Genomic DNA, 72,089 nt, shown 5'->3' with positions numbered 1-72,089 from the left:
GCAGGGTTAACTCTTCTGAGGAAGGGTTCCAGAACCTATTTTCTACCCAGAAGGCTGGGAGTGCAGCTGGTTAACAGGCAGGTGCCATTGGTATGGTCACACCTGACTCCCCAGACTCTGAGCATTTATCTCCCTCTATAGTGCCACCCTCACCCAGACCCTTATAGTTAGCTGTTTGTGCTGAGCCTGCTTTCTCAATTAAGCTATAGAAACTATCTTTATGGAAGAGGTCACATGTACTTTACAAAGAGTTTCAATGGAGTCATGCCTTGGGCTTTATTGTGCATACAGAATTAAGTCTCACAAAAAAAAATTTGTCTAAACTCTTCGGGCCATGGAGTTTGCACATAACCCTGCACACATAGACATGACTAAAAGAATAAAAATATATTGGGGGCAGAGGGGAAGACTAGCTAAAGAATCTGGAAATCTTACCTCTGGGTTCTACAAAACACCCTTCTTCTTCCATGGTCGTCTTCTCTACATTATCCTGGGAGCCGAAAGATAAATAACACAGGAAGAGATGACTCTAGAAAGTGCTTGAAGCAGTGGGAAGAAAAGAAGATTAGCTCAGAGGACCTCTTAAGCATCAAGGCCTGGAGTCAGAGGGTGAAATGAGAGCAGCCAATGACCCACTCCCTGAACTGGGAAGCTAGCAAGACTACCCAGAGAGACCAGAAGCCCAAGGGTTTCCAGTATCACCTCCCGGTACAGGGTCCCCTGAGCTACAGCCGGCTGCCTCGACTCCTCTTGGGTAAGAGCCACATCTTCAAAGGTGAAAGCCACCTGAAAAGTCACTAAACATATTAGCACTGGCCTCAGGTTTTGCCTAAAAATACAGAGATTAATGCCCAAACTGCACAGCACATCCTGAAGGCTATGCTGCTTCATGGGCCACAAGGGAAGAGACAGGCTGTTTGGAGCATTAATGGCTAGTTTTAATTGACAACTTGACACAATCTAGAATCACCTAGGAAGATAGTCCCGGTGAGGGACTGCCTAGAACAGGTTGACCTGTGGGCACATCAGTGAGATTATGTTGATAATCTTTTTTTTTTTTTTTTTTTGAGACAGGGTTTCTCTGTGTAGCCTTGGCTGTCCTGGAACTCACTCTGTAGACCAGGCTGGCCTCGAACTCAGAAATCCGCCTGCCTCTGCCTCCCGAGTGCTAGGATTAAAGGCGTGCGCCACCACGCCCGGCTATGTTGATAATCTTGATTCTGTTAAGTAGGAAGACCCAACCTAAAAGTGTTGACACCATTCCTAGGTTTGAGTATCAGAATGTATAAAAAGGGAAAAGTGGAGTCACTGAGTTGGCTCAGAGGGCAAAGGCACTTGAGACCAAGCTTTACAACTTGATCTCTACTCGGGGACTTTACCAAGGGAAAGGCAAGAACTCAACTCCCAAAGTTGTCTTCGGCCTCCAAATGCAAACCCATACTTGCACTCACTAATAAGAATGCATGTAAACTTAGAATGAATGAAAGTCCTGGGTGTGGCAGCTTACACCTTTAACCCCAGCACTTCCAGAAACAGAGCTAGATGGGTCTCTGTGAGTTTCAGGCCTGAGAGGGCTACTTGGTGAGACCCTGCCTCAAACCAAACAAGCAAACAGAAAACTAGGGGAGAATAAGCATGCACGCATGCAATTATTGTTCTTGGTGGTTCTGACCCCAAACATGCTGTAACCACCTCTCATAGGCTCCTGCCACAATGACTTCCCTGATGTGATGGATCTGGATTTGTGAGCCAAGCAAACCCCTTTTTTACTCAATGCTTCTGTCAGGGAATCTTATCACATAGGAAACAAAGCTAAGGCAGGGCATAATATATCAGTGTGAAAGGCAGATGCCTCCTAAGCAGGAGCTCTTAGAAAGTAACTAACAGCAAAGTCAAACCATGGGCTGTGAGAGAGGGTCTGCTGCGGATGTCACAGGCAAGACAAAATAATGATGATGGGACCAAAACCAACAACCTTACAAACATCATTTCTTCAGCTTCACTGGTCCAGCTAGTTTCCTGCCCTTGCTGAATGCTGCCAAACGCCTCGGTTCTGAAGTCAAGAAGCCTAGAGTTTCAATCCAAGCTCCTGAAACTACCAGTCAACAGCTGTGTAACATTAGGTACCTCACTTCATCTCTGAGCCTCCATTTACAGAGAAACACAGTAATTCTCACGTCTTGGGCAACAGCTATGAGGACGGAAAACAAAACAAAACAAAACAAAACAAAACAAACAGAAAAAGGTAACCATGGGTATAAAAATACCCATAGAATAGAGATGAGCTTTGTGAAAGATAAATTACATCACATTTAACTTGTCTGGTTTCTGCTAATTAATACAGTCTATGGTAAATATGGCTGGTACCTATGTACAGGTCAGTGACTTGAGGCTAAAAGATGTCCGCAAGTTGCTTATTTTTGTTAAGGTCATAAGTAGTCCAAGCTGGTCTCAAACTTGCTAAGTAGCCAGGGCTGACCTTGAACTCCTGATTTTCCTGCCTCTGCCTCTCCAGTACTGGGATTACAGAAATAAATAAAAGGAGTGCTACTTGGGCAAGTGAGATGGTTCAGAGAGTAAAAGAACTTCCCTCAAGCCAGACCACCTGAGTTTGATCCCCAAAACCCATATGAAAGTAGGAGAGGGGCTGGTGAGATGGCTGAGTGGGTAAGACGCTCTTCCAAAGGTCCTGAGTTCAAATCCCAGCAATCACATGGTGGCTCACAACCATCCGTAATGAGACCTGATGCCCTCTTCAGGTGTATCTAAAGACAGCTACAGTCTACTTACATATAATAATAAATCTTTAACAAACAAACAAAAAAAAGTAGGACAGGACCAATTCCTGAAAGCTGTCCCACAACTTCCACACTTGAGCCATTGCTTGCATGTGAGTAGACCCACAAACACTTGACATACATAAATTGTTAAGTTTTTAATATTTTAAATGCTTTCATTTTATGTGCATTGGTGTGTTGTCTGCATATGTGTCTTTGTGAGGGTGTCAGATCTCTTGAAACTGGAGTTCCAGTTATCAGCTGCCCTATGGGTGTTGGGAATTAAAACTTGGGTCCTCTGAAAGAACACCCAGTGCTTCTGACCACTGAGCCATCTCTCCAGCCCAAACTTTAAAAAAGCTTTCTAAAAGTGGCATCTGAGTAGAAATGTGACATAGAATGGTCTTCCAGAGATCTGAAGACTGAGGCGGAGTAAACCTCAAAGATAAAAGCTGGAAAAGCAAAGGAAATGTTGGGTCAGATTGGTATACCTGAGTAGCAGTGAGTCAGACCGGGAATCAAGATCTTAAGAAGTCAGTCAGAATGGCTAAGATCAAAAATTCAGGTGACAGCAGATGCTGTCGAGGATGTGGAGAAAGAGGAACACTCCTCCATTGTTGGTGGGATTGCAAGCTTGTACAACCACTCTGGAAATCAGTCTGGCGGTTCCTCAGAAAATTGGACATAGTACTACCGGAGGATCCAGCAATACCTCTCCTGGGCATATATCCAGAAGATGTCCCAACCGGTAGAAAGGACACATGCTCCACTATGTTCATAGCAGCCCTATTTATAATAGCCAGAAGCTGGAAAGAACCCAGATGTCCCTCAACAGAGGAATGGATACAGAAATTATGGTACATTTACACAATGGAGTACTACTCAGCTATTAAAAAGAATGAATTTATGAAATTCCTAGCCAAATGGATGGACCTGGAGGGCATCATCTTGAGTGAAGTAACACAATCACAAAAGAACTCACACAATATGTATTCATTGATAAGTGGATATTAGCCCAAAACTTAGGATACCCAAGATATAAGATACAATTTGATAAACGCATGAAACTCAAGAAGAATGAAGACCAAAGTGTGGACACTGTGCACCTTCTTAGAATTGGGAACAAAACACCCAGGGAAGGAGTTACAGAGACAAAGTTCGTAGCTGTGATGAAAGGATGGACCATTTAGAGACTGCTGTATCCAGGGATCCATCCCATAATCAGCTTCTAAACGCTGACATCATTGCATACACTAGCAAGATTTTGCTGAAAGGACCCAAATATAGCTGTCTCTTGTGAGACGATGCCGGGGCCTAGCAAACACAGGAGTGGATGTTCACAGTCAGCTATTGGATGTATCACAGGGCGCCCAATGGAGAAACTAGAGAAAGTACCCAAGGAGCTAAAGGGATCTGCAACCCTATTGTTGGAACAACATGATGTACTAACCAGAACCCTGGAGCTCTTGTCTCTAGCTGCATATGTATTGAAAGATGGCCTAGTCGGCCATCACTGGAAAGAGAGGCCCATTGGACTTGCAAACTTTATATGCCCCAATATAGGGGAATGCCAGGGCCAAAAGAATGGGAATGGGTGGGTAGGGAAGTGGGGGGCGCTATGGGGGACTTTTGGGATAGCATTGGAAATGTAATTGAGGAAAATATGTAATAAAAATATTAAAAATCAAAAAAAAAGAAAGAAAGAAAAAAAAAAAGATCCTAAGAAGTCAGCCAGGAAGAATTCGATGCTTAACAGATTGTGTCTGATATGAAATGATGAAAGTCCTTAGCCTGGAGCTTCATTTCAGTCTTCAATCTCTTAAATACCTACCAGAGGCCTGACTTTCTGGCATGAGGAAGCTGTAAGAGAGCTAACTAGCAGAGCTGCAATGCTGGAAAGTGAGGGCTATGTGAGTCCTTCATTAGAAGCAGAAATGGCAACAAACAGGACCCAGTTATTAAACCAAACCCTAGACGACTGTTGCCCATTGTCACAGAAGTTATCTTTGGGCTTCTAGATTAGTACTAGGAAAGAGTCATCTGGGTTCCTTTAGATCGACTTAGAGCAGGCACAATTCCAAAATGTTAGTTATAGAAAAGGAGGCAGGTTGGCACATATTAGGGAGTGAGCTCCAACTTTCTTAGGTATGGCCTCCAGTGCATAAACGACCCTCTCAGGTACAACGTGAAGGGGAAAAGTAAGAAATAAAGGGAAAGGCCAAGACTGCTTGTAGGTATGGTGGAAGAGAAAGTTTACCATAGATAAGTGGGAGAGCACAGCTAGAGACAGAAACACCTGGGAGAGTCCAGATTGGACATGACCCTGAGCCATATGAGAAGAGAAGCAGCAGGAGAGAGAGAGAGGAGGGGGAGGGGAAAGGTGCAGCAGCCAAGAGGCCCAAAAGAGCAGGGATAACCAAACTGGTTAGATTGTAAAGGGAAGGGCAGCTGGGGACAGAGCAACCCAGCTCCAGAGCTTGGGGAGTTTAAGGGAGGGGGGGAGGGGGCTAACTATGCCAGCCAAGAACTCTTGGTGACCTGTAAGGATAAAGTTGCTTAAACACCCCAGCAGCGGGTGTGCTTTGTTCTGTTTAGTAGACATTAAGCTTTTTGTCCCAGCTTTGAAACCTAAGCCTAAAACTAGGGATGAGCAGGGCGTGGTGGTGCACACCTTTAATCCCCGCACTCGGGAGGCAGAGGCAGTTGGATTTCTGAGTTCGAGGCCAGCCTGGTCTACAAAGTGAGTTCCGGGACAGCCAGGGCTACACAGAGAAACCCTATCTCGAAAAACAAAACAAAACAAACAAACAAACAAAAAAGACTAGGGATGAACTGGGTGGCCATGCGGATCCACTTTTCCGAAGCAAACACAATTATAAAGACTATCCTAGAGGCTCTCTTGATTGACAGGCTCTCCAAAACTTAAGGAAGCATCAAACGTCTCCGAAAACCCACAAGCCTGGTGCCCACTAGCGCGGACGCCATCCTGCTACCATGCAGGCAGCAGAGCCGGGAATCCCGTGAGCTCCATAGAAACCTGTATCTCCTTACCCGGGGCAGGTGACTTTGGCTGCTGGCTGTCAGGCCCAGGTCACAGAGCACAGCTGGGTTCACTGCAGTGTTTAGGTTTTCCTCCTTACTACAGGCTAAACAGGAATGCAGCTAAGATTCCCACACAGGATGTGAACTGAAGAGTAGCGCAAGGATGACGTCATGGCATGGAGCCAGTAGAGCTGCAGGCATTAGCATTTTATTTGCAGAGCAAGCCACAAGACTCTTGTGCTCTATACCTTCTGGGAAACATAGTTCTTTCCCTGCTTACAAACAGATCACTCCCTCCCCAAAGAGAAGAGGTTTTCTTACTCTTTATCTAAAATAAGGTCCCAGACCTAGCATCATGGCTTAGACATACCTATTACTATTTATTATTATTGTAGTTGTTATTTCTTTTTTCTTTTGTTTTATTGGATATTTTATTTACATTTCAAATGATATCCCCTTTCTTTGTTTCCCCTCTGAAAACCATCTATCCTCTTCCCCCTCCCCCTGCTCACCAACCCACCCACTCCCACTTCCTGGCCCTGGCATTCCCCTACACTGGGGCATAGAGCCTTCCTAGGATCAAGAACCTCTCCTCCCACTGATGACCTACAAAGCCAGCCTCTGCTACATATGCAGCTGGAGCCATGAGTCCCACCAAATGTACTCTTTGATTGGTGGTTTACACCCTGGGAGCTCTGGGGGTACTGGTTAGTTCATATTGTTGTTGTCCAATGGGGCTGCAGACCCCTTCAGCTCCTTGGGTCCTTTCTCTAGCTCCTCCATTGGGTACCCTGTGCACAGTCCAATGGTTGGCTGTGAGCCTCCACCTCTGTAGTTGTCAAGCACTGGTAGAGTCTCTCAGGAGACAGCTGTAACAGGCTTCTGTCAGCAAGCACTTGTTGGCATCCACAATAGTGGCGGGGTTTATGGATCCCCAGGTGGGGCAGTCTCTAGTTGGCCATTCCTTCAGTCTCTGCTCCACACTTTGTAACTCCTCCCATGGGTATTTTGTTCCCCCTTCCAAGAAGGATGGAAGTATCCACACTTTGGTCTTCTTTTTTGAGTTTCAGGTGGTTTGTGAATTGTACCTTAGGTATTCTGAGCTTCTGGGCTAATATCCACATATCAGTGAGTACATACCATGTGTGTTCTTTTCTGATTGGGTTACCTCACACAGGATCCTTTCTAGTTTTATCCATTTGCCTAAAATTCTCACAAAGTCATCATTTTTAATAGCTGAGTAGTACTGTAGTATGTACATGTACCACATTTTCTATATCCATGCTTCCATTGAGGGACATCTAGGTTCTTTCCAGCTTCAGGCTATTATAAATAAGGCTGCTATGAACAGTGTAGCATGTGTCATTATATGTTGGAGCATCTTCTGGGTATATGCCCAGGAGTGGTGTTATTATTACTTAAAATTGTTTTAATTTAAGACAATCTCGCTAAATTGTCCGGGTTGGCCTTGAACTGAACTTCTGCTTGAGCCTCCTGAATACTTAAGATTGTAGGCATGGGTCACCAGGCCTGGCTTCAGATCCATCAAGTAACAATGCACACAGCGCAGGAGGATTCTGGGCCTGGGTGAGACTGACATTCTTTCTGTATAGAATGTAGATTGGAGTGTTGTATGCCTGGAACATTTGCCCAAAATCAGGGCAAATGTAAAGCTGATAAACTGAGTGCTCTAGAGAGAACCCCAAGTTCTACACATACATCATCTCTCCTTATACACCAACTTCCTTTCACTTAGTTGTTATTTTATGTGTGTGTAAGCATGGGTGTGCCTCTGTCCATGTGCAGAAGCACAGGGACTGAGTTTGATCCCCAGCACCCTGGTACAAGCTGGGCATACTTTAGTGCTTCTGTGATCTTGGCACTAGGGAGCTGGACATAGAAGGATCACTGTGTTTTATTTACCAGCCAGTCAAGCCAACTTGGTGATTTCATGTTCAGTTCAGAGATTTATCCTCTCAGAATATGAGATGGAGAGCAATAGAGGGAGCCACCTGGTGTGGGCTTCTGGCCTCCACCTCTATCACTCATGTAAGACAAACTTTTCAATTCAATCTACACACTAACTCACTCAAGCAAGAAGATTGATGCGAAAATAAACAGTTTTAATTAACATCATTTCATAAAAGAGAAAACAAGCAAACCACACACACTAACAAAAGAGCCTGGAGAGCTTCCTGAAGAAATACATAGGGATAGAGATGGGCAGGACTCAGGAAGACATCTGAACACAGGGAGGCAGCACCCTTCGAGAGTGTTCCCTGACCCAGGGGTGCTTCAGGACCTGGGCCAGGCTCAGCCGCTCTGAAGGATGGTACCTAAGAAGCTTGGAGATCAAGTCCTGGGCTCCTGCAGGCACTGATGAAGGAAACTTAAAATCTACCTAATGAGCCAGGGGAAGAAGAATAGAATCTAGTTATTTTCATTTCGTAATCTCCCTGTGCTATAAGTCTCCTCATGGCACCCTTTTGGCTATTAGCAGATAATCTTTTGTATACACTCAGTCCCCAAAGGCCCACCCAGGACCCATCACTGTCTGGCTTCCTGGTGAATGTCATGTGTGCGTGCGCTGGCCATACCTTGCGGATGCGTCTATATGTCTCACTGGAGGTGCTGCTCTCAAAGGGTGGCTTCCCCACCAGCAGCTCATAGCAGAGCACGCCAATGCACCACAGATCAACCATCTCATTGTACGGTTTCTGCTCTATCATTTCCGGGGGCAAGTAGTCCAGAGTCCCACACATTGTCTTTCTCCTAGAACAAGACACAGAAGATTGGGCTGTGTGTAGGCTCAGAAGAAGGGAAAACACCAAAAAACAAAAACAAAAACAAAACCGGGCAGTGGTGGCGCACAACTTTAATCCCCGCACTTGGGAGGCAGAGGCAGGCGGATTTCTGAGTTTGAGGCCAGCCTGGTCTACAAAGTGAGTTCCAGGACAGCCAGAGCTACTCAGAGAAACCCTGTCTCGATAAAGCAAAAACAAAAAACAGAAGAAGGGAAATCTTCCCTGTTCAGCTTCCAAGGAAATGGGAGACACAGGGACATCCTAAAGGGTCCACTCCTGTGCATGCCTGAGGCAAGGAGAACTGTTCATAAACACCAACTGTTAATATGGATCAAGATTCAGAGGGGCTATAGGAGGTGAGTCAGGGGGCAAAGCACTTGCAAGGGGAATTCCTGAGGACCTGAGTTCTATCCCCCAGAACCCACATAAAGCCGGGTCCATGACTATTGTCCTAGAACTTCTATAGTGAGATGGGAGGCAGAGGAGAATCATAGAAAGTCTGTAGACCAGCTAGGCAACTATGAAAGAGCAAACAAAAGACCTTGTCTCAAATAAGGTGGAAGGTGAGGGACTATCTTGAAGGTGTCCTCTTACACGCCCACCCTCCTCCCAGACACAACATGGCACATGTGTGCCTACATGCACATATGAGAATAAACACAGGTTTCTTTTTGTTTAACGTTCAGGGAAAGCAGATGCATATAGTAATAGCTCACATCTCTTAATTCTGGCATTTGGGAAGGTTGCAACAGGAAGAGCATTGTGTTTGAAGCTAGAATGAATCCACAACCAGTCAGACAAGGCACTGGCTGCTCTTCTAAAAGACCCTGGACAGATTTTGCAGCATCCATGTGGCTGCTTAAAAACAACTGATGCCCTCTTCTGGCTTCCAAGAGAACAGGCATGAAAAACGGTGCACAAGTCCTAGATGCAGGCAAAACATCCATACATAGAAGATAACAATTAAAAAAACTAAACCAACTCAGAAAAAGTAAATACTATAAGGGAAGAAACACTAATCTCATGTTTTAAAACATGGTGCAGCATATCACCTGTAGCATAACATCACAGGATTGCTGTAAGTCTGAGGCCAGCCTGGTGGTCAGAGTCAGTGACTGAGGAAGATTTTTTTTATATTTATTTTTTTTAATTAGGTATTTTCTTCATTTACATCTCAAATGCTATCCCAAAAGTCCCCCATACCCCCCCTACTCCCCTTCCCACCCCCTCCCACTTCTTGGCCCTGGTGTTCCCCTGTACTGGGGTATATAAAGTTTGCAAGACCAAGGGGCCTCTCTTCCCAATGATGGCCGACTAGGCCATCTTCTAATACATATGCAGCTAGAGACACGAGCTCTGGGGGTACTGGTTAGTCATATTGTTGTTCCACCTATAGGGTTGCAGACCCCTTCAGCTCTTGGGTACTTTCTCTAGCTCCTCCATTGGGGCCTTGTATTCCATCCTATAGCTGACTGTGAGCATCCACTTCTATGTTTACCAGGCCTCGGCATAGTGTCACAAGAGACAGCTATATCAGGGTCCTTTCAGCAAAATCTTGCTGGTGTATGCAATGGTGTCAGCATTTGGAGGCTGATTATGGGGTGGATCCTTGGGTATGGCAATCTCCAGATGGTCCATCCTTTCGTCTGAGGAAGATTTATGATGTACATAATGATGGTGTATGTCTCAAGAGGAACCAAGGAAATGTAGCTCATCGACATGGAGAAATTCCTTCCTGGGATGCTTGCTAATTTTACATGGAATCTTACTGGCAAAGGCAAACACTGATAAAGACTAGGAAAGCAAAGCTCTATTTGTGGTGTGTGTGTGTGTGTGTACATGCCTACAGACACACACTAACAAAGACAGAGGACGACATTCAGTGTCTTTATTAAGCTCCCCACTGTATTCCTTTAACGCAAGGTCTCTCATTGGACCTAACCCAGTCATTTCTGCCAGTGGCTAGCCAGCTTATAGGATCTGCCTGCCTCCATCACTCAAGGCAGGGGTTAAAGTAATCCATAGCCACAGCCAGGTATTTACAGGTTCTTTTCATTTAAAGTCAGGTTTCCTGATCACAAAGGAACTGTTCTTATCTACTGAGTCCATCACCCCACCCACCTATTCTTTCAATTTGCAAATGCATTTTAAAAGTGTGTATTTGGAAAAGGTGCTTGTTAACCACAAGGCCCAGTTTGTATCTGGGCCTTCCATGTGAGATGAATTCACTTGGGAAATGCCTCACTAGTGTGAGTGTCCCACCCCCATCCCATCCAACCTACCTGAGGGAGGGGGTATGCACAGACCACCCAAAGTCTGAGATCTTCACCTCACCATTGAGGCCCAGCAGGAGATTCTCTGGCTTGATGTCCCTGTGAATCACCTTCTTCTCATGGCAGTAGGTCAGGGCATCTGACAACTCGTATATTATCTGTGTGAACAAAAGCAGTCTGGTGGGGGGAAGACTTTCTCGGCTTCCATGTGAGGTAGAACAGACATTACATTACATTACATTAGCTGGAAAGAACCCAGATGCCCCTCAACAGAGGAATGGATACAGAAATTATGGTACATTTACACAATGGAGTACTACTCAGCTATTAAAAAGAATGAATTTATGAAATTCCTAGCCAAATGGATGGACCTGGAGGGCATCATCTTGAGTGAGGTAACACAATCACAAAGGAACTCACACAATATGTATTCACTGATAAGTGGATATTAGCCCAAAACTTAGGATACCCAAGATATAAGATACAATTTGCTAAACGCATGAAACTCAAGAAGAATGAAGACCAAAGTGTGGACACTATGCTCCTTCTTAGAATTGGGAACAAAACACCCATGGAAGGAGTTACGGAGACAAAGTTTGGAGCTGTGATGAAAGGATGGACCATCTAGAGACTGCCATATCCAGGGATCCATCCCATAAACAGCTTCCAAATGCTGACACCATTGCATACACTAGCAAGATTTTGCTGAAAGGACCCAAATATAGCTGTCTCTTGTGAGACTATGCCGGGGCCTAGCAAACACAGGAGTGGATGCTCACAGTCAGCTATTGGATGTATCACAGGGCTCCCAATGGAGAATCTAGAGAAAGTACCCAAGGAGCTAAAGGTATCTGCAATCCTATAGTTGTAACAACATGATGAACTAACCAGTACCCCGGAGCTCTTGTCTCTTGCTGCATATGTATCAAAAGATGGCCTAGTCGGCCATCACTGGAAAGAGAGGCCCATTGGACTTGCAAACTTTATATGACCCAATATAGGGGAATGCCAGGGCCAAAAGAATGGGAATGGGTGGGTAGGGAAGTGGGGGGGGGGTATGGGGGACTTTTGGGATAGCATTGGAAATGTAATTGAGGAAAATATGTAATAAAAAATATTAAAAATTTTTAAAAAAGAGAAGGACACATGCTCCACTATGTTCATAGCAGCCTTATTTATAATAGCCAGAAGCTGGAAAGAACCCAGATGCCCCTCAACAGAGGAATGGATACAGAAAATGTGGTACATTTACACAATGGACTACTACTCAGCTATTAAAAAGAATGAATTTATGAAATTCCTAGGCAAATGGATGAACCTGGAGGGCATCATCCTGAGTGAGGTAACCCAATAACAAAGGAACACACACAATATGTACTCACTGATAAGTGGATATTAGCCCAGAAACTTAGGATACCCAAGATATAAGATACAATTTGCTAAATGCATGAAACTCAAGAAGAATGAAGACCAAAGTGTGGACACTTTGCCCCTTCTTAGAAATGGGAACAAAACACCCATGGAAGGAGTTACAAAGCCAAAATTTGTAGCTGTGATGAAAGGATGGACCATCTAGTGATTCCCTATCCAGGGATCCATCCCATAATCAGCTTCCAAACGCTGACACCATTGCATACACTAGCAAGATTTTGCTGAAAGGACCCAGATATAGCTGTCTCTTGTGAGACTATCCCGGGGCCTAGCAAACACAGAAGTGGATACTCACAGTCAACTATTAGATGGTTCACAGGGCACTCAATGGAGGAGCTAGAGAAAGTACCCAAGGAGCTAAAGGGAACTGCAACCCTATAGGTGGAACAACAATATGAACTAACCAGTACCCCGGAGCTCTTGTCTCTAGCTACATATGTATCAAAAGCTGGCCTAGTCGGCCATCACTGCAAAGAGAGGCCCATTGGACTTGCAAACTTTATATGCCCCAGTACAGGGGAACACAAGGCCAAAGAGGGTGAGTGGGTGGATAGGGGAGTGGGGGGTGGGTATGGGGGACTTTTGGGATAGTATTGGAAATGTAAACGCAGAAAATACCTAATTAAAAAAAATTATTGAAGAGGCAATAAAGGAGAGTTTATGTCACAATGGAAGAGAATATGCACTACATGCTTACATGCAAATGTCCCTTAGTAACAGCCATGTACAATGTTTGTACACAATGAAAATATCAAGGAATATAAATGAGTAAGTAATCAAATGTAAAGAAAGGAATTTTAGTAATAAGTAAAATAAAAAGTGAGGAATTTGGACCCATCAGTAGAGTGTTTGCCCAGTATGCATGAGAGGTCCTCAGTTCAAAACCAAAGGGTTGCATAATCCAGGGTGGTGGTATACATCACCTGCAATCCCAGGGTTGGTAGTGTGTACCTATAATCTCAGCCCTTAATGAAAGGAAGGGAATCAGGTGTTCAAAGTCATCTTCAGCTTTGCAGAGAGCTCAAGACAAACCTTAGCCACATGAGAAACTTTCTTTAAACAAAATTTAAGAAAGTAATACAGAAAACGAACAACATAAACTCAAAATATTTTAAAAGATCAATGTTATAAATCTAGCTAAACTGAAATGAAAGGAAAATATGGAAATGGATGGTAAAAAGTAAAGAAATGAAGATAGAGATTATGTGGATTCTGGGGCATCAGCAAGGGAGAATGGCTAGAAATTGTATATACATCAAAGAATCAGGGGGCTAGAGAGATGGGACAGTAGTTAAGAGCACTGGCTACTCTTGAAATTCCTTACACAGAGCAGCTCACAACTGGCTGCAACTCTATTTCTGGGTGACCCAATGCTTTCACACAGACATACATGTAAGCACAACACCAATGCACATAAAACAAATACAAATGAATCATTTTTAAAATGTAAGATTAGAAAGTTAAAGGATAGAGTTAAATTTCTATTGAAGACACAGTGTCACACCTCTAAAGCCATGCATGATCCCTTTGGACAGTGTCATTTGTGGATTTCAAATTTTTACTTTCAATTTTTTACTCACTAAAACTAAGGGGAAATATGAAAAAAATATTGCAATACTCAAAGTCAATATCATCCATTTTAAGAATTCTGATCTTGGGGACTGAGACTGGTTGTGGGGGAGGGAAAAGCAGCAAAAGGGGATTATTCAAAGTACCGAAAACCTCCTCCCGGGATCGAGCGCAGCAGCACCCCCAGGCCAGGGGCACCTCTGATGGGGCAGAAGGTGATTGAATTTGGTGTATGAAGATCATCATCTAGGTTTTGTTTAAAAGGCCCCGGATATTTCAAGTGGCCATTTTGGAATTACAGTTTTGTTTTTGTTTTGGGCAATTTTGCTCCAGAAGTTAATTAAAATTGACAAGAATCATCTCTGAAGTGAATTGATAGTAGTGAACAAATTCAACGAGCTACTAAAAGAGCCAGCCATTTCTTCAGTATTTTGGTTCAAACGGATTATATAAGTGGTTAAAGCATTTCATCTGGTGTTATTTTTGTCTCTTTCCCCTCTCCTGTTGGTGTTCTTCAGCCAAAACTGTAAGATATGTTTGATTTGTGTACCAAGTAGTTTCAGCAGTTTCAAATTACTGTTTAAATATTGCTGAAGTTTTGTGGCAGTTCTTTTTACCTTTATTAAAAGTTTTAGTAATTTTTGACTTCAGCTTTTTTCATATTACAATGGGACAGCTTTTCTAAATGAAGACATTGAAAGAATACAGCGTTTTTTTCTTTTTATCTTTTATTTACTTGGGAATGTAAGATGTCCATTTTCACACCAGCATGGTAGTATTGAGATAGCTGTCTGTCTGTCTATATACGCTGATGTTTAGAAGTAATCTTCAGATGTGAAAGTTTTCTTTTTGTTTCTGCTTTTTGGCACATACATTGGATATTTCTTCTGGAGTGGATAAGTACAACAGTGACAAGTACATGGAATACTAAAGAAGACCTTGCTCTTAAATACAAGGAACCTGGCTAATTCTGGATCTAGCCATATGAAAACTTCAAAATAAATATGGGTAGCTGACTTCAAGTAACTCTATGTCAAATAGTCACAGGTTAAGTATCTTCAAAGAACTTGGATATTTCAGAGGATACAAAATAAAAAAACAAACTGGAAAACATAAAGCTTATAGAGAAGAAATCAACACCTTCTTGTGCAGTCCTTTTGGAATTTTCATCATTGAATTTTGAGAAGCACTCTGGAAATTTTTCATGGACAGAAAATCGTTATGATGTGAGTCGTCGACGACACAATTCTTCAGATGGCTTTGATTCTGGTATTGGACGCCCTAATGGAGGTAATTTTGGGAGGAAAGAGAAAAATGGATGGCGTACGCATGGCAGAAATGGTACAGAAAACATAAATCATCGTGGGGGATACCATGGTGGAAATTCCCGTTCTCATAGCAGTATTTTCCATTCTGGAAAAAGCCAAGGACTACATGAAAACAACATCCCTGACAATGAAACTGGGAGGAAAGAAGACAAAAGAGAACGCAGACAGTTTGAGGCTGAGGATTTTCCATCTTTAAATCCTGAATATGAGAGAGAACCAAATCAGAATAAATCTTTAGCTGCGGGTGTTTGGGGCCTACACGCCCAGACACACACATACCCAACCAAAAAAATCTCCCAAGCTCCTCTCTTAGACTATCCCCCGAATCCTAAATCTAGAACTCCAAGAATGCTGGTCATTAAGAAAGGTAATACAAAAGACTTACAGCTATCTGGATTCCCCGTAGCAGGAAACCTCCAGTCACAGCCAGTTAAGAATGGAACTGGTCCGAGTGTTTATAAAGGCTTAGTCCCCAAACCTGCTGTTCCACCTACAAAACCTACACAATGGAAAAGCCAAACTAAAGAGAACAAAGTCGGGACTTCTTTTTCTCATGAATCTACATATGGCGTTGGCAACTTTAATGCTTTTAAGTCAGCGGCCAAGAGTATTAGTCCATCAACAAACTCAGTGAAAGAGTGTAATCGTTCGAATTCTTCTTCGCCTGTTGACAAACTTAATCAGCAGCCTCGTTTAACTAAACTGACACGAATGCGCAGTGATAAAAAGAGTGAATTTTTGAAAGCATTGAAAAGGGACAGAGTAGAGGAGGAACATGAAGATGAAAGTCATGCTGGCTCAGAGAAGGATGACAACTCATTTAATTTGCATAACAGCAATACTACTCACCAAGAAAGAGACATAAACAGAAACTTTGATGAAAATGAAATTCCACAGGAGAACGGCAATGCCTCGGTGATGTCTCAGCAGATCATTCGTTCTTCCACTTTTCCACAAACCGATGTTCTTTCCAGTTCACTAGAGGCAGAACACAGATTATTAAAAGAAATGGGCTGGCAGGAAGACAGTGAAAATGATGAAACATGTGCTCCCTTAACTGAGGATGAAATGAGAGAATTCCAAGTTATTAGTGAACAGTTACAGAAGAATGGTCTGAGAAAAAATGGTATTTTGAAAAATGGCCTGATCTGTGACTTCAAGTTTGGACCCTGGAAAAACAGCACTTTCAAACCCACAATTGAGAATGATGACACAGAGACAAGTAGCAGTGACACCTCGGATGATGACGATGTGTGAAGGAGAGCCTCACAGCTTTAGAAATTTTAGTGTGATACATCTCTCATGCAGTTTGGGGTGAATTGTAAAAATGAAGAACTATAATTTATGTAGTGAACCTACCCCATTAGAAGATGATTTTTTGGGGGACTTCAATATGAAGAAAACCAAGAATGTTGTGTTGGGCTGTGTTGAACATTATTTCTTTGTAAATGAATGTTGTAGAAATGAGGACTTTGGTTGATCCAACATTGACTTTCTTCATCACTGCAGCATTTCTCTTGACTAGCAATGTGACGATGTAACAAATGAGATTTTCTCATTTAATAATAAAAAATTGTGTGATGTTTAAAAAAAAAAAAAGAATTCTGATCTTTTGTATCTTTTGATGTCATGCCATTTTACTAAATGACTTTCAAGATTTTCCCCTTTCCTTTTGTACTCTATTGGCCCATATATGAAGGTGTTATTTTCATTTTTTTCCTACTCAGGGTTTCCAGTTTGTAAATCCTTTGGATGAAATTTTCATAATATCAGAAAGTTTTCAGAATGTATTTCTTTAATTAGTTAAATTCCTCTGAATTCCTTTATAAAGTATTAAATGTGTGTGTGTGTGTGTGTGTGTGTGTGTGTGTGAGTGTGCCTGCATGCTTCGGTGTATGTATGTATTTGTGTGGGTATGAGGTGTTTTAAGTGCACAATTTTATAATGGATCACATTCACAGCTATTCCTAGATGCAAGTGATCTTCAGAACACAGGCTGGACACACCTCTAAGGTCACAGTAAACCTTCACAGAGAACATAATAAAAATGAACACTGTCATACCTTTCTGAACAAGACAGAGCACTGCAGAAATCTTGCTCATTGCAGGTTTTCATAGCATTTCCTGATTGAAAAATGGTCTGCACCAGTTGATAGTATCAGACCTCCTGGGGCATCAGGCAAGAAACTCAAAGCAACAGATCTGGAGGGCACAGAAGACAAGGAACTTCTCCACATACAATCTCAATTTCATATATCTAAAGATGCTAAAAACTATTTTGGGGAATAAGCGATGTCATCACATACCAAGGTTCCATGTAAATCTGAGAGATGTCACAAATGCTCGTAGAGGGGCCAGGAGGATGGCATTAAGAATGTTAAGAACCACTGGTCTAGATTCTTAACACAGGATTCAGTAGGCTAGAATTACCTGGGCATCTTTAACTGTCACTGAGGATCTGTTTCCACCTGCAGCTGTCTGCTAAAATTAACCATTTGTCCTATGTATCATGGGTGACTGTGAATCCACCCATCATACAAACAAAGGAAAAATGTTGGTTCTTTCAATAGAATTCAAAGAGGAACATACGAAAGATATAACAAGCCAGGTATGGTGGCACACGCTTTTAATCCCAGTACTGGGGAGGCAGAGGTAGGCGGATTTCTGAGTTCGAGGCCAGTCTGGTCTACAGAGTGAGTTCCAGGACAGCCAGGACTACACAGAGAAACCCTGTCTCAACCCCCCCCCCAAACAAACAAACAAACAAACACAACAACAACAACAAAAGATATAACATCTCTTTATACACCCAGGGCTTAGTAAATTGAAAAATAACCCAATAAAGAGGTTCAAAACAAAATCACCAAAAACCTGAAAGAAAGACATAAAAGATCATATAAGATAACAACTTTTTAAAGTGTGTGTGTGTGTGTGTGTGTGTGCATGTCTATGTGGGCAGTAGAGAGCACAACTCAGGGGAGTCAGTTCTTTCCTTACACAAAATGAGTCTACTATATCAAACTCAGGTTCTCAGACTTTGAAGTACTTTTTTTCTTAGGAGTGGAGGTAGCACTACATTGACAGTACTGGACACACAGGAGAGGGAACACGATGGAGTTCTTGTTCAGTGGTAGAACACTTGCCTGATGTTCTCAAAGACCATACTTGTGTTCCATACCTAGCCAGTCATTATTTAAACGAAAAAAGATATAAGGCAGGTTTGATCAATACAAAGTCAATAGAAAAACCTGCCCATCATATGTGTGTGTGTGTGTGTGTGTGTTCATTGAAAGCTGTGCAGAGGATTGTGAGACTAAGATAGGATGGAACCCCATATATTTTTTCGATATATATATACTTACAGAAGTTTAATCTATATGTTTGGCATAACAAATTACTAATAATAACTAACAATAATAAAATAGAGCAACATTAATTACACATGGTAAATGCCATTTAACACTAATGAGTTCTTTATTTCTAGGATTTATTACTTAACCTTTTAAATGTTTAGTACAGTTATTTATCCATCTATAAATTGTGTATATGTGACAAAATTTGCAGACTCACTGCCCCAGGACTTCCAAGTTAGTCCTTAATACCTGACAGCTGCAACTCAGTAGAAAAAGTCTATGGTACCATGTGATTGGTCAATGGGTCACTCCTTCTCATTGGTGGTGGAGGGGAAAGGGGTTGGCAAATGGAAGATGGATATGATGTTGAAAGTTTGGTGTGGCCTGGTATTATACAGATTGTGAATATTGCACTGAATCTGGTTATTGCAAAAGTAAATTTCTCGTTCCGTCATCAGCTCAGGTCTTCAAGGCTTGATATCAAGTACAACCAGCTGAGCCTTCCCACTGCTGGATCCTCCCCCACTTAGGATTGTCAAACTGCAGTTGACGTCCAGAGAAAGGAAGAACATTAGTAATCATAGTTAGAACATGAAATTTAGTCACAAGTAGTGTACACACCTGTAGTCCTAGCACTCGAGATTCTGAGACAGGAGGAGTCCAATTTCCATCCCAACTGGGATTATGCAGGGAAAGTGGGGGTGTTGGATCTGAGAACAGGAAGACTGCCTACCTTCATTTATCTGCTTCTTTTGAAGCTAGGTAGTGATGGCACACATAAAATAACAAGTCATAAAGAGGATGAAGGGATCCATCTGTTCAGTCAGAAGAAGCCTTGGAGATTATTTATCTGGAGTTCATACAGAAGTCTACATAACCAGATTCAGTGCAATATTCACAATCTGTATAATACCAGGCCACACCAAACTTTCAACATCATATCCATCTTCCATTTGTCAACCCCTTTCCCCTCCACCACCAATGAGAAGGAGTGACCCACTGACCAATCACATGGTACCATAGACTTTTTCTACTGAGTTGCAGCTGTCAGGTATTAAGGACTAACTTGGAAGTCCTGGGGCAGTGAGTCCGCAAATTTTGTCTTCAGCTTCTTTTTCCTTATATGCTTTTATTTGCTTTGTTATTTGAGGAGTGTGTGTATATGCATCATTTTTCATCTCTTTTTCCTCCCTCATGTGTAGACAAACCAGAAAAAAAAATTGTGTCTGTTGTCATAGTTATTTGGACTTGCTTTAGCAGGGAAGTCAAGATATTTTGTGGTACTGTGGTACTTTAACTATTTAACTTTTTCTTTAAAAATAGGTATACAAAAATCATTATTTGTCTGAATTCTCCAACAATTGCTCCAGCTGGATCCAAAGACAAGTCTGCAGACTTTATCTGGCTTTTTCCGACTTTGAAGTAAGTATAGATACCCCAAAAGATTGTTGGCTAGGCTGGGGACCTTGGCGAAGAGTGTGCTCTTTAGGCATCCCAGATACAAAGAGAAAATATACAATGTGTAGGCATCATGAGGGTTGGACACCTGAAAATGAAGAGGATAGAGATATATTTATTTATATTAATGAGTGTTAAACCAAACCGAGAATCAGGAGAACCCACAGGGAAGCAGGCAGGTATGGACACACCCAGTATTTGTGTCTAAGCCCTTCATCTGAGTTTACCCTTTAAAAATTTACTTCCCCCACCCCCATTTGGCTATTAGGAAAATACATGGGCAAAGACTGGTTACATATCAATAAAAACAGGTCTTTACCTGTTGGCTGCAGTGTTGAGTTATTCCTCCTGTGCAAAACAAATATGTTAAAGCCCTGACCTCTTATACCTCAAATAATTGTAAAAAAGATATTTCTGTAGATTTAATTTGCTGTTGAAGAGTAACCATGTGGAGACTGGAACACAGGAAAATGTAATGTGGTAATCAAGGCAGATACTGGATTTAAGTGGCTGCAAAGAAAGGAGAGACCAAAGATTTTCAGCAAAATACGGGTTCAGAAGTTGCAGCAGGCCAGGGGTTCCCCGAGGGAGAGAATATGAAGCTGCTGACCCCTGCACATAAATAGTAAGACAACTTAATTCTTAGTGATTTTGGTGTTGTTGGAACTTGTTGGTTTTTTGAAACAGAATTTGAAGGACAGTGGGATAGCCGAAAATTCATTGTGAAGGCAAGGATGACCTTGAACTTCTAATCCACCTGTTTTCACCTCCCAGGTTCTGCTATTGCAGGTGTGCACCATCACACCAGGTGTTCTTTGTGTTGCTAGGGCTGGAATCCAGGGCTTTGTGCATTCTAGGCAAGCATGCTACCAAACAACCTACATTTCTAACTGAATTTCTATAGTTTTTAACCACATAGTTTGTCGTTTTGTAGCAGAGATCTCTGAAAATTTATCACTAATGTTTACCACAAATAACTCAGGAATTGTGTTCTGAAAATAAAAGTGTTGTTGTTTAGTACAACAGTTTATCAAAGTCAGGAAATTACCAGCAGTAGAATACTGCTGGCCAACGTAAAACCTTATTTAGCCTGGCATGATGGCTCATGCCCCTGATCCCAGCCACAAAACCAGATAAAATAATAATGAAAGAAAGAGAGTAGAGTAAAAATAAATGCCATTAGATTCTGTGAAAGGCCCCCAAAAGTCTAATAAAAAAGAAGTATAAAAAAGGAATAAATATATAAAAAAGTAGTCATACTGTCACACAATGTACCCAATCCCACCAGAGGGCAGGCTCCTTGAATTTGAGACCAGCCTGATCTACACAGCACATTCTGTATTGTTTTTAAATAGATGGCTGTGTTTTCATATTAAATATCTATTACCATTTCTAGCATGAAGACTGTGCCTTAAATACATGGGTTCTGGCACTCCTCTGTGTGCTTGTGCATCCTCTAAACCTTCCACTCCTGTGAGAGCTCTCTCTCTCTCTCTCTCTCTCTCTCTCTCTCTCTCTCTCTCTCTCCTTCTCTCTCTCTCTCTCTCTCCAACTATTATTTTCTTCTGATCTGGATTTCTCTTTTTATTTCTCACTTAAAGTATGAACTCCATCATGAAATTTCAAGATATGTGTAATCTAGTACTATGTGTGCACAGCTGTGGGGTCACTTGAACACTGGCAGCTACCAGGGGGGTTCCCTTCTCATGGAAGAATGGTTCTCCTCCTCAGTAGCTATCAAGTGCCTTTTCTCCTCATTTAGGAGTGAGTCCTTGACACCCCCTCTTTTATCCATGCCAGAATGTTGATAGGCTAGATATTGCTCAGGCAACCCCATCCACTGTGAGTTTGTGAGAGCAACAGCTGCATCATGTCCCACTTTTTTATAGTTCTCCTTTCCATATTCTGGAATTTAAATGCTTTCTCAAATTCCTTTCATCAGGAAACTTCAGGAAGCAAAGCATCACCTATTCATCTCATCAATATTCATTGTTGAGACTTCCCCCTTCTCTATTTGCAGCTTCAGTCTCAAGGGAGACTGTAAATTTGCAATTCTGCAAACTGTCAGCCACTTGTTAGAGGCCTAGGGATTCCTGGTTTCAATATGTGATTCTTTGATCTCTAAGTTCAGAGAACACTGAAAATGGAACACAGCAATTTATTTCTTACAGTGAGCATGAGAGAGGAGGGGCTGCTGTAGGTATGATGGCCTGAGCAGAAGTCTGGTCTGGAATCTTATACTTTTCTTATTCCTACAGGGTCTGATCTAGTTGGGTTGTCAGTAATGATAGGAATACAGCCCCACACCACACTAGTAGCTGACTGGGAAATTCTTTTCAAACCCTCCACCTCCCCGCAACCCCCTGACCCATCCCCCTCTACCACACACACACAGAGGAAAATCTAGGATTTGTTGCTTCAACAAAGAAATTAATTTCAGAGCAAGCCAGATGTGAGACCAAGTTGGATTTATTAAAGAAAAATAGAAAAGTGCTCCATTGGGGGTGAGAGAGAGAGAGAGAAAAGAAAAAAAGAACTTACCAGATAGCAAATCAGATTCTCAAGGAATATTCACAGTTAATTTCTTTGCAGTGAGCGTACATTCCATCTTTATGTCTCTCAAGTTATACCTCTAAAGGTTGCTAAGAAACCCCCCCCCCACACACACACTTCTTTCTAACATCACCCAAAGAGTGTAATTTGTGGTGATGGAGAAACGGGTCACTGATTAAGAATCTTTGCTGCAATTCCAGAGGGAACCACATTTGGTTCCCACATGAGTGGCTGACAACTGCCTATAACATAAATTCCAGGCCACTGATACCATTTTCTGGCCTATTAGCACACATGATGCACATGCACATCATGTGTGTGCACACAGACACACAGACACACACACACACACACACACACACACACATATACACAAAAAGGATTCCAAAAATATCTCAAACAAGATTGTTACTTGTAATAAGGTTATAAGTTGGAGGATTTTTCTCAAGTTACAAAGTTTTGAGGTGGCTTTATGAGGAGTATCCTCTAGGACAGAAGGCATGAGTGCTAGGGAAACAAAGTTATATGTTAAATGTTAGCCCAGTGGTTCTCAACCTTCCTAATGCTGTGTCCCTTTAATAGAGTTCCTCACGTTGCAGTGATTCCTAACCATAACATTTCTTAGTTGCTACTTTGGCCATAACTTTGGTAACTGTTATGAATCATAATGTAAGTATCTGATATGCAGAGTAGCTGATATGCTATGCGACCCCAGTGAAAGGGTTACTTTATCCTTAAGGTATCATGTTCACAGACTGAGAACCTCTGTTTTAGCCAGAAGTAAACACAGCCTAAATCCTTTTATATTTTGTTATACTTGGTGGGGATAGCTTCAGGAAGTAGTCACCTGGCCCTAAGTGATTACAGTTCATTCTCTTAGACAAGATGTCCTTTGAAGATCACATACAGTGTCATCAGGCCTTTAGGTACTTGTCAGTGGAGTCTGACTTCTGACTTTTTCATCAGTCAAAACCCAAGATGGGGTCTCTTCCCCATGTCACCACAATTCAGTATCTTCCTATCTTTCCTCAAGCTGTCCAACAAAAATGACTGACTTCCACCTGCCCTAATTAGCACTCTGAAATTTTCTCCAATTTTTTCCTGTGTCTTGATTTCTTCATTTCCCTGTAAAGAGTCTAGATGTTGAGTAATGTCTCCCCTTGGGCTTGGGATTCTTGATATACTACATTGATGATTTTGTCAGTTGTTTCAAAGATTCCAGTAGTGGTCTTTTCAGATACATGTATTTCTCAGCTTGCATTGAAGTTGCATTCTCAACTTCAAGTGTGGATTGAACTTCAAACCAAGTGTGGATTGAACATACATGTGTACTTGTAATTTTTATTAGATTTATTTTATTTGTGTGTCATATTTACATGGGGATACACACAGGACTAAGAGTGTCTGTGCTTTCAGAGGCCTTTTTTTAAGGGTTGATTTTCTTTTTCCACTGTGTGCTCGCATATGAATCCTAAGGCCACCCAAGAGTAGGTTTTATACTTCTTCCTTCCTTCATTTGTTTGCATGTGATGCTATAATGGTAACAACCTACCTGTTTGCTAGGTAAATGCTCTACCATCTGAGCCACATCCACAGTCCCTTGCTCAGTTTGTTAGGTATTGAGGATATCTAATTTTTCATTTTCATATTAATGATGAATAAAGTTTAGCATCTTTTCATAAGAGTGAATGATATATGTGTATGCACAGGTATATGTGGGGACTGAAAGATAACTTCAGGTGTCATTCTGAGGGAGCTTTACTGATTTAAGCCAGTACATTTTATTTTGTACGTAGACTGTGTTTTTCTAGCAAGATTTGTTGAAAGGACACTTCTTCATGTACATTCTCACTCCTTAGACATAAGTCTGTTTGCTTTAGATTGAGGATGTTCTAGGTGGATATAGGTTAAGATTTTCATGTTTTTTGGATAATTTCTGTCTGCATCTGATATATGATGAGGGTCCTCCTGTCTATATTTTTCCCTTAGAGTTAAAATTCCTGGCTATTATAATTACGTGAAGCTTTCTTTTGGATAGTTTTGTCATGTCTGATTGTTTTGTTTTTGCAGTACTGAAGACTGAACATAATGCAGTGTACATACTACACAAGCACTTTACCACTGATACGTAAACCAGCCCTCTTTCTTTTCAACTTGGATATCTATTTATTTTTATTGGTTATTATATTTATTTATTTATATTTCCAATGTTATCACCCTTCCCATTTTCCCCTTAACAAACTCCCTTGACCATCCACCAACTTCCTGCTTCTAAGAGGGTGCTCCCCCACCAATCCACTAATTTGCACCTCACTGTCCAAGCATTCCCTTATGATGGTGCACTGAGGCTCCACAGGACTATGGGCCTCCATTCCTATTGATGCCAGATAAGGCAGTCCCCTGATACATATGAATCTGGATACATGGGTCCCTCTATTTATACTGTTGAGTTGATTTAGTACCTGGAAGCTCCAGGGGTCTAGTTGGTCAATATTATTGTTCTTCTTATGAGGTTGCAGTCTCCTTCATCTCCTTCAGTCCTCCTCCTAACTTTCCCATTGGGATCCCAGTGCTCGTCAGTCCAATAACTGGCTGGGAGCATCCACATCTGTGTTGGTCAGGCTCTGGAACAGCCTCTCAGGGGACTGTTATACCAGGCTCCTGTCAGCCAGCGCTTCTTGGCATCAACACTATTGTCTGGGTTTGATGTCTGCACATGGATTGGATTCCTAGGTGTGGCAGTCTCTCGATGGTCTTTCCTTCAGTCTCTGCTCTACTCTTAGACCCTGCATTTCTTTTAAACAGGAACAATTCTGTGTTAATAATTTTGAGATGAGTAGGTAATTCTGTGTGCACATCCCTCAATTTGGTGCCATGGATGTGGTCTCTATGGGTTATCTATACCCTTTATTGGGTATTTCAGTTAATGTCATCCTCGTTGGGTCCTGGGAGCATCTTACTTTCCTGACATCTGGAAGTTTCTAGTGGCTTCCCCCAGTACCCCATCCTCTACTGCTACACATCTCCATTCAATTCCCTGACTCTCTGTACTTCTCCCTAGCCTCCTACCATACCAGATCCTGCCCCCTTTTTTCTCCCCCTCTTCTCTCCCTCCCAGGTCCCTACCTCCCTCTATTTCCTGAGATTATCATGTTCCCCCTTCTAAGGAGGACAGAAGTATCTACACTTTGGCCTTGCTTTTTCTTGAGCTTCATATGGTCTGTGAGTTATATTGTGGGTATTCTAAGCTTTTTTTCCTAACATACACTTTTCAGTGAGTTCATACCTTGTTTGTTCTTTTGTGACTGGGTTACCTCATTCAGGATGATATTTTCTAGCTCCATCCATTTGCCTGTGAATTTTAATAGCTGATTAGTACTCCATTGTATAAATGTACTGCATTTTCTGTACCCTTTCCTCTGTTGAGGGATATCAAGGTTGTTATAATGTGTTTTTAATAGCATTGGGGTATTATAAATAAGACTTCTATGAACATAGTAAAGCATGTGTCCTTGTTATATGTTAAAGCATCTACTGAGTATATGCTCAGAAGTGGTGCAGCTGGGTTCTCAGGTAGTCCTATTTTCAATTTTCTGAGAAACTGCCAGACTGATTTCCAGAGTGGTTGTACCAGCTTGCAATCCCACTAGCAATGGAGAAGTGTTCCTCTTTTTCCACATCCTAACCAGCATCTGCTGTCATCTGAGTTTTTGATCTTAGCCATTCTGACTGGTGTGAGGTGGAATCTCAGTTTCATTTGGATTTGTATTTCCCTGATCACTAAGGAATTTGAACATTTCTTTAGGTGCTTCTTGGCCATTCAAGATTCCTCAGTTGAGAATTCATTGTTTATTTCTGTACTCCTTTTAAAAATAGGTTTATTTGGTTGTATAGAGTCTAACATCTTAAGCTCATTGTATATATTGGATATTAGTCCTCTATCAGATATAGGACTGGTAAACATCTTTTCCCAATCTGTAGGTTGCCTGTTTGCCCTGTTGACAGTGTCCTTTGCCTTACAGAGGCTTTTCAATTTTATGAGATACCAATTGTCTATAGTTGATCTTAGAGCCTGAGCCATTGGTGTTCTGTTCAGAAAATTTTCCCCTGTGTAGATGTGTTTGAGGTTCTTTCCTACATTCTCTTTTATTACATTCAGTGTACCTGGTTTTATGTGTAGGTTCTTGATCCACTTGGACTTGAGCTTTGTATAAAGGGATTAGAATGGATCAATTTGTGTTGTTCTACATGTCGACCACCACTTGAGCCAGTATTATTTGTTGAATATACTGTCATAATTTATTTTTATTTTTCATTTTTTATTATTTAATCTTTTTTTTACAGTTCAGACTTTATTCCCCTCCTGGTCTACATATGATTATTCCACATCCCATACATTCTCCAACCCCCAACTCCAAGAGGATGTCCCCACCTCCCACCCCACCAAACCTCCCCAGTCCCTGGGTCCTGCATTTCTTGAGGGTGTGGTACATCTACTCTGACAGAGTCCAGACTTGGCGGTCCTCTGCTGTATATGTGTTGGAGGTCTCAAATCAGCTAGTGTATGCTGCCTGGTTGGTGCCTCAGCTTCTGAGAGATTCTGGGCACCCAGGTTAGTTGAGCCTGCTGATCTTCATATGGAGCCAACTTCCTTCTCAGCTTCTTCCAGCCTTTCTGTAATTCAACCTCAGGGGTCACTGTCTTCTGTCCATTGGTGTAAATATCTCTATCTGACTCAGCTGCTTTTTGGGACTTCTGAGGGCAGTTATGATAGGCCTCTCTTTGTAATCACACCATAGCATCAGTAATAGTGTCAGGCCTTGGGGCCTCTCCCTGAGCTGGATCCCAATTTGGGCCTGTCACTGGACCTCCTTTTTCTCAGGTTCTTCTCCATTTTTGTTCTTGTAGTTCTTTCAGACAGGAACATTACTGGGTCAGAGTTTTTGACTGTGGGGTGGCAAGCCCATCCCTCCACTTGATGACCTGTCTTTTTACTGCAGGTAGACTCTACAAGTTCCCTCTCCCCATTGTAGGATGTTTCATATAAAGTCCCTCCCTTTTTGTCCTGAGAGTCTTTCACCTCCCAGGTCTCTGGTACATTCTAGAAGGTCTCACACCACATCCTACCTCCAAAGAGTACCAGTTTCCTTTCTTTCTGCTGGCCCTTAGGGCTTCAGTCCTATCCCCACCCCCCAATATCTGATTATGTTCCCCTCTTCTCCCCCCTGTCACCTTTCAAACCCAGGTCTCTCCCTCCCTCGCCCACTTCTGTGATTGCTTTCTTCTCCTTCCCAAGTGGGATTGAGGCATCCTCACTTGTACCCTCAGTCTGTCCTAATATGATAGGATGCATGTGATTATTCCAATCTTCTTGGATTGTTTGAGGGTTATATTGTGACCAATTTTATGGTCAATTTTGGAGAAGGTACCATGAGTTGCGGAGACGATATATTCTTTTGTTTTAGGTAGAAATGTTCTATAGATAGCTGTTAAATCCATTTGGTTCATGACTTCTCTTAGTTTACCTGTGTTTCTGTTTAGTTTCTGTTTCCAAGATCTATCCATTGGTGAGAGTGGGGTGTTGTTTCCCACTGTTCTTGTCTGAGGTGTGCTTTGAGCTTTAGTAATGTTTCTTTTACAAATATGGATGCACTTGTGTTTGGGTCATAGATGTTCATAATTGATAATAGCCAGGGCTTGTATTTTTGTTCTCTTAGTGTCTTTATGGCATCTACCCAAGATCTTCTGGCTTTAAGAGTGTCTGTTGAGAAGTCTGTTGTAATTCTGATATATCTGCCTTTATATGTTACTTGACCATTTTCCCTTATCACTTTTAACATTCTTTCTTTGTTTTCTGCACTTGGTAGTTTAATTATTATATGCCAGGATGAATTTGTTTCCTAGTCCACTGGATTTTACATTCTGTAGGCTTCTTTTATACTCATGGGCATCGCTTCCTTTAGGCTAGGGATATTTTATTCTGTAATTTTGTTGAAGATGTTTTCTGTCCCTTTAAGTTGGGGATCTTCACACTTTCTATACCTATTATTCTTAGGTTTGATCTTTTCATAGTGTCCAGGATTCCATGAATGTTTGGGGTTAGGAGCTTTTCGCTTTTTGCATTTTCTTTGACTGTTGTGTCAATGTTTTCTATAGTATGTATCTTCTTGATCTGAGCTTCTCATTTCTATCTCTTGTATTCTGTTGATGGAGCTTGCATCTATGACTCCTGATGGCTTTACAAGGTTTTTTTATCTACAGGGTTGTCTCCCTATGTGATTTCATTATTATTTCTATTTCCACTTTTAGATTCTGAATGGTATTGTTCAATTGTATCACCTGTTTACCTCCGTTCTCTTGTATTTATTTTTTTAATATTTTTATTAGGTATTTTCCTCATTTACGTTTCCAATGCTATCCCAAAAGACTCCCATACCCTCTCCCCCCACTCCCCTACCCACCCACTCCAACTTTTTGGCCCTGGAGTTCCCCTGTACAGAGGCATATAAAGTTTGCATGACCAATGGGCCTCTCTTTCCACTGACAGCCTACTAGGGCATCATTTGATACATATGCAGCTAGAGACAAGAGCTCCAGGGTACTGGTTAGTTCATAGTGTTGTTCCACCTATAGGGTTGCAGAACCCTTTACCTCCTTGGGTATGTTCTCTAGCTCCTCCATTATGGGCCCTGTGATCCATCCAATAGCTGACTGTGGGCATCCACTTTTGTGTTTGCTAGGCCAGGGCATAGTCTCACAAGAGACAGCTATATCAGGGTTCTTTCAGCAAAATCTTGCTAGTGTATGCAATGGTGTCAGTGTTTAGAGGCTGATTATGGGATGGATCCCCAGATATGGCAGTCTCTAGATGGTCCATCCTTTTGTCTCTGCTCCAAACTTTGTCTCTGTAACTCCTTCCATGGGTGTTTTGTTCCAAATTCTAAGAAGGGTCAAAGCGTCCACATTTTGGTCTTTGTTCTTCTTGCGTTTCATGTGTTTCATAAATTATATCTTATATCTTGGGTATTCTAAGTTTCTGGGCTAATATAAACTTATCAGTGAGTACATATCACTTGAGTTCTTTTGTGATTGGGTTACCTCACTCAGGATGATGCCCTCCAGGTCCAACCATTTGCCTAGGAATTTCATATATTCATTCTTTTTAATAGCTGAGTAGTACTCCATTGTGTATATGTACCACATTTTTGTATCCATTCTTCTGTTGAGGGGCATCTAGGTTCTTTCCAGTTTCTGGCTATTATAAATGAGTTTGCTATGAACATAGTAGAGCATGTGTCTTTCTTACCAGTTGGAACATCTTCTGGATATATGCCCAGGAGAGGTATTGCAGGATCCTCTGGTAGTACTATGTCCAATTTTCTGAAACCGCCAGACAGATTTCCAGAGTGGTTGTACAAGCTTGCAATACCACCAACAATGGAGAAGTGTTCCTCTTTCTCCACATCCTCTCCAGCATCTGCTCTCACCTGAATTTTTTATCTTAGCCATTCTGACTGGTGTGAGTTGGAATCTCAGGGTTGTTTTGATTTGCATTTCCCTGATGATTAAGGATGCTGAACATTTTTTCAGGTGCTTCTCTGCCATTCGGTATTCCTGAAGTGAGAATTCTTTGTTTAGCTCTGAGCCCCATTTTTTAATGGGGTTATTTGATTTTCTGGAGTCCACCTTCTTGAGTTCTTTATATAGATTAGATATTAGTCCCCTATCTGATTTAGGATAGGTAAAGATCCTTTCCCAATCTATTGGTGGCATTTTTGTCTTATTGACAGTGTCTTTTGCCTTACAGAAGTTTTGCAGTTTTATAAGGTCCCATTTGTCAATTCTCGATCTTACAGCACAAGCCATTGCTGTTCCATTCAGGAATTTTTCCCCTGTGCCCATATATTTGAGGCCTTTCCCCACTTTCTCCTCTATAAGTTTCAGTGTCTCTAGTTTTATGTGGAGTTCCTTAATCCACTTCGATTTGACCTTAGTACAAGTAGATAGGAATGGATCAATTCGCATTCTTCTACATGATAACCACCAGTTGTGCCAGCACCATTTGTTGAAAATGCTGTCTTTTTTCCTCTGGATGGTTTTAGATCCCTTGTCAAAGATCAAGTGACCATAGGTGTGTTCGTTCATTTCTGGGTCTTCAATTCTATTCCATTGGTCTACTTGTCTGTCACTATACCAGTACCATGCAGTTTTTTATCACAATTGCTCTGTAGTACAGCTTTAGGTCAGGCATGGTGATTCCACCAGAGGTTCTTTTATCCTTGAGAAGAGTTTTTGCTATCCTAGGTTTTTTGTTATTCCAGATGAATTTGCAGATTGCCCTTTCTAATTCATTGAAGAATTGAGTTGGAATTTTGATGGGGATTGCATTGAATCCATAGATTGTTTTTGGCAAGATAGCCATTTTTACAGTGTTGATCCTGCCAGTCCATGAGCATGGGAGATCTTTCCATCTTCTGAGGTCTCCTTTAATTTCTTTCTTCAGAGACTTGAAGTTCTTATCATACAGATCTTTCACTTCCTTAGTTAGAGTCACACCAAGGAATTTTATATTGTTTGTGACTATTGAGAAGGGTGTTGTTTCCCTAATTTCTTTCTCAGCATGTTTATTCTTTGTGTAGAGATAGGCAATTGATTGAGTTAATTTTATATCCAGTTACTTCATTGAAGTTGTTTATCAGGTTTAAGAGTACTCTGGTGGAATTTTTAGGGTCACTTATATATATTATCATATCTGCAAAAAGTGATATTTTGACTTATTCCTTTTCAATTTGTATTCCCTTGATCTCCTTTTCTTGTTGAATTGCTCTGGCTAGGACTTCAAGTACAATGTTGAATAGGTAAGGAGAAAGTGGGCAGCCTTGTCTAGTCCCTGATTTTAGTGGGATGCTTCCAGCTTCTCACCATTTACTTTGATATTGGCTACTGGTTTGCTTTTACTATGTTTAGGTATGGGCCTTGAATTCCTGATCTTTCCAAAACTTTTATCATGAATGGGTGTTGGTTTTTGTCAAATGCTTTCTCCCTGTCTAAGGAGATGATCATGTGGTTTTTGTCTTTGAGTTTGTTTATATAGTATATTAAACCATCCCTGCATCGCTGGAATAAAACCTACTTGGTCAGGATAGATGATTGTTTTAATGTGTTCTTGGATTCGGTTAGGGAGAATTTTATTGAGTATTTTTGCATTGATATTCATAAGGGAAATTGGTCTGAAGTTCTCTATCTTTGTTGGATCTTTCTGTGGTTTAGGTATCAGAGTGATTGTGGCTTCATAGAATGAGTTGGGTAGAGTACCTTCTACTTTTATTTTGTGGAATACTTTGTGCAGAACTGGAATTAGATATTCTTTGAAGGTCTGATAGAACTCTGCACTAAACCCATCTGGTCCTGGGCTTTTTTTTTTTTTTTTTTGGTTGGGAAACTATTAATGACTGCTTCTATTTCTTTAGGGGATATGGGACTCTTTAGATCATTAACTTGATCCTCATTTAACTTTGGTACCTGGTATCTGTCCAGAAATTTGTCCATTTCGTCCAGGTTTTCAAGTTTTGTTGAGTATAGCCTTTTGTAGAAGGATCTGATGGTGTTTTGGATTTCTTCAGGATCTGTTGTTATGTCTCCCTTTTTATTTCTGATTTTGTTAATTAGGGTGCTGTCCCTGTGCCCTCTAGTGAGTTGGCTAAGTTATTATCTATCTAGTTGATTTTCTCAAAGAACCAACTCCTCTGTTGGTTGATTCTTTGAATAGTTTTTCTTGTTTCCACTTGGTTGATTTAGCCCTGGAGTTTGATTATTTCCTGCTGTATACTCCACTTGGGTGAATTTGCTTCCTTTTTTTCTAGATCTTTTAGGTGTGTTGTCAAGCTGCTGGTGTATGCTCTCTCTAGTTTCTTTTTTGGAGGCACTCAGAGCTGTGAGTTTCTCTCTTAGAAATGCTTTCATTGTGTACCATGAGTTTGGGTATGTTGTGGCTTCATTTTCATTAAACTCTAAAAAGTCTTTAAATTCTTTCTTATTCCTTCCTTGACCAAGGTATCATTGAGAAGAGTGTTGTTCAGTTTCCACGTGAATGTTTGCTTTCCATTATTTATGTTGTTATTGAAGATCAGCTTTAGTCCATGGTGGTCTGATAGGATGCATGGGACAACTGCAATATTTTTGTATCTGTTGAGCCCAGTTTTGTGACAAATTATATGGTCAATTTTGGAGAAGGTACCATGAGTTGCTGAGAAGAAGGTATATCCTTTTGTTTTAGGATAAAACGTTCTGTAGATATATGTTAAATCCCTTTGTTTCATAACTTCCGTTAGTTTCACTGTGTCCCTGTTTAGTTTCTTTTTCCTCGATCTGTCCATTGGTGAAAGTGGTGTGTTGAAGTCTCCCACTATTATTGTGTGAGGTACAATGTGTGCTTTGAGTTTTACTAAAGTTTCTTTAATGAATGTGGCTGCCCTTGCATTTGGAGCATAGATATTCAGAATTGAGAGTTCCTCTTGGAGGATTTTACCTTTGATGAGTATGAAGTGTCCCTGCTTGTCTTTTTTGATAACTTTGTGTTGGAAGTCGATTTTATTCGATATTAGAATGGCTACCCCAGCTTGTTTCTTCAGACCATTTGCTTGGAAAATTATTTTCCAGCCTTTCACTCTGAGGTAATGTCTGTCTTTTTACCTGAGATGGACTTCCTGTAAGCAGCAAAATGTTGGGTCCTGTTTGTCTAGCCATTCTGTTAGTCTATGTCTTTTTATTGGGGAATTGAATCCATTGATATTAAGAGATTTTAAGGAAAAGTAATTGTTGCTTCCTATTATTTTTGTTGTTAGAGTTGGCATTCTGTTCTTGTGGCTGTCTTCTTTTTGGTTTGTTGAAGGATTACTTTCTTGCTTTTTCCAGGACATGGTTTCTGTCCTTGTATTTTTTTTTTTCTGTTATTATCCTTTGAAGGACTGTCTTCTTGGAAATGTAATGTGAGAATTTGGTTTTGTCGTGGAAAACTCTGGTTTCTCTATCTATGGTAATTGAGAGTTTGGCTGGGTATAGTAGCCTGGGCTGGAATTTGTGTTCTCTTGGTGTCTGTATAACATCTGTCCAGGATCTTCTGGCTTTCATAGTCTCTGGTGAAAAGTCTGGTGGAATTCTGATAGGCTTGCCTTTATATGTTACTTGACCTATTTCCCTACTGCTTTTAATATTCTATCTTTATTTAGTGCATTTGTTGTTCTGATTATTTTGTGCCGGGAGGAATTTCTTTTCTGGTCCAGTCTATTTGGAGTTCTGTAGGCTTCTTGTATGTTTATGGGCATGTCTTTCTTTGGGTTTGGGAAGTTTTCTTCTATAATTTTGTTGAAGATATTTGCTGGCTCTTTAATTTGAAAATCTTCATTCTCATCTATTATTCATAGGTTTGGTCTTCTCATTGTGTCCTGGATTTCCTGGATGTTTTGAGTTAGGATCTTTTTGCATTTTGCATTTTCTCTGATTGTTGTGTCCATTTTTTCTATGGAATCTTCTGCACCTGAGATTCTCTCTTCCATCTCTTGTATTTTGTTGCTGATGCTTACACCTATGGTTCCAGATTTCTTTCCTAGGGTTTCTATCTCCAGCGTTGCCTCACTTTGGGTTTTCTTTATTGTGTCTACTTCCCTTTTAGGTCTTGGATGGTTTTTTTTTTTAATTCCATCACCTGTTTGGTTGTGTTTTCCTGCAATTCTTTAAGGGATTTTTGTGCTTCCACTTTAAGGTCTTCTACTTGTTTAGCAGTGTTCTCCTGTATTTCTTTAAGTGAATTATTAAAGTCCTTCTTGATGTCTTCTACATCATCATGAGATATGCTTTTAAATCCGGGACTATCTTTTCGGGTGTGTTGGGGTGCCCAGGACTGGGTAGGGTGGGAGTGCTGTGTTCTGATGATGGTGAGTGGTCTTGGTTTCTGTTAGTAAGATTCTTAAGTTTGCCTTTTGCCATCTGGTAATCTCTGGAGTTAGTTGTTATAGTTTTCTCTGGTTAGAGCTTTTTCCTTGGGTGATTATGTTAGACTCTATCAGCAGACCTTGGAGACTAGCTCTCTCCTGAGTTTCTATGGTCAGAGTACTCTCTGCAGGCAAGCTCTCCTGCACGAAATGTGCCCAGATATCTGGTGTCTGAACCTGCCTCCTGGCAGAAGTTGTGTTCCATTCACCAGAGGTCCTAAGATCCTGTGGAGAGTCCTGTGGGGATGTTGGGGGTGTCCACACTATCTTATATTTCTTTAAGGGAGTTATTTATGTACTTTTTAAAGTCCTCTTTTATCATCATGAGATGTGAGTTTAGATCAGAATCTTACTCTTCAGGTGTGTTGGGGTATCTAAGGCTTTCTGTGGTGAGAGAACTAGGTTTTGGTGATGCCCAGTAGCCTTGGTTTCTGTTGCTCATATTCTTGAGCTTGCCTCTCACTATCTGGTTATCTCTGGTTTTATTTGGCCTTGCTGTCTTTGAAGCCTGTCCCTTCTGTGAGCCTGTGAACCTGGCTATATCAGCACTCCTGGGGGTCAAGGTTTTCTTAGTGGGTGGGCTGATGAGGGCTGTATCACAGGGTCATCTGCAGGGTACCGATAGAAACAGGAAGGATAACTTCAGGCACTGTGCTGTAGTTCCTGGGTTCACTGGGCTCCATGCAGGTCCTACTTGTGCCAGGTATTGGGGAGGTAATAGTGTTCTCACCTGTGAGCTTGGGTGTGTCAAAACATCTGAGGAACAAGGTTTCTCTTGGGTGAATTGGGGTGCAGAGTGGTGTAGCACAGGGTCAACTCATGGGTACAGATGGAAACCAGAAGCATCAGCCTTCTTTGTTTTGTTTTTATATTTGTTTTTCTATACTTCAAAATCTTTCTTTCTTATCTATCAATCATCTATCTATCTATCTATCTATCTATCCATCTATCTACTTATTTATTGTGTGTATAAGTGTTTTTTCAGTGCACAGCATACATTTCCTGGAACCCAGGTAGGTCAGAAGAAGATATTAGATGCCTTTTAATCAACCATCTGTTATGGGTGCTGGTAATTTAATTCAGGGTCTCTGTAAAATCAGCCAGTATTCTAAAACCCTGAGCTGCAATGCACCCCACTATCACTGGTATCTAACTGGTGCATAATGCAATATGCACCAGTTCTTTGGAAAACCAACCAGTGCACCTAACCACAGAGCCATCTCTGCTCTCCCATTTTCTTTGAGACATGGGTTTTCACTAATTTGCTCAGGCTTGAATATGCTTCACTATGTTGGGAGGCAAACCTAAAATTGTAATCTTCCTGCCTCCTCCTCTGAAGTAGATAGGATCCCAGGTTCATGCCACTAGACTCAACTACCTGTTTATATTTATAGCTGTTTTATGCCAGAGGTGTATCCTATACCATACATAATACTGTTATCCTAAGAGCATCATAAACATGGTCCTGTATTAGCATCTGGTATCATCAGAGTTAGAGGGAACAGCAATTCTTTTATGATTTGTGGGAGTGTCTTTTCATGAGTGTATGTAGGAGCACCACATGTGTGCTCTGCCTACAGAGTAGATAACAAGGTGTCAGATCCTCTGGAATTAAAGTTACTGACAGTTGTGAGACCCCTAGTGTGGGTACTCCAAACCAAATATGGGTCTTCTGCAAGAGCACCTAATGCTCTTAAGTGCTGGGCTATCACTCCAGTCACATCAGTAATTTTTAGAGTAATAAATCTTACTTTGTTGTTCTCCAAGTGATGTAGCAGTGGTTCTAATCCTGTAGGTTGAGATCTGTTTGGGAGTTCAATGACTATTTCACAGGGGTTACCCAAGACCTCAGGAAAGCATATGTGTACATTGGTATTCATGAAGTCACACAATTACAGAATTAGGGAAAGTAACATTATAGTTGGTGGTCACCAAAATAATGAGAAACTGTATGAAATGGTTTCAACTTTGAGACCATTGAGAACCACTGTGCTGTTTTAGTGATCCTTTCAATTGGATGAGAGTTAAAATAACACCAAACTGTAAACCTCTCTGCCCTTATTTATCACACACAATGAACAGTGTAGTATGTGATGAGTTAGTGACCGCAAATATGTTTGGATGGGGATTGAAGTGTTTGTGTGGAAGCCAGATACTGACATCAAGTATTTTCCTTAATTACTGTCAACCTGATTTTGGAGACAGGATTTTTCAGTAAGCCAGGAGCTCAGCAAATTTGGCTAGACAAGCTGGTCAGAGGCCCTAGCAATCCTGTGTTTACCTTCCTTATTGTTAGGATTGCAGGCTTGTGCCATCACATCCTGCTTTTTGTGTTTACTTGCTTGTCTACCTATATTATATTCTGGCCTCAGTTTCTCCTACCTTCCTTGCTCCCAGTCCCCATCACAAACACACTTCCTCTCCACTAGATCCAATCCTCCCTTGTTTTATCTGAGAGCTCTCAGAGATAGCAACTGAAAGCAGCATATCAAATTACAATAAGACTAGGAAAAATCCCTCATATCAAGGTGGGACAAGGCAATGCCACAGGAAGAAAATTGTACCAAGTTTAAGCAAAAAAGTGAGATACAACCACTGCTCCCACTTTTAGGGATCCCACAAGAACACAAATTCACACAACCAAAACATATAAGCAGAGGACCTAGTTCACATTCCATGCAGGGTCCATTGTTGTCTGTCAGTCTCTGAGCCTCTGTGAGCCCTGTTTAGCTGATTCTCTGGGATGTGTTCTCATGGTGTCATTCTACCCTGTGGCTTCTACACTCCTTCTTCCCCTCTTTAGTGGGTTCTCCCAGGCTTGACCTATTGTTTGGCCTCTGCATCTGTTCCTTTCAGTTGCTTGATGATACCTCTGAAGACCATTGGCACAGGCACCAATCTCTAAGAATAGCATAAAAATCATTTGAAATCATTTTTCTCCTCTCTCTCTCTCTCTCTCTCTCTCTCTCTCTCTCTCTCTTTCTTCCATTGTATGTATTTGGTTCTATCCTTAATCTTCCTGATGACCAGCTACTAGTTCCTGGCCATCAACACAGTGGCAGGCATGGGAGCCTCCTTATGGTATGGGCCTCAAGTTGTACCAGTCACTGGTTATCAAAAGTTCTGACTCACCCTTACCCCGGCACATCTTGCAGGTAGAACATATTGTAGGTTGAAAATTGTGTGGCTGCAGTCCCTGCCTCTTACATGAATACTGAGGTTTTACTTATGTCCTTAAACTTATGCAGCAAACACTTTACCAGTTTAATCAATTCCCCAGCTCTTTGCACCATCCCTCTTCTTTTGTAACTAAGCTGCTTGCCTAATTTTTCCACAGATCCATTCTCTCTGAAGACAAGTCGATCTTCATTTAGACAAAATGGCATCTCTATTTAAAGATTTTGGCTTTATATGGTACTGGAAAGAGCTAAACAAGATAGAATTCATGTATTTTAAGGAATTACTCATACTTGAAATTCTACAAATGGGTCTAAAACAGATTTCTTGGACTGAAGTAAAGGAAGCATCTCGGGAAGACCTTGCCATCTTACTGATAAAACATTGTAACGCGAATCGAGCCTGGAATGTGACCTTCAAAGTCTTCCAGATGATTGGTAGGAATGTTACCACTAATAGGGCAACAGGAGAGATTGCTGGTGAGTTGATCAAAGCTGTTTTAAGTAAGTGAGGTTTGTGTCATAGCTTTGATAACTCATCTTCATGTTCATGTACCATGGGGACAGCAGGTGTCATGGCACATTATTCTCCTTGACAAAGGGGGCAGCTTCATGCAGACATGTTAGATCTAGTTTATGTATTCAAATGTATAAGGGTAGCATACCCTAACCTAGATGGTTAAACTACTACACAGGACAGTATTAATGTTCTCCTCAAATCTAAGCTGGAGCCTTAACTCTAGAGTGAAATGGTAGCACTGAGGATTTAAGGCAGCAGCAAGAGAAGACACCTGAAAGAAAAGAAGATGGCTTTGTCTGCAAGGTGCTTGCTATGTAAACATGACAATCTGACCTTGGATCTCAGCAACCACATAAAAGCAAGGCATGGTAGCAATATGGACAGGTAGCTTTGCAAGTTCTGTGCTAGCTGAAAATTTTTGATTCTAAAATTGAGATGGAGAGCCTAAAAAGATGACTTAGTTATTAAGAATAGCTGCTCTTATAGAGGAACTCAGCTGTGTTTCTAGAACCTATCAGGTGGTTCACAACCATCTGTAACTACACATTCAGGAGATCCAATGCCTTCTTCTATTCTCTGAGGGCACTGCAGACACCTGGTGCACATGCATTCATGCAGACAAAATCACCTATTCACCCAAATTAAAAGCAAATAAATATTTATTTTAAAGCAAAGAGCAGCTGAAGAAGACACCCAATGTGGACCTTTGGCCTCCTCATGCATGTGCACTCTACTCCTCCCCTCTTCACTATCCCACATACATTACAATTATGTATTTGAAAAAACCTTATAAAAGAAAAGACTTGTTCCATAGACATTATGATCCTGAGAGTCATACTTTTATTTATCCTAGTGGTAGATACCATGGATGCTTTAAGGTTTAATTTATTTCTCTGTCTTTGAGGTTCCAGTGTCTTACTATGATAATTTGCTTTTGCTTTTTCTATGATCATTATGCTTGGGATTCACTGATAATATTATATTTGTGGCTAGAAAATTTTCTTTACTCTTCAGTCTACATTTGTTTCACGATTGTCTCTGTGGTGCTCTTTCTCTCCCACCCTATTTTGAGATTCTAGTCACACATATTAAATCTTTAACTAATTATCAAAATATATGAGAACAGTTAGAAATTATTTTATGTGTATGTGAAAGTACCTACATATATGTATGTGCCCCATGTGTGGACAGTGCCCTTGGAGGCCAGAAGAGGACATCAAATCTTCTGGTACTGGACCTACAAAAGGTGGATGCTACCATGGGGATGCTTGGATATAAACCCAGGTCTTATGAATGCTTTTAACCATTGAGCCATCTCTTGAGCCCCACATATTACATCCCCATACAATGTCTTTTGTATGTCTCTTTTCTCTTTTCTAGGCTCTAGGTTGGATTTTGTTAGTAACTGACCTTAGGCCCTCCTTCCCCTGTACAGTATTGTAGTCAACCTGTTGACTTCCTTTGACTTTTCTTACACATATTTTTCATATGTACACATATGAACACTTGTGTACTATGATGCACAAAAGGAGATCTGAGGGCAACTTCTGAGTTAATTCTGATTCTGTCATTTGGATCGTGTAGAATAAACTGAGGACCTCAGGCTTGACGAAAAACGCCACTAAGACATCTCAAGAGCCCCCATCTGTTGATTCTTAAATTTATTTCAGACCTTTTACGAAGGTATAAAATTTGCCTTGCTTTTTCTCAGTTTCCCCTGATTCATTAACCTGCCTTTAATTATTTTTGAGCACATTTTAAAAATGAATGTTATACTTGGCATACAAAATGTTTCAATGTTTAATGTGTGTGTGTGTTGTATCACTGTGCTTTGCTTGCAGTATCCCCCACTGTGATTCTTCCTTCACTCATTTCCCTGCCCCTAGTTCTCTTTGCCCCCATAAGTCCCTTTTCTCTTTTTGCTTTCATGCCATATATATATATATATATATATATATATATATATATATATATATACACACACACACATACATACGTATGTATATATGTGTATATATACACATATATACATATGTATGTATATATATGTATACACACATATATATGTGTATATATACATACACACACACACATATATATGATTTTGTGTATGTTGAAAGTTTTAAGGTATCTTTTCAAAAATTGCACACATGCATGAATGTGTATGGGATTATGTGTGTGAGTGCAGAGGCTGCAGAGTCCAGGCACTGGGGAGATGGGTCATAGGCATAGGCATAGGCATAGGCATTGTGAGCCAACTGATGTGTGTGCTGGAAACCATTCTCAGGACTTCTTCCAAAATAGCCAGCTCCCTTAACTACTGATTCATGTCTCTAGTCCCATTATTCTATACTTTTAATGTCAGTGTGACACTACCCATTTTCATCATTATGTAGTCAATCTTACATTGATAATAATACCATTTTTCAGTTTTGTGGTCTTATGGAAACAATGTATAATTACACTGTGTTAGGTATACACATCTGAGTATGTGCCAGGGTTTAAGACACTGATGTTAAGAGTTTGGAGAGCCATGCATTCTGCCATACATGGTTGGAAATTTTGCTGTCCCAATAGAGCAGCTGCACACAGCACAAAGTACTATATAGTCCTGCATATTATCTATGAATGCCATTCTTTTTGTTTCGAGTGAATACGTTTGTTAAATACATAGCAAGTCAAAGTAAAATAATAACTAGAGAATGATAGAAATATATGGTATGTAGGTAGGAAAGAGAGAGAGACATAGATATTTAGATAGATGACTAGATACCTAGATAGATATATGGATAGAGACATAGATATACAGCAAAGCATCATTAAATTTGGGTTTCAAAAGTTCTGGTAGAAATTGACAGGGGAAGCCTCTTTAAGCCAACAACTAGAATTTCCATGCAGAGCAGAGAATATCATCTCAAGTTTTATTCCAATTGAAAACCAGTTAGTGCTAGGAAAGTTACATCACCAAATCAGGCACTCATAATATCATCAAATTTTACTCTCACACATCCAGCAGAAAACAGGTTGGGGAGGGGGAGCTAGTTGGAGCTCCCAGTTGAGCTGTTTCTCCATGGCTGAGTTCCTGACTGTTCTAGTGCTGGCTTCTTTTCCCACTGCAGGTACTTTTATATAATGAGGCAAACAGCCATAAAATTTTTTGAAATGGTTCATGATTTAGCTGATCTCAAAGGTTACTCTTGAGGTGTTTTATTATCTTCCCTTCCTATTGCAGAGTTAGGGCTCAACCCATCCTCATACAAGAACCCAAGAAAGCTCTATACATAAACAGGTTTGGGTCTGAAATCATGGAAAGGGACAACCTCACTTCAAATGCCAGCTTCTGAAAGAGCAGAATGACAGTTTAACTGTAAAATATTCATGAGACACAAAGAAATGTAACTGTGCTCCTAGGCCAGTGAAAATCTTCTCAAATTAACTAGCATTGTTCTAGGCCCATAGACTTCTACAAACATACATCATGAGGGGGAGGTGGCTAGGAGCATGTCCCACTCTTGCAAAGAACCTGATTTCAGTTCTCAGCACCCTGGAGGGCCACTCCTAGACAGCTGTAATCCATCTCTGGGTGTATTTAACACTTATGACCTCTATTGGAACCCATAAACACATTATTGAAAATCAAAAAAAATTTTAAGTGTACATTCTGAAATGAAAATATAGAAATCAGACTATATATGAGTAAATGTTTAACTTAACTTTGATATATTGTGGCCTTTTTTCCCCACTCTCTGACTCAGCACACTCAACAATATATCGAGCTCATTTAAAGGAGAAGCTGACCCATGATTGTTCTAGAAAGTTCAACATCAGTATTCAGAATTTCTTCCAGGATGAATATGATCATCTTGAGAACCTTCTTGTACCAAACGGAAATGAAAACAATCCAAAGATGGTTGTCCTGCAAGGTGTAGCTGGAATTGGCAAGACTATTCTGTTGAAAAATTTAATGATTGTCTGGTCAGAAGGCCTGGTATTTCAGAACAAATTCTCTTATATCTTCTACTTCTGCTGTCATGATGTGAAGCAATTGCAGATAGCAAGCCTGGCTGAACTGATCTCCAGAGAGTGGCCTAGCCCCTCAGCTCCCATGGAGGAGATCCTATCCCAACCTGAGAAACTCTTATTCATCATTGACAGCTTAGAAGGGATGGAATGGAATTTTACCCAACAGGATTCGGAGCTGTGTGACAACTGCATGGAGAAGCAGCCAGTAAATGTATTGCTGAGCAGTTTGCTCAGGAAGAAAATACTCCCCGAATCATCTCTCCTCATCTCCGCTAGTTGTGAGAATTTTAAGGAATTGAATGACTGGATTGAGTACACAGATGTGAGAACAATAACCGGCTTCAAGGAAAACAATATTAATATGTGTTTCCACAGCTTGTTCCAAGATAGGAACAGAGCCCAGGAGGCCTTCAGTTTGATAAGAGGAAATGAGCAGCTGTTCACTCTATGTCAGGCCCCTGTGGTCTGCTACATGGTGGCTACTTGTCTTAAAAATGAGATAGAGAGTGGAAAAGACCCAGTCTCCATCTGCCGACGTACCACCTCCCTGTATACCACTCACATCTTAAATTTGTTCATTCCCCACAATGCCCAAAATCCAAGTAACAATAGCAAACACCTGCTGGATAACTTGTGTTTTCTAGCTGCAGAGGGCATGTGGACTGATATATCTGTGTTTAATGAGGAGGCTCTAAGGAGAAATGGGATCATGGATTCTGACATCCCCAGATGGAGACTGGGTCTTTTCCACTCTCTATCTCATTTTTAAGACAAGTAGCCACCATGTAGCAGACCACAGGGGCCTGACATAGAGTGAACAGCTGCTCATTTCCTCTTATCAAACTGAAGGCCTCCTGGGCTCTGTTCCTATCTTGGAACAAGCTGTGGAAACACATATTAATATTGTGCTGGATATTGGAATTCTTGAGCAGAGCAGGGAATCTGAAAATTCTTACATATTCCTCCACCCGTCTGTCCAGGAGTTCTGTGCGGCCATGTTTTATCTGCTACATAGTGAAACGGAGCACTCTTGTCAGGATGTTTGCTTTATAGAAACACTCCTGTTTACTTTTTTAAAGAAGGTCAAAAAACAGTGGGTTTTTTTGGGCTGTTTCTTCTTTGGTCTTTTACATGAAACAGAACAAGAAAAGCTGGAGGCATTTTTTGGCTACCACTTATCTGAAGAATTAAGGCAACAGCTGTTTTTGTGGCTGGAACTCCTATTGGACACTTTAAATCCTGACATAAAAATAAATACCATGAAGTTCTTTTACTGTCTGTTTGAGATGGAAGAGGAAGTCTTTGTACAGTCAGCAATGAACTGTAGGGAACAGATTGACGTTGTGGTTAAGGATTATTCTGATTTTATTGTTGCTGCCTACTGCTTAAGCCATGGTTCTGCACTGACAGACTTCTCCATTTCAACCCCAGATGTGCTGAATGAAGAGCTAGGCCAGAGGTATATGTGAATCTTTTCACTATCTTTACTTTTTGTTCCATTTCATAAGCTTTCCTTATGTATTGACAGATTCAAAATTCACCCTTACTGGTTGTGCAATGGCAAGTGTTCAGCCTAGAAACAACATACAAACAACAAAAACAGACTCAACAGGTTGTGTGTGTACGTACATACATGTAGGCATATGTATGTCTGCTTATATGTGTATTCATGTACAGAAACACATACGCTCACATATATGTGAAAAAACAAATTCACCTTCTTTGACAATAGCTTCCACTTTTTTAAGATTCATTTTTATTTTGTGTGTATGTAGCTACATCTTAATATGCACACATGTGTAAATGGCCTCAATTCCCAGAAGATGTCAGCAGATCCCCTGGAACTATAGTTAAATGGCAGAGGGTTCTGGGATCCATATTCTTAATATCAGAAGAAACATGAGCACTCTTAACCACTGAATTGTCTACAGTCTGATAGATGCCATCTTGAGCCCCAAACTGACTCTTTTAAAGATATGTTATTTCATCTTATTGATACTTATTTTTTTTTCGTAATTGTTCTGAGACAGGATCGCACTATGTAGCTGTGAAAAGTCTGGAACTCTGATATCCAACTGCCTGTCTGCAGAGTCCTGCAATTAAAGGCATGCACCTCCATGCCTGAATATGTTTCTTAATTATTAGTTATGCATATATATTTAGCAGTGTTGCATCAGTTCATGTGTATAGGGGCCCAGGAAGTAGTTCAGTTCACAGAGTATTGCCTGCTATACTGCTCAGGGAAAGGATTTGTTCCCCAGCATCATATAAAACTGAGTATAGTGGTACATACATGTAATCAAAATTCACTGATAGTGGAGCCAGATCAAAAACTCAGGGTCATCATTGCTTATTTAGCAAGTATAAGACAAGCCTACAATTCTTGACACAGTGCATATAAGGAATAAAAAATATTAAAAGGTATGGTGGTATCATGTTTGCAACCCCAGCACTCAGAGAACAGAAGCAGGAGTTGCTCTAAGAATTTTAAACTAGTCTAGGCTATACTCAAAGTCAGTTCCAGGTGAGTCTGGCCTAAGGAATGATATTCTGTATTTATAAAAAAAAAAAAAAAAAAAACCTTGAACAACAAAAATATATGTGGATAACTTATGATCACGTGCCTTTTTTTTCCCGCTCCCATTGTGTGGATATAATGCAGGTCCTCATCTATACTGGGCCAGCATGTTACCAGGAATGCAATCCCAGCTTTTTTTTTCTTTTTAAGACATTGTTTAGCCTTTTATTCTTTGTGTAATCAAAACTAGCATTGAATTTTTAATCCTTCTACAGCAATAGCATAAGTTAATTTGGCAGTTTAAGAGCCCTGGAATTTATCCTTGGGACTTTCCTTTTTGTAGTTAAAATGGCCGTGTTATCAAACAGCAATGATATTATTCAACCATACTGTGAGCACCAAGTGTAATGATCTATGTCATATGTGTTTTCTACCCATCTGAAACATGAACATCATATACAGATTTTTTTTTTTGATCTCCTAGCTGCAAACTGCCTTGCAAACACTAAGTGTCATAAAGACTATGGTGATGGCTCAGTTGCACAAATATGAGAACTTCAGTTTCATACCTAGATCCACATTAAAAAAAAAAGAAAAAAACAAAACAAGAAAACAGTTGTGCCTAGTAGCATGTTCCTATAATCCCAGCACTAAATGGGCAGAGACAAGTTTTCCATATGTAAGCACATAAATGAACACACATGCATGTGTTTACGTACTCCACACATATACACACAAAAACATTTACTAAATTAACTAGTTTACTACTCAGGAATGTGTAATGTTAACTGGCAAGATGACTCAACAGATAAAAGTCCCTGCCCTCAAGTCTGATGATCTACATTCAATTCCTTAGACCACAAAGTAGGAAACCTGATTCCTGTGTGTTGTCCTTTGACCTCAACACATATGATGTGGCACATACACCATCTCCCACACCACACACACACAAAGTAAGAAATGTTACAAGGCAAATTTGATTACCATGTTGGAGGTGAGAATAGTAGGCAGAGAAGTCATGTACATTATCCAAGATTATAAATGGAGGAAGTAGTTGCATCTGAAGCTTGAGCCAGGAGATCCTCCTTCCAGGTTTTATCTCATTGGCTCTGGCATCCTGAATCATTTCTTTCATTCTAAATGTGCCAAGGTTATCTATAAAGGAGGTTTTCTTAACTTCAATACTGCCAGGCCATCTGTATTGTCTTATTCTGCTTTGGGAGTGGGGGGGGGCAGGGAGGATAGGTGAAAGCATCAGACAAACCTGATCCCCAGTGTGTAGGATTCTCAGAATCCTCTGGCCCTTTCCAGTAGACATTAATTGAATCTCTACACTCAAGCTGTAACATCCAGAATCCCACTACCTTGCCATGTGTCTAAGAACTGCAAATATGAAATGACCTCACCTGGCTACCCTTACTCAGTATAGGGAGTCAGTTTGCTACATTTATGTGCTGTGACTTTTTGTAAATGAATAGAATCTGAAAGTGCTGGCAGGTTTTATCATCTATTTATTTTTATTTTATGGGGTTGAATGCTTTTGTCTATGTGTGTGCATGTACTTGGACTGCATACAGTAGCCATGGTGGACAGAAGGGGGTGTCATATATCTGCGAGATTGGTGTTATGGATGGTTATAAGCCAGCATGTTAGTATTGGAAAATGAACTCAGTTCTTCTGAGAGAAAAACAAATGGTCTTAACCAGTGAGCCATCTCTCCAGCCCCTTGAATTAATTGTCTAACAATAAAATGTATTTCTTTCTCCTCTGTTACAGGGGAAAGCTACTCATACTTTGGCATGAAATATGCTCTGTGTTCCTAAGGAATAAAGATATCAAAATACTCAGAATGAATGACACTATTTTCAATGAACCGTTCTTTAAAATCTTATATTTTTATTTGAAGAAGTCCAGCTGTATCCTTAAAACACTTGTGTAAGTTTAAAGTAGACTTTGGTTTAGTCATATCATGGAAGTAACATAAAAGTCTTCCCACCATCTCTCAGCTAACTCCATAAACAAAAGCTTATATAGTCTAAAGTGGAATCTCACTGCTTGGTACCACTAATGTCTATAGCTGACTGTTTTTCATTTAGAGCTATCCCATGAATTATAGGATGATAAGAGCATTTATAGGGCTCTGCTTTCTAGGTGCTCAGAGCTTCCTCATGTAAAAGCCAACCTTGTCTCTGCAAGTTTCTCAAAGTTCTCATGGAAAAGAAAAATCACCCAGTTTGAGAACCAGTGAGCTTTGTCACTGGGTTACAAAATTAGAGTGATGTTGCCATTATGGAATATGGCATCTTGCCAAAGATTAGAGCTTAGGCTGATTGTAAACTGATGGATTCCTCTCTTTATTCTGCAGGGCAAATAATGTTTCCTTTTTATGTGATAAGCGCCTATTCTTGGAATTGATTCAAAGTTACAATTTGGAGGAATTGTATCTCATATCCACATCCCTCTCCCACAGTGATGTGGAAATGTTGTGTGATATCTTGAACCAGGAAGAGTGTAAGATACGCATACTGCAGTAAGTCTTTGTGTTCACTTACCTCACTGAGTCTCCTCAAATGGGGCATCTTAATTTTGATCCACTTGCTGTGATTAAAAAAAGAAAAAATTCTGACCTAAGCAATAATTGATTTTTTTAATTGGATCCAAAATTTCAGTTTATGGGCCATTGGTGTGGCTAGTGAGAGGAGCAAAACAACCCCCCCCCAAAAATAACAAAATCAGAAACAAAAACTAGAGGCATAGTCACATCACATGCACAGTCAAGAACAAAGAGCAGTGGATTAATGGACACAAGCTCCTGCTCAACTAATTTCCTCCACTTCTATATAGGTTAGGGTCCTGCTTCCTGAGTAATGTCCACCTACAGTGGACAGGTCTTACCATCTCAGTTGACTTCATGAAAAAATCACCCATAAACTGGGCCACAGAACGTCCCTATCAGAGAAACCCTCATTGAGACTCCCTTTCTAGGTGATATTAGATTTTGTCAAGTTCACATTAATATTATCACAGGACTACAGTTTTTAATTTGTGCACTTGTGTCCTATTTTTCTATTATTCATGTGTAGATTTCCTCACTTTAAAACCTGATCACTAAGGTCAATGAAATGAGTTGGTTAAGGCACTTGTTGCCAACCCTACAACCTGAGTTCTATCTCAGGACCCACATGCAAAAAGGAAAGAACAAAGTTCTACATGTTGTCCTGTTTTGCTACACATCTCTACATAATCTTTTGAATGATGTAGCATTTGTGCTTGGGCACTCACATAGAATGTAAATAAGTAAATAAATGTAATTTATAATAATTTAGAACTGCATTGTTACATGCATTTCTTACTCTACTAGAAATCTAGAGTTCAGTGCTCCTCCTCCCTGTGGTGATTCACAACCATCTGTAACTCTAGATTCACACAATCGTATACCTTCTGACATGTGCAGGCACTAGGTATGCATGTAGTACACAGACACATGCAGGCAAAATACTCACACATGAAATAAAAAAATGAGTAAGTCTAATGTATATTTTTATTAATTTGAACTGATTATGGAATGTGAAATTTAATTTCTAGATGAGAATATACACATTGAAAACCATTGTTTCAGTTCAGATTTCATGGCTTCCTACCTGTCTTAGGACTCAGTACTCTCACTCCTGAGTGTGTCTCTGGATGCATGACTCTATTTGCTGAAAGATGGGTGCTTCCTGAGCCATTTGTGGAAGGTATTCCTACCTGAAAAGCTGAAATTTTTGACTGAAAGTAAGCTTGATGAAACTCCAATGGCTCTAGGTATTAAATCTAGATGACTCTTAGATATTGTTGGTGGCAGGAATTTGATGACAAAAGATGCCATGTGCTTTACGTATAAAATTCAAAGATATATAGGATTGTGATATTAGAGGCAGAGATAGTAATTCCAGGTTGTGGCGGCTAATGACCGAAAATGGGGGAGAGGGCTGGAAATGAGTATGGAGGTCAAAAGTTATTTTTTATTTGACTTTTTAAAATTTACATTTCAAATGTTATCCCCTTTCCCAGTCCCCCCCCCCAGACCCCCTGTCTAATCTCCCCTCCCCTGCTAATACAAGGGTGTTTCTGAATCCACACACCCACACCCACCTCCCTGCCCTCAAATTCCCCATACACTGGGGCATCTAGCCTTCATGGGATCAAATGCCTCGCTTCCCATTCATGTCCAACAAGGTCATCCTTTGTTACATATACAGCTGGAGCCATCGATCCCTTCATGTGTACTCCTTGGTTGGTGTGGTGGTTTAGTCCCTGGGAGCCCTGAGGGGTCTGGTTGGCTGATATTGTTCTTCCTACGGAGTTGCAAAGCCCTTCACCTCCTTCAGTCCTTTCTCTAACTACTCAATTTGGGACCATGCTGGGGATCTTGTGCTCAGTCCAATGATTGGCTGTGAACAACCGCCTCTGTATTTGTCAGGCTCTGGCAGACCCTCTCAAGAGAAGGCTATATCAATCTCCTGTCTGCATGTACTTGTTGGCATCTACAATAGTGTTTGGATTATTTGGTGATTGTATATGGAATGGATCCCCAGGTGGGAAAGTGTTTGAATGGCTGTTCCTTCAGTCTCTGCTCCACACTTTGTCTCCATAATTGTTCCCATGAGTATTTTATTCCCCTTTCTAAGAAGAAATGAAGCACATACACATTGGTCATCTTCTTGTGCTTCATGTGGTCTGTGAACTTTATCTTGGATATTCTGAGCATTTGGGCTAATATCCACTTATCAGTGAGTGATACCATCTGTGTTCTTTTGTGATTGGGTCACCTCACTCAGGATGATAGTTTCTAGGTCCATCCATTTGCCTAAGAATTTCATGAATTCATCCTTTTTTATTAGCTGAGTAGTATTCCATTGGATAAATATACCACATTTTCTGTATCCATTCCTCTGTTGAAGGACATATGGGTACTTTCCATTTTCTGGCTATTGTAATTAAGGCTACTATGAACATACGGGAGCATGTGTCCTTGTTATATGTTAGAGAATCTTTTGGGTATATGCCCAGGAGTTGTATAGCTGAGTCCTCAGGTAATACTATGTCCAGTTTTCTAAGGAACAACCAGACTGATTTCCAGAGTGGTGGTACCAGCTTGCAATCCCACCAGCAATGGAGGAGAGTGCCTCTTTCTCCACATCCTTACCAGGATCTGATGTCAACTGAGATTTTTATCTTAGCCATTCTGTCTGGTGTGAGGTAGAATCTCAGAGTTGTTTTGATTTGCATTTCCCTGATGACTAAGGATATTGAAAATTTCTTTAGGTACTTTGCTGCCATTCGGTAGTCCTCAGTTGAGAATTCTTTAACTCTGTACCCCATTTTTTAAAAGATAGTTTTATTAGGTATTTTCTTCATTTACATTTCAAATGCTATCCCAAAAGTCCCCCATACCCCCCCCCACTCCCCTCCCCACCCACTCCCACTTCTTGGCCCTGGCGTTCCCCATGTACTGGTGCATATAAAGTTTGCAATACCAAGGAACCTCTCTTCTCAAAGATGGCCAACTAGGCCATCTTCTGCTACATATGCAGCTTGAGACAAGAGCTCTGGGGGTACTGGTTAGTTCATATTGTTGTTTCAACTATAGGGTTGCAGACCCCTTCAGCTCCTTGGGTACTTTCTCTAGCTCCTCCATTGGGGGCCCTATGTTCCATCCAATAGATGACTGTAATCATCCACTTCTATATTAGCCACCATATGCAGACACTATTGCATATGCCATCTATATTTTGCTGACAGGACCCTGATATAGCTGTCTCTTGTGAGGCTTTGCCAGTGCCTGGCAAAAACAAAAGTGGATGCTCACAGTCATTGTTAGATTTCTACTGCAGCATAGAACAACATGGGATCAAAATAGACACTGGATCCTAATTCCAGTAGACCATATTATTTATTAAAAGACAGTGAGAGACAAATGTTTCCTGTGGGAAAGTATTGCCTGTGTTGGGGAAAGGTGGCTGAGACTCTTAATAGCAGTGATATGAGGGTATTGCTTGAATCCATAAAAGGATAGGTCAGTTGTCCAATCTCTCTTTCCTTGGGCTTAGAATATAGCCAAAGGATGCTTTGAAAGTTCTGAATTCTTTCTTTCCTTGGATTATTATAGCATTTTGTGCTTACATGCTGACAAGAAGATGGTCATCAGTAAGAAACCTGTCTAGACTCTAAGGCAGAAACATCCCAGAAACCAAGTCCTCTCAGAAACCAAATAGACAAAATAAGTAGTTTTAATATCTTTCGATTGATACAGTCCTATTACTAAAGTTTAAAATCACAAACCTAAGAGACATAGACAACCATGGGGGCATGGGAGCACTGCTGGAGAGGAGGCATGAGAGTTACAAACACACATACTGTTCTTTCAGTGGACCCTTTTTTTCTAGCATCCATGTCAGTCTACATCACAACTTTTAGCTCTAGGTCTGAGGAGCCAAACATTCTACACAGGCGCCCTCACTCACATGGACAGACCCACCCATATCATTTACAAATGTACATAGTTAAAAGTGAAATCTTTAAAACATGTACTAATGCACACATACACCAACCAGGCTTGCTTTCAAACCCTGTAGTTCCAACTGTGCAGGAGGCTGACACAGGAGGACTTCAAGTTCAACCATCAAAACAACCTTTGTAACAGGGTTGAGAAGGAAAGAACTATCTCTTCAAAGCTGTTGTATTTCCTCTACATGATTACTGCGCTATGTACCCTCACATATCATATATAGCCATTAATAATCATTTGAAATTTTTAATTGTTGCTGACTTAACATTTGTAGTTTTTCTTTTTGTTACTCTCTAGTCATTATAGTATGAGAATTAGTTGATATTTAAAATGTACTGCATAGTATATGAAGATTGGAGGAGGTTGGAACTAGTATATGGGAGAGTAATAACAGGTTTGGACACATGCTGAACTGAATCACTATACATATAACTCTTGAGTGCCTGCAGATTTTTGCATCCACAATGACTCTGACCTCACATGCACACACATTGCTCCTACCCATAAATACCAAGGTATAAATGTACTAAATTGCAAAAGATGGTCAACTAGACTGAAGTCCCTAACATAGGCACATAGAACTATGTCAACAACTTGGTTTTGAAATCTAGAGTGGACTCTCAACTCAGGTAGTCAAAGAATACAATGCCTATGAGATCATTGACCCTAGTTCATACTGAATGTGCCTCTCTTGTAATTTTGTATGCTAACATGGAAGAATATTAAGGTCTTTTAGAAGGCAGGAGAGAAAGACAGATGGTTTAGTGTTTTGGATAGTGCCAAGTGATTTCAATTTTTCATATTATGTATACCTATATATTTAATATTATGATGTTTAATGTTACCTGTCAACTTAGCACAATGGAGAACCATCTGAGAAGTATCAATGAAGGAATGACTAGATCAGATGGGTCCAGGAGAATGTCTGTAAGAGATTGTATTGATTTTGCTAATTAGACTGTGAAGACCCAGGTCACATTAGGCATCACTATTACTCTGGGTTTGGGTCCTGGCTTATTGAAGAATGGAAAAGATAGCCATGTATGTATGAATTCTGTGTGCCCTTGACTTTACATGTAGTATGAAGAGATGTTTGAAGGTTCTCCCGCCTTGACTTCACAAAATGAGGAAGTATAATCTGGAATAATGAGCTAAATTAAAACTTCTCTCCCCAAAATTGATTTTCATAAGGACATTGTCACAAAAAACAGAAATGAGAATAAATCAACTATACATTATTTCAAATATATACATTTTCATGTCATTTATTATACAAGACAACATTGATATCATTGACTATATTGCAATAATCAGGTAATTTAAAAATTATCATTATAGACAGGGACTGAGGCATTGCTAATAGGAATAGATTTAGGTTAGCTTCAGGTAATGTCTTCCAAACAAAAGCATTGTCCACGATTTACTCAGATTCAATGGTAAATCTGATGTGAGTCCAAAGAAATGAAGGGAGATGTGCTGGATAAGCTAAAAATTCCTCCCCTTGCTTGAATATTTTATTACACTTACTCTGTATAAAGTTTTCTGCCCATTCATATACTCTTCTTTCCCCCCTACAGTTTAGCTAACTGTTCCCTCTGTGAGCACTCTTGGGACTACCTTTCTGATGTTCTTAGGCAGAACAAATCCCTGAGACACCTAGACATCAGCTACAATGTACTGAAGGATGAAGGGCTAAAGGTTCTCTGTAGAGCTCTGACTCTCCCAAACTCTGTTCTGCAGTCACTAAGGTAGGTTTCCTTGAGCTTGGCCTTAGAGGCCCTATTTAGGAATCTTTAATGTATACTCCTGAGAATATGCAGAGTAGAGTCACTTACCTCAGGTTTCTGAAGACCCTTCCTTAGGACAGATAGATGTGTGCCTTGACCTCTGTGTCATGGTTTTGGTAAGTGGTGGAAAGCCACTCAGAATATATACATAAGGGACTAAGAGAGAGAGGGGAATTATGACTTGTGCTGAAGGGATGGTTAAGAAGTTTGGATGCATGCTAGAAAATGAATGTATATCAACAGATGGAAAACTAGACCTCAAGTTCTAGATAGAGGGTATATTACTGATTTCTTTCTCTAGTCACTGCGACTGTGATTAGATATCATATAGAAGCAGTTTAAGGGAGGCAGGGTTCATTCAAAGTCACAGTATAGAACTCTGTAATCTCTTCTGTTTGGGAAAAAGGCATGATGGAGTGGCAGCAATGTATATAAATTTTTTCCTCATTATTCTGGATCAGGAAACAGATTGTGGAGCTAAAATCCAGGTCTAGGATATAGTCCTTAAGCCTACACACAGTGGCTCACAACTACCTGTTACATCTCAATATCCCAGAGATCCCTGGGCTTTTAAGAGACTGTCCTCAGAGGGAATACAGTGAGCATACTCTAAATGACTAAGTCACCTCCCATGCACATGCCTTCTTACCCTGGCAAAGAACTCCTTTTTGTTGTAGTTTGGAAGCCTGTCAACTGACTGGTGCCTGTTGTAAGGACCTTGCTTCTACTTTTACGCAATATAAATGCCTGCAGTGGATCAACCTGGTGAAGAACTCCTTGGACTTCAGTGGATTGCTTGTGCTGTGTAAGGCTATGAAAGACCAAACGTCTTCCTTGTATTCCCTAAAGTGAGCTGGCCTCTGTTCTCCTTTATAATATGACTTTTTATGGCTAAAAAAGGGATCAATTGAGATTTGAAATGTGCACCTAATAATATAATAATTTAAGATTGACAGAAATAAGAGTTGGGGAGATGGCTCAGTCCATACAATACTTGCCATATAAAATAAGGACTAGAGTTGGTTTCCCAAAAATTACACGAAAAATCCATGCATGGGCTTTGCAATTGTAATTTCAGTACTAGAAAGGTAAATACAGGAAGATCCTTAATTTACACAGACAAACAGTCTATTCAAATTGGTGAGTTCCAGAACAATAAGAAACCCCATCTCAAAAATCAAGAATGATTCCTGAGGTTGGCCTCTGACCTCTGCCTGTTTACACACCCACACTCAAAATGCAAGTAGTTCAATAATAAGGTGGTTGGTCACAGCAATGATAATCCTGCTACTGCAGAACCAGTAAACACATCTTGTCAAGAAACTCCACCTTTCACTGATGGACTAATTGGTGTTTGGGGAAGGGACACTACAAAATATTCTTTTAAAATTCAAGTTAAAAGAAATACAAGTAATGTTCTCTCGCTGGGCAGAGGAAGGGGGTAGATATTGCAGCATTGTTAGATTAAGTATGAAGCTCCACCTTGCCCTGTGACTGGTGAGTACCCAAATAATGGTGGTACTTCGTACTTTTATAATGATAATACATAAAAAAATGCTTGTAAATATAACATTTTTTGCAGAGAATCCTAACATAAGATTGTTTTGATCTACAATATAAAAGTATATTCAGTTACTTATGTTTTTCTTCCAACACAGTAGTCATTAATTACATGAGATAACATTTTTAACATTTCAGTATTTTAAGATAAAATGGTCTTTATATTAAGCAATTTGATTTTTGCTCACCTGGAAATTAATGTGAGTTCTCTGAGAACATTTAAGATAGGCTAAGTGAATTAGGGTAGTCAGCTTGTAGATGAAGGTTTATATTATGTATTTTCATATAAATATGTGATTCAGAGTACTTTATATAAGCATAAGATATTTTATAAGTGCAATATACACTAAATAATATTATTTTTTAATTTCTCAGCATTTATCTCTGTAGTTCATTTTCTCCCCTATGGCCTTCAAGTCAACATGTGATTAAAGTAATTTTTATGAAAGTATATGAGTTGAGGTGCACATGTGTGTTGAGATTGTGTACAGGAGACAAGAGGACATGCTCTCATGGTCCTCCATCATCAGATGTCACCACTTCATTATTTTTGATATAGTATCTCTCACTCAAACCTTGGGATGAAGCAATTCTGAAAGATGGATTAGCCATCAAGGGACCTGCCAGTCACTGCTTCATTGGTTCTTGGGAACCACAATCATATGCCAATATTTCCAGCTTCCTCTGTAGGCATTAGGACTTAGTCAGAAGTCCTCATGCTTATGTAGCAAACACTTCACTAAGAGAGCTATCTCTTCAGATCTCCATGGTCAGGGTCACTTTAAGTAGTTATTAAGCCACTTATTTCTAGGAACATGAAACCTTATCACAGTGTCTAACCTTTTAACATTGTAACATGGCACACCCACAGTTCACTCTCATAAACTGTGCAGTCAGTTTACAAAACAAAATCTTATTGTTCAGAGTAAACTTATACTTTCCTGATAGACCTTTTCATAGCTTCAGTCATTTGCATGTGGCCCATGAGCTGCAGGTTGAATACACCTATAAGATGTTGGGTTAAAATGTTTATAACTCTACCTGTCTCTCTTGGAAGGAACATCCAGGCTCACTTCTTTAATATTTACTCTTGAAATTCCCATGCCCCTGGATATGTTGTGTGCCTGTAAGATTTCTTTCTTACTTGGTGTTACCTGAAGGTTTAGGGGGTACCAAGCAGTAGTGAATGCATAACAAAGTAGAAAGAGGTGAGTTTTCTATCATTTTAGGAGCCTTCTAGCTCTGCAATTGATTCCAATTCAGCCATGTTTACTCTGCACCTGGGGTCAAGGTATCAGTTCCTCAGATTTGATCTGCAATTTTAGAGTCATTATTTGGCATGAGAAAATAAAAATGTATAGGTGTCATTATAATGTTGTAGATCTTATGAAACTAGATAAGTGTATTTGTTTCTTCTTGTCCTCTTATCCCACCATGGAAAATCGCAGACAGACAGACATATACTACAATTGTCAAGTAAAGTAAATTGCTCAGTCAAGTAAAGTGACTGCAGTAGAACTATGAAGGCCTGAGTTAAGATTTTTACCATCCCTATAAAATAAAGTTGATTGTGGTCTCATGTGTCTGTAACCTTAGGTAGAGGAAGAACAGTGGAGGCAGTAGGCTTCTTGATGCTTACTGGCCATCCAGTCCATTAATGGCAGGTTTATTAAGAGACCTTGACTCTCGTGTGAGGCTATGCCAGTGCCTGGCAAATACAGAAGTGGATGCTCACAGTCATCTATTGGATGGAACACAGAGCCCCCAATGGAGGAGCTAGAGAAAGTACCCAAGGAGCTGAAGGGGTCTGCAACCCTATAGTTGGAACAACAATATGAACTAACCAGTATTCCCAGAGCTCGTGTCTCTAGCTGCATATGTAGCAGAAGATGGCCTAGTTGGCCATCATTGGGAAGAGAGGCTCCTAGGTCTTGCAAACTTTATATGCCCCAGTACAGGGGACTGCCAGGGCCAAGAATTTGGAGTGGGTAGGTGGGGGAGCAAGGAGGGGAGAGGGTATAGGGAATTTTCAGGATAGCATTTGAAATGTAAAGAAAATATATAATAAAATAAAATAGGGAGCCTGACTCACAAAGAATAGTTGCAAACAATTGAAGACACTTCCTCTTGACCTCTGACAGGCATGAGTATGCTTAAACACACACAACACACACAGACACATACATACACAAATTAAGTTTTTCCTTTCACTTTTAAAATTGTATGTGTATGTGTGTCAGATATATGCATCTTGGCTTGAAGGCCAGAAGTTGGTATCAGATCCCTTGGAACTGGAATTACAGATAGTTGTAAACTGTAATGTGGGGAATTGAATTTGAATCCTCTGCAAGATTAGCCAATGCTCTTAGCCACTGAGCTCTCTATCCTGTCCCCAGAGCAATTTTTATGGAAGAGTATGGATTTTAAACATCTATCAGCATACCATCTCATAGCATGAATACACCACTCTATGAGAAGAAATATCCCTATCTCCCAAACTTGGTCTTAGAAAAAAATATGGAGGGAAAATGAGAATTTGGAAAGCACAAAAGGAGGGGTGAGGGTCTAGGGAAATGGCTCTTCAGTTAAGAGTACTTGCTGCTCTCACAGAGGACTCAGCTTCGGTTCCCAGCACTCAACATGACTGATTACAATTGCAATAACACTGGTTCCAGGGGAACAGGTGGCTTCTGACTTCCACGAGCACCTGCATACATGTGGTCCACATAAGTTCAAACAGGCAATGGAACATAAAAATAAAAACTTTAAACTGTAAACAAAGAGTGAGTTAATGCTGTTTTTTCTTTACATCTTTCTAGACTGCAAATGACTGACTTTGATGAAGAATCCCAGGCATTTCTACGTTCTGAGATACAAAGAAATAAAATCTTGAGGATCGAAAATGGTGTGTAAGCAGAAGCAGAAATCAAGGGTGGAGATTCTGATGCAAGAACAATGGATGTATTGTGAACTCAAACTACTTCTGAATGAAAGAGAGGAGGATCTTTATTTTGTCCTATTGTGTAAAAATTACAGGTCACTAACACTGCAGAGACAGGATTTCTTTTTGCCACATTCAGATGAGTTTTACAAGATATATGTGGCTTCCTTTTCGCACTACAGTTTCAGACACTCATGCTAAAATGACTGTCTTATAATGATGTTTTTCTAACACAGGTTTCTTAAGCACCTAATAAAGGGTAAAGTATCTTTAATTGTTTGGACTCTTGTAACAAGAGTTTTCCTTTATTTTGTATTACTGGAGCTATAGTGTAGGTCCAGGCAATAATGATACCCAAAAGGTTGTGGGGAAATTTTAGTTGGCTATGCATGTGAAGCCAGTAGCAGCAGCATGAGCAACTGCTCACTCAGATAATGGAAACTATTGCTGTTTTTCTGTTTTGTATTAAAGAATAACATAAGCATTATCCAAATCTACTGACTTCTAGTTTCAATTGTTAATGCATATACAGCTGGGTGTGGTGTGTGTGTGTGTGTGTGTGTGTGTGTGTGTGTGTGTGTGTGTGTATACACATGTGTGAATGAGTACATGAGCATCGTTACCCGCCAAGGCCACAAATGGATCTCAGATCTCTTGGAGATGGAGTTTCAGACAGTTTTGTGCTTTCTGCCACACGTATTTGGAAGTGAACTTACATTCTGCAAGAGCAGTCGGTGAGTTTAACTGCTGGGTCATTTCTCTAATCTCTCATCCATCTTGGCTTAGAAAGATGATGGCCATACTGAGGTCCTGAAAAAGGCTATCTAACTTGATTCTTATTCCTACTAGCAATCTGATTTGGACATTTTCTCTTATGTTTCTGGATGTGAAGGCATTTAAAAAACACATTTTTATAATTTTATTATTTCTTTGAGAATTTCATAGCATGTATTCTGATCATATTCTCCCACCTTCCCTCTTAACTCTCCCCAGATCCATCCATCCATCCTCTTTCCACCCAACTTTGTGTCATACTTGCTCTTCCATCAATGCCAATATGTGTTATCCAAGCCTTCTTGGATATGTGATCTTTTACTGGAATGTGGCTTAATGAAAACTGACTTTCAGTAGCTAACAGCTACACCTTCTTAGATAGGGGTGGAGCCTTCATGCCCAATTCTATACTCTTCCTGCTGAAATTTTGACTTAATTTGGGCTTACACAGGTGTTGTACATGTGAAAAGCACATTAAAAAAAAAAAAACAGAAATCACTCATTTCTTCTACCAAACAATACAAATAAGAGCAAATGCTCTTTTAAATCATACCCTGTCTTATTTCTCTCTCTGTAAATTTCACAAGTAGCCTTGTTCTAAGACAAATGGATTTACAGCATAATCCATATATATTTAACCAAGTGTTTCAAGTATAAACAGTGACTTTTTTAGTTATGTAAAAATGCACCACATCTTTTGTTGTTCTGACCCTATAGCTACTTGTGCCTATCACCACAGATAGTGGGGGAAAATATACATGTTTAAATGCGTATATGTATATATGAATCTATCTATCTCTGAATTTCTAGAGTAAATCCCAAAGTAAATATGAACTATATATGCATGAATTAATTAATACCATTTTTAGTGATGTTTTAAAATGTTTAAATGGGATCAGTGAGATGGTTCAGTGGTTAAGTGTTCTTGCCACGAAGAAGGATTGCTTCAATTCCCTCTCTGGCATTCTCTTGGAAGGAGACAAATGCCTTCTAAAAGTAGGCCTCTGACCACATACAAATATGCACATAAAATAAATTCACAAAACACGTTCATGTGACCAGGTATGGTATCATACATCTGTAAACCCAGTACTCTGCAAAAAGAGGCATAGAGCTTGGAAATTTCAGTTTGACAACATAAGGAGTTTAAGGTTACTTTAGTCTACATGAGACTTTGTCTCAAGGAAAATCCCACCATAGGGGAGGGAGGCATGAACTCCCTCCTCTAGCTAAGTATCTATTGGCAGCTGATACTCCTAAAAGAGAATCCAATTTCTTTAAAGGTATGGCCACTGGTAATGTAATGTGACTGACCATAATCCAGTGGAAGTCCAAACATCCAAGAGTATAGGGGAACAGCAGAAGTTATATTTAAGGCTATTCAAAACCTGAATACAGTTTAGTGACAAAGTATTAGGTGACACCGTTCCTAGAGAGACATGAACTAGCTCTATTCACCCCAGATAGGGAACAAGGATAGAACAAAGAATGTATCACCTGAGTCCAACATGAGTGAGCCAGTGAGTTTTATTGGGGTTACTCAAAGGAGCAGAAATGACACAAAGTCTGCTACATCATTAAAGCCCACTCCAACATGGCTGAGATCTCACATCCAAAAAATAGGAACCTGGAGCACACTGTACAGCCTATAGGCAGCTCAGTAGGTTGGAGTGTACTGTCCAGCCAGCCAGCTGGCCTGTTTCATCTAGGCAGTCCTGCTGGTATCTATGTCCAAACTGCTGGCATGGTCTTTGAAGCTTGTGGAAGAGAGTCAGGGGCTGGACTCTGCATAGTCTTTACTATTAGTCTTCAGTGGAAGCAGGGGACACTAATGTATCTGGTCCATTTCTGGTCCTTTCTGGAGATATTTTGATTGAGTTACTTTATGTCTTAAGGAGCTGTGTCTGGGTGGAGTATTTCAGCTCCCCAACAGAACACTCTCTTATGTTACTTCCTTGTAAAAGTCTTGTCCTAAAAGAACCTCTTGTTTTCAGCTCACTTTCACATCCTGTGTTTTATGGAGTTTCTCTTCAAGGTGGCAGAATTTTAATCTTAGAGAAAACTGTTTTACAGCATTGTGGAAGGGAAGGCTGGATCTGGGCAGAGTTAGAGGTGAGGTGAATATGATTAAAACACATTATGCAAAATATTCAAAGAAGTAATAAATGAGAATGTTTCTATATGTGTTAACCTTTATTTTTTAACCTGGCATGTAAAATACAGGTACTAGATTTTCATATATCCCAGTATTTAGGGAATTTTTTTCTCTTATGTCTTGTATTGATGTTGTTATTGTTTTGGGTTTTTGTTTGTTTCTTCTCAAGACTGGCGTTACCTCTGTTACCAACTACTCTGGCTTTCCTAAAACTCACTTTGTAGACCAATCTGACCTCAACAGATCCCTTGTTGGATTTAAGTAGTGAAATGTGACAAAATTCACATCTGACTGGTCTCATGGGAGAGATTTATTAAAGTGAGGGGTACCAGGGCACAGAGGCTGCCACTGGAAGGGAAGAAAGAGATGAGGAGAAACATGGACTTTTATGCATGGCATATGCAGGAGAACATGCAACACAGTTGACAATCGTAATGTGCCACTTCTGGGCAGCTAGTGGTGACTTGTCCCATTGAGTCAGGTTACCTTGGGAAGATGATGGAGGAGTCTAATGGCCCTGCTGTCATTGTGTCCCTTTAGCTGGCCACGGAGGTACCTGATTGCCAATACCCTTGACTCTGCCTCATAAGTGCTGGATGTTGGGGAAAGTATCAGCTCAGGACTCCCAGTACCAAGTTCTTAGCACTAAGGAGCTTTACTTGGCCCAGAGGGACAGAGGGAATGGAAGAAGAGACAAATATATGAGATAAAGGCTGAGAGAGAAGCAAAAGAGAACAAGGGAGAGGGTTGAGGTATATTTGTCTTGGAAGGAGACAAAGAACTGCCTCTGGATAGAAGACAGAGTGGCTCATTAAGCAAAGAGAAGTTTATAAAGTAAAATGGATTAAAATCTGGTATTAGGGTAAAGTGATTAATTTTATTTAATCACATTAATAAGGTGAGCTATAGGGTTTTTTGATTGCTAGACATAAATACTTCAGTAATTGGATCTTGATAGTCAGGCTGAGCACGAGGAAGTAGCCAAATAAGGGACTAGATCTTGGTGCGTAGCTTTGAGAATTTAACCTAATGGTTTTAAACAGGGCAGAGGAAATAGGGGAGAAGGACAAGGCCTGTCAGAGCCATGCTAGTCATGCTTGGATGCTCCAGATGCCCAGACTCACTCTATTCCCACCTTTTTGTTCTATTACTGGACTTCTGAGTCTCTGAGAAGTATCTTTTATTCTATCTGGTGGCTTCCTGGTGACAATGGAACATTGTTGTTAGGGGACCTAAGGAATCTGGCTTAATCATTAAAGCCAGGAAAAGCAAACTGTGTCAGTTGATGTTCAGGTTCTGTGAGACAACCTGATAATATGGAAGTGTAGTCTGTGAAGCATATGAATTCTGAAGACACTGGAAATCATTTCTGATGAAATAGATAGGGCTGGCTCTATTGTTTCCAATCCAGCCAGTACTTGATTTGAAATCTGTTGGCACAGATTTCCTAAGGCAGAGGTGAAGTTAAGGAGTTAAGAGCAAAATGGTATTGGATGTACATTTGAAACTATAAGGTTAATGGTTCTTATAGCTGGGAAAAAGAGTCCAGGGAAAGAATGGGAAGGACCAGGAAATGGTGGAGAGATTCCGCCCTTCAGTCTAGGCAATAGATAGGAAAATTTAGGCTGTTGATTGTTAGAAGTACCTGTCTGGCATCTGAGAGTTCTTGAGAAGAGGCACTAAAGTTTAGTTGTTCAGGTTAATTGGTGAACTGCTGTTATCTTAAAGCAGTGTCTGGTGGTGTTGTGGAGAATAGAGTTTGAGAAGCTTTGTTACCTCAGGACAGTCTTTCTTAGGGTGTTCAGGTGATTTCCGAAACTGAAATATTTTAAGAACATGGATGATGGGGGAGGCTCTTGTCACACAGTGACAAGAGGAACAACCTGTAACCTAATTCTGGACTTGCGGTGAGAGTGTTGAGAGTACTTGGCTTTGGTTCCCTCTTAGTATTCTGGCTTACTCGGGATGATAAGAATGATACAAGAAAAGATGGCTGCTGCATGATGAATTTAGCCTTCTCAGCAGCAGGGGGGTAGCTTCTTAAGGACTAAACTAACAGCCTCCTAGAAACTCTTTCTGTTGTTACATAACAAGGCATCTTTAGCAATTCAGGTTCTGCACCAAAAACTTGTTATGTGGCCTAGGAGTTGTCTTCAAAGGTCTGTCACCTAAGCAGTTCTCAGCCACAGGAGACTTCCGGTTTTGCCAGGCATGTTTCCAGACTAGCATATGCAAAATCTCTGAGAATCCTTCAAAAGAATAATCCCATAAAATCTCAAATAACAATCACTGATTAAAGGCTACTTCAAAGCTTATGTGCCACCATTCCATATTTAGGATCAGGTACATGAGTTCTTCTAAAATTCTGCTGTCATCAAAAAAGATAAAGAAACATTGACTTTCATTGCTATTCATTTCACAATAGCCATGAAGTGGAAAGGTGCTAACTGTCTATCGGCTGATGAACTGGTAAGGAAAATGTGGTATATTTACATGATGGGATATTTTTAGCCATTAAAAAATTAGAAAATTCATAGTTTAACTAATGGAGTTGGAAACACTCTGAGTCTGGTAATGCAGATGCAGTAAAACAATTTTTGCCAGTTTCCTCCCATTTGTGGATGTTAGCTTTGATTCCTCAGATGGGTGCTTTGTATGGAATATTCTTAACAGTAATTAAATGTGTATAGGGCATTTATGGGGGTAGATTTTCAAGGAAGCAGAGAAAAATACTGTGGTAAAAATTTTAAAGGGAATAAGGAAAAATAGTTAAATTGGGTGCAGTGGGAGATTAGGGCAAAAGAGGGACTACATAAAGGGATAAAAACACTGGTGGTCTTTTGAAAACACTATATGGTTACTTCTGTGGAAACCTTCAGCATATATATGTTCATTGACCAGCAAATTAAAAAGGTTTTAATGGAGTTGGTTATGATACCTTATCAGATGATATTCCAACTAGAAACCTCATGCTTACAAACAACAATCTCAATTGCAGGAATGGTTACTTAATTTTCAGCTGTTTTCCAATAGACTCATAGATTACCAATAATTAAAGACCATTGCTTTTACAATTGTTACAATTGTTAGGTCCTACTCAGAGAACGTATATGCAAGCTTAATGATGCTAGGGTAGCTATTCTTGCTTTTGATATGGGATTCATGGAAAAGGTTAAGAACAGCATAAAAAGGATAGTGTCTTATGATATAGTTGGAGGCCAACTATACCATTCACAACTGTACCATTCACAGTTCCCCATTCCTCAATTTTTCTCCCAAGTTCCACCCTCACAAATACCTCCCTGCATTACCAAGCTCTTCCTCCCAAGAGAAAGGGAAGCTCCCCCTTTGGGTACCACTCTGACCTGAGACATCAAGTCACAACAGGACTAAATCTATTCTTTCCCACTGAGGCCTTCCCAGACAGTGCAGCCAGGGGACGGGGATCCAGTGGCCAGTTCATAGTCAGAGACAGTCCCCATTCCAGTTATTGAGAGACCCACACAGAGATCAAGCTACATATCTACTACAAATGTGGCGTGGGTGGAAGCTAGGTCCAGTCCATAGATGTTCTTTGGCTGGTGGTATAGTCTCTGTGAGTCACCATGGACCCAGGTCACTTGAATCTATAGGTCTTTTTCATTGCCCTTGAACACCCCAGCTCATTCAATCCTACCTTTCACTCTTCCACAAGATAATCCACACTCTGCCTGAAATTTGGCTATGGATCTCTAGATCTGTTTTCAATAGCCGCTGGATAAAGCATAAATAAAGTAATTGTCAGGAGACAATTACTCTAAGCTTCTGTCTGCAAACATAGCAGTATCATTAATAATGTCAGGGGTTGCTTCTCTCTCACTGGTTGTATCTCAAGTTGGGCCAGTCATTGATTGGCCATCTTCTCAATCTCTGCTACATCATTATTCTTGCACATTTGTAGGGAGGACAGATTTTAGATCAAAGACTAGAGAGATATCTGAGCCATTAAAGGCAAGGCGCAAATCAAAGATAGTGTGTGCCTATGTGTGTGTATTGCTGTATTAGTTACTTGTAAATACTTTTTTAAAAAATCTGAGAGAGATGGCTCAGTAATTAAGTGCACTCGTTGTATTTCCAGACAACCAGGTGTTGATTTCCGAAATTCAAATGGCAGCTCACAACCATATGTATAACCAATCCCAGTCACCCTTTCAAGTCTCTGCAGACACTGCACGTGTGTAGTGCACAGCCATACAGGCAGGGAAAACACCAATGCACATAAATTATAAAAAGTCAATTTTTAAGACACTTAAAAGGGAAATGCAAATCAAAACAACCCTGAGATTCCACTTCACTCCAGTCAGAATGGCTAAGATCAAAAATTCAGGTGACAGCAGATGCTGGCTAAGATGTGGAGAAAGAGGAACACTCCTCCATTGTTGGTGGAATTGCAAGCTTGTACAACCACTCTGGAAATCAGTCTGGTGGCTCCTCAGAAAATTGGGCATAGTACTACCGGAGGATCCATCAATACCTCTCCTGGACATATATCCAGAAGATGTCCCAACTGGTAGGAAGGACACATGTGGGTTCCGGGACTCCGTGGAACTTAGGAACTTAGTCTGCACAGGTGAGAGTGTGCACCACAGAGGCAGACAGCTTCTGGTCAGGCGGGAGCCACAGAGCCACTGAGGCAGCACACTTTTGGGGCCGCAGACATCCAGCACCCTCCCAGCCGCAGGACAGTGGTCCCGCCCTGCACGGGAGCCCTCTGCCTCAGGAGCAGGGAGCGCCATCTTGGATCCGGGACTCCACTGAACTTAGGAACTTAGTCTGCACAGGTGAGAGTGTGCACCACATAAGCTGACAGCTTCTGTGACCTGCCAAATCAACACAGCATCGGGGAAAGGTCCTGTTTTGGGCCTTCTTCTTTGGCCAGGAGGAGGTCCAAACACCAGATATCTACGCACCTTCCCTGTAAGAGGAGAACTTGTCAGCAGAGAGTGCTTTAACCACTGAAACTCAGAGGAGAGAGCCTGTCTCCCAGGTCTGCTGTTGACTGTAATCAGAATAACAAGAAGAACAATCTCTAAACAGAGACAACTATAACAACTCCAGAGATTACCAGAGGGCGAAAGGTAAACATAAGAATCTTACTAACAGAAACCAAGACCACTCACCATCATCAGAACCCAGCACTCCAACTTCGCCCAGTCCAGGGCACCCCAACACACCTGAAAAGCTAGACCTGGATTTAAAAGCATATTTCATGATGATGGTAGAGGACATCAAGAAGGACTTTAATAACTCACTTAAAGAATTACAGGAGAACATTGCTAAAGAGTTACAAGTCCTTAAAGAAAAACAGGATAACACAATCAAACAGGTAGAAGTCCTTAAAGAAAAACAGGAAAACACATCCAAACAGATGATGGAAATGAACAAAACCATACTAGACCTAAAAAGGGAAGTAGACACAATAAAGAAAACCCAAAATGAGGCAAAACTGGAGATAGAAACCCTAGGAAAGAAATCTGGAACCATAGATGCGAGCATCAGCAACAGAATACAAGAGATGGAAGAGAGAATCTCAGGTGCAGAAGATTCCATAGAGAACATCGGCACAACAATCAGAGAAAATGCAAAATGCAAAAAGATCCTAACTCAAAACATCCAGGAAATCCAGGACACAATGAGAAGACCAAACCTACAGATAATAGGAGTGGATGAGAATGAAGATTTTCAACTCAAAGGACCAGCAAACATCTTCAACAAAATTATAAAAGAAAACTTCCCAAACTAAAGAAAGAGATGCCCATGAACGTACAAGAAGCCTACAGAACTCCAAATAGACTGGACCAGAAAAGAAATACCTCCCGACACATAATAATCAGAACAACAAATGCACTAAATAAAGATAGAATACTAAAAGCAGTAAGAGAAAAAGGCCAAGTAACATATAAAGGCAAGCCTATCAGAATTACACCAGATTTTTCACCAGAGACTATGAAAGCCAAAAGATCCTGGACAGATGTTATACAGACACTAAAAGAACACAAATTCCAGCCCAGGCTACTATACCCAGCCAAACTCTCAATTAACATAGATGGAGAAACCAAAGTATTCCACGACAAAACCAAATTCACACATTATCTTTCCACGAATCCAGCCCTTCAAAGGATAATAACAGAAAAAAAAAACAATACAAAGACGGGAACCAAGCCCTAGAAAAAACAAGAAGGTAATCCCTCAACAAACCTAAAAGAAGACAGACACAAGAACAGAATGCCAACTTTAACAACAAAAATAACAGGAAGCAACAATTACTTTTCCTTAATATCTCTTAATATCAATGGACTCAACTCCCCAATAAAAAGACATAGACTAACAAACAGGCTACACAAACAAGACCCAACATTTTGCTGCTTACAGGAAACTCATCTCAGAGAAAAAGATAGACACTACCTCAGAATGAAAGGCTGGAAAACAATTTTCCAAGCAAATGGTATGAAGAAACAAGCTGGAGTAGCCATTCTAATATCTGATAAGATTGACTTCCAACCCAAAGTCATCAAAAAAACAGGGAGGGGCACTTCATACTCATCAAAGGTAAAATCCTCCAAGAGGAGCTCTCAATTCTGAATATCTATGCTCCAAATACAAAGGCAGCCACATTCATTAAAAAAACTTTAGTAAATCTCAAAGCACACATTGCACCTCATACAATAAAGTGGGAGACTTCAACACACCACTTTCACCAATGGACAGATCATGGAAACAGAAACTAAACAGGGACACAGTGAAACTAACAGAAATTATGAATCAAATAGATCTGGCAGATATCTACAGAACATTTTATCCTAAAACAAAAGGATATACCTTCTTCTCAGCACCTCATGGTACCTTCTCCAAAACTGACCACATAATTGGTCACAAAACAGGCCTCAACAGATACAAAAACATTGAAATTGTCCCATGCATTCTATCAGATCACCATGGACTAAGGCTGATCTTCAATAACAAAATAAATAATAGAAAGCCAACATTCACTTGGAAACTGAACAACACTCTTCTCAATGATACCTTGGTCAAGGAAGGAAAAAAAAAGAAATTAAGGACTTTTTAGAGTTCAATGAAAATGAAGCCACAACATACCCAAACTTATGGGACACAATGAAAGCATTTCTAAGAGGAAAACTCATAGCTCTGAGTGCCTCCAAAAAGAAATTAGAGAGAGCACACATTAGCAGCTTGACAACACACCTAAAAGCACTAGAACAAAAGGAAGCAAATTCACCCGAGAGGAGTAGAAGGCAGGAAATAATCAAACTCAGGGGTGAAATCAACCAAGAGGAAACAAGAAGAACTATTCAAAGCATCAACCAATCAAGGAGCTGGTTCTTTGAGAAAATCAACAAGATAGAAAAACCCTTAGCCAGACTCACTAGAGGGCACAGGGAAAGCATTCTAATTAACAAAATCAGAAATGAAAAAGGAGACATAACAACAGATCCTGAAGACATCGAAAACACCATCAGATCCTTCTACAAAAGGCTATGCTCAACAAAACTGGAGAACCTGGATGAAATGGAGAAGTTCCTAGACAGATACCAGGTACCAAAGTTGAATCAAGATCAGGTTAATGATCTAAACAGCCCTATATCCCCCAAAGAAATAGAAGCAGTCATTAATAGTCTCCCAACTAAAAAAAGCCCAGGACCAGATGGGTTTAGTGCAGAGTTCTATCAGACCTTCAAAGAAGATCTAATCCCAGTTCTTCACAAACTATTCCACAAAATAGAAACAGAAGGTACTCTACCCAACTCATTCTATGAAGCCACAATTACTCTGATACCTAAACCACAAAAAGACCCAACAAAGATAGAAAACTTCAGACCAATATCCCTTATGAATATTGATGCAAAAATCCTCAATAAAGTTCTTGCTAACCGAATCCAAGAACACATCAAAACAATCATCCATCCTGACCAAGTAGGTTTCATCCCAGGGATGCAGGGATAGTTCAATGTACGGAAATCCATCAATGTAATCCAGTATATAAACAAACTCAAAGACAAAAACCACATGATCATCTCGTTAGATGCAGCAAAAGCATTTGACAAGATCCAACACCCATTCATGATAAAAGTCTTGGAAAGATCAGGAATTCAAGGCCCATACCTAAACATGATAAAAAACTATCTACAGCAAACCAGTAGCCAACATCAAAGTAAATGGTGAGAAGCTTGATGCAATCCCTCTAAAATCAGGGACTAGACAAGGCTGTCCACTTTCTCCATACCTATTCAACACTGTACTTGAAGCCCTAGCAAGAGCAATTCGACAACAAAAGGAGATCAAAGGGATACAAATTGGAAAAGATTAAGTCAAAATATTACTTTTTGCAGATGATATGATAGTATATATAAGTGAGCCTAAAAATTCCACCAGAGAACTCCTAAACCTGTTAAACAGCTTTGGTGAAGTAGCTGGATATAAAATTAACTCAAACAAATCAATGGCCTTTCTCTACACAAAGAATAAACAGGCTGAGAAAGAAATTAGTGAAACAACACCCTTCTCAATAGTCACAAATAATATAAAATATCTTGGTGTGACTCTAACTAAGGAAGTGAAAGATCTGTATAATAAAAACTTCAAGTCTCTGAAGAAAGAAATTATAGAAGATCTCAGAAGATGGAAAGATCCCCCATGCTCATGGATTGGCAGGATCAACATTGTAAAAATGGCTATCTTGCCAAAAGCAATCTACAGATTCAATGCAATCCCCATCAAAATTCCAACTCAATTCTTCAACGAATTAGAAAGTATAATCTGCAAATTCATCTGGAATAACAAAAAACCTAGGATAGCAAAAACTCTTCTCAAGGATAAAAGAACCTCTGGTGGAATCACCATGCCGGACCTAAAGCTTTACTACAGAGCAATTGTGATAAAAACTGCGTGGTACTGGTATAGTACCAGACAAGTAGACCAATGGAATAGAATTGAAGACCCAGAAATGAACCCACATACCTACGGTCACTTGATCTTCGACAAGGGAGCTAAAACCATCCAGTGGAAGAAAGACAGCATTTTCAACAAATGGTGCTGGCACAACTGGTTGTTAACATGTAGAAGAATGTGAATCGATCCATTCCTATCTCCTTATACTAAGGTCAAGTCTAAGTGGATCAAGGAACTTCACATAAAACCAGAGACACTGAAACTTATAGAGTAGAAAGTGGGAAAAGCCTAGAAGACATGGGCACAGGGGAAAAATTCTTGAATAAAACAGCAATGGCTTGTGCTGTAAGATCAAGAATTGACAAGTGGGACCTCATGAAACTGCAAAGCTTCTGCAAGGCAAAAGAAACCATCAATAAGACAAAAAGGCCACCAACAGATTGGGAAAGGATCTTTACCTATCCTAAATCAGATAAGGGACTAATATCCAATATATATAAAGAACTCAAGAAGGTGGACTCCAGAAAATCAAATAACCCCATGAAAAAATGGGGCTCAGAACTGAACAAAGAATTCTCACCTGAGGAATACCGAATGGCAGAGAAGCACCTGAAAAAATGTTCAACATCCTTAATCATCAGGGAAATGCAAATCAAAACAACCCTGAGATTCCACCTCACACCAGTCAGAATGTCTAAGATCAAAAATTCAGGTGACAGCAGATGCTGGTGAGGATGTGGAGAAAGAGGAACACTCCTCCATTGTTGGTGGGATTGCAAGCTTGTACAACCACTCTGGAAATCAGTCTGGCGGTTCCTCAGATAATTGGACATAGTACTACCGGAGGATCCAGCAATACCTCTCCTGGGCATATATCCAGAAGATGTCCCAACCGGTAAGAAGGACACATGCTCCACTATGTTCATAGCAGCCTTATTTATAATAGCCAGAAGCTGGAAAGAACCCAGATTCCCCTCAACAGAGGAATGGATACAGAAATTATGGTACATTTACACAATGGAGTACTACTCAGCTATTAAAAAGAATGAATTTATGAAATTCCTAGCCAAATGGAATGACCTGGAGGGCATCATGTTGAGTGAGGTAACACAATCACAAAGGAACTCACACAATATGTATTCACTGATAAGTGGATATTAGCCCAAAACTTAGGATACCCAAGATATAAGATACAATTTGCTAAACGCATGAAACTCAAGAAGAATGAAGACCAAAGTGTGGACACTATGCCCTTTCTTAGAATTGGGAACAAAACACCCATGGAAGGAGTTACGGAGACAAAGTTTGGAGCTGTGATGAAAGGATGGACCATCTAGAGACTGCCATATCCAGGGATCCATCCCATAAACAGCTTCCAAACGCTGACACCATTGCATACACTAGCAAGATTTTGCTGAAAGGACCCAAATATAGCTGTCTCTTGTGAGACTATGCCGGGGCCTAGCAAACACAGGAGTGGATGCTCACAGTCAGCTATTGGATGTATCACAGGGCTCCCAATGGAGAAGCTAGAGAAAGTACCCAAGGAGCTAAAGGTATCTGCAATCCTATAGTTGTAACAACATGATGAACTAACCAGTACCCCGGAGCTCTTGTCTCTTGCTGCATATGTATCAAAAGATGGCCTAGTCGGCCATCACTGGAAAGAGAGGCCCATTGGACTTGCAAACTTTATATGCCCCAATATAGGGGAATGCCAGGGCCAAAAGAATGGGAATGGGTGGGTAGGGAAGTGGGGGGGGTATGGGGGACTTTTGGGATACCATTGGAAATGTAATAGAGGAAAATATGTAATAAAAATATTAAAAATTTTTAAAAAAGAGAAGGACACATGCTCCACTATGTTCATAGCAGCCTTATTTATAATAGCCAGAAGCTGGAAAGAACCCAGATGCCCCTCAACAGAGGAATGGATACAGAAAATGTGGTACATTTACACAATGGACTACTACTCAGCTATTAAAAAGAATGAATTTATGAAATTCCTAGGCAAATGGATGAACCTGGAGGGCATCATCCTGAGTGAGGTAACCCAATAACAAAGGAACACACACAATATGTACTCACTGATAAGTGGATATTAGCCCAGAAACTTAGGATACCCAAGATATAAGATACAATTTGCTAAATGCATGAAACTCAAGAAGAATGAAGACCAAAGTGTGGACACTTTGCCCCTTCTTAGAAATGGGAACAAAACACCCATGGAAGGAGTTACAAAGCCAAAATTTGTAGCTGTGATGAAAGGATGGACCATCTAGTGATTCCCTATCCAGGGATCCATCCCATAATCAGCTTCCAAACGCTGACACCATTGCATACACTAGCAAGATTTTGCTGAAAGGACCCAGATATAGCTGTCTCTTGTGAGACTATCCCGGGGCCTAGCAAACACAGAAGTGGATACTCACAGTCAACTATTAGATGGTTCACACGGCACTCAATGGAGGAGCTAGAGAAAGTACCCAAGGAGCTAAAGGGAACTGCAACCCTATAGGTGGAACAACAATATGAACTAACCAGTACCCCGGAGCTCTTGT

At 40.4% G+C, this 72,089-nt stretch overlaps 1 protein-coding gene and 1 pseudogene across 2 annotated transcripts; both read left to right on the top strand.

The window, feature by feature from the left end:
• The first annotated feature begins 15,393 nt into the window (after positions 1 to 15,393).
• LOC147003607 (vasculin pseudogene) lies at positions 15,394 to 16,804 on the top strand (annotated as a pseudogene). The gene is made up of 2 exons (XR_015048019.1): positions 15,394 to 15,479; positions 15,540 to 16,804. The product of XR_015048019.1 is annotated as a vasculin pseudogene (transcript).
• A 21,153-nt stretch (positions 16,805 to 37,957) lies between these two features.
• On the top strand, positions 37,958 to 57,625 carry LOC147003606 (NACHT, LRR and PYD domains-containing protein 4B). Its single transcript, XM_085841047.1, has 8 exons — positions 37,958 to 38,234; positions 42,030 to 43,028; positions 43,204 to 43,756; positions 46,592 to 46,750; positions 47,181 to 47,345; positions 52,943 to 53,113; positions 53,830 to 54,000; positions 57,532 to 57,625. Exons 1-8 carry the CDS (start codon positions 37,958 to 37,960, stop codon positions 57,623 to 57,625), a joined length of 2,589 nt encoding a protein of 862 aa, XP_085697173.1.
• Positions 57,626 to 72,089: the final 14,464 nt, after the last annotated feature.

The sequence above is a fragment of the Mus caroli genome, unplaced genomic scaffold, assembly GCF_978045245.1.
Source record: "Mus caroli unplaced genomic scaffold, Mus_caroli_1 scaffold_8, whole genome shotgun sequence".
In the NCBI taxonomy this organism is placed as follows: Eukaryota; Metazoa; Chordata; class Mammalia; order Rodentia; family Muridae; genus Mus; species Mus caroli.
This window is presented reverse-complemented; position numbering and strand designations above follow the sequence as displayed.

Excerpts from the sequence above, each read along its gene's own strand:
- LOC147003606 (XM_085841047.1), top strand. The coding sequence starts at position 37,958 with ATGGCATCTCTATTTAAAGATTTTGGCTTTATATGGTACTGGAAAGAG. Across the intron at positions 43,757-46,591 it reads AATGAAGAGCTAGGCCAGAG|GGGAAAGCTACTCATACTTT; the intron begins GTATATGTGAAT and ends CCTCTGTTACAG. Across the intron at positions 47,346-52,942 it reads TGTAAGATACGCATACTGCA|TTTAGCTAACTGTTCCCTCT; the intron begins GTAAGTCTTTGT and ends TCCCCCCTACAG.